The sequence below is a fragment of the Nelumbo nucifera genome, chromosome 1, assembly GCF_055504915.1.
Source record: "Nelumbo nucifera cultivar China Antique chromosome 1, China Antique-T2T, whole genome shotgun sequence".
Lineage (NCBI taxonomy): Eukaryota > Viridiplantae > Streptophyta > Magnoliopsida > Proteales > Nelumbonaceae > Nelumbo > Nelumbo nucifera.
Genome location: NC_142649.1, coordinates 184,436,859 through 184,494,485, shown reverse-complemented (window position 1 = coordinate 184,494,485; position 57,627 = coordinate 184,436,859). Strand labels below are relative to the sequence as shown.

General features: G+C 37.0%; 1 protein-coding gene across 1 annotated transcript; it reads left to right on the top strand.

The window, feature by feature from the left end:
- The first annotated feature begins 25,870 nt into the window (after positions 1-25,870).
- On the top strand, positions 25,871-43,224 carry LOC104596034 (ascorbate transporter, chloroplastic-like). Its single transcript, XM_010257019.3, has 11 exons — positions 25,871-26,190; positions 27,718-28,289; positions 28,530-28,637; positions 29,615-29,770; positions 31,033-31,248; positions 31,850-32,059; positions 38,520-38,657; positions 39,094-39,195; positions 42,279-42,344; positions 42,547-42,631; positions 42,729-43,224. Exons 1-11 carry the CDS (start codon positions 26,136-26,138, stop codon positions 42,824-42,826), a joined length of 1,806 nt encoding a protein of 601 aa, XP_010255321.1. The 5' UTR covers positions 25,871-26,135; the 3' UTR covers positions 42,827-43,224.
- Positions 43,225-57,627: the final 14,403 nt, after the last annotated feature.

Here is a 57,627-nt window from a genome sequence, read left to right as displayed (position 1 = left end):
TATCCTAATCGATCCTATAAAAATCCAATTCAAAACAAGTACACACACAGTGGATACAATAATCTTGGGTACTAGTGTATTGATGTAGGGCAATACTAAATTCCTTTTTTTCAATAGATTTAGAGTGCTCCTAACAATCTCCTTACCAAACCTTCAAAACTCCTCGCTCACCCCTTTTTGTATCAATGCATTTAGTGCTTCCATGATCATTGATATGGATACAATATGGGGCATATTGTATTGATACCTAGGGGTGCAACCTGGCAGTTCGAAACTTCTAATAAACTTAAAGCTTTTATGCTCAATTGTACACTATCCAATGCAAATTCATCGAATCTCACATGGATGGTTTTGATTGGTCACACCTTCAAAAGTGAAATTTTGATGAGTTCTTATTGATCGATATATTACTTAGCACGAAAGTTTTTTTTTTCTTTCCTTCAATTGAAATGCTTTAGAATCACTAAATCAAAGGGGCATCATCCCAAATTAGATAAATAGAACTACAACGATAATGGATGGCAAGACATAACTGAAGGATGATACCAACATTTGGACATCAAAATGAACAGGTCCATATATTCATGATAGATCATTGCTTGAAGATTGCACTAGCCAATTTGCATTCAAACTATCATTCATCACATGATTTTTTTTATTGCGCCAATGCTACAAATGTACAAAAGAACACATTGGATATCATTCTTCAATCAACTTAAGGTCTCTATATATATAACCAATATATATGGCCTCCAAGAGCCAACTTCTAGAAACCGACCATTTGCATTTAAGTGTATGCTTGTGAGGGTTTTTACGCAACATCTTTTGCCATTATAGGGTGAGTTGGGATTTTCTGTGAATAATTAAAAATCTCTTCCAATTCGTTCCAATATGATCTCTGCCCGCACATCACATGCATGGTGGGTCTCAGTCGTGTGGTATGTCCACACATGATTTGGAAGGGATTTTGTTAGGAGGAGATCGATATGGACTCTTATAAGATAGGCTCCACATGAAAATCTATGGAGTTATCTTTAGTGAAAAGTTTGAACAACAAAAAAAAAAAATGCTTACATTGAGCTTGGAAATTGACTTTCCAAAGAGGCTTAGTTGGTGCAGCTCAATCAATGCTCACATTCTCCTAAACGGGCCTTAAAATGGATAAGGAAGTAACAAATAAGTTTCCTTGTTGCAATGTGCCTACCCTGCACCTGGGTTAGCTCCATCACAAAACACATACACATCAGCTTATAGTCATTTTTTTAGAAAACAAAACCATTCATGTTACCGAACAACCCCTAATAAGTTGCAAACGATAACTAAGTGATTAATTACCACCCCCTTTATAACTAAATTATGGGAAATCAATAAACTATAAAGTTTCCAACAAACACGGTTAAGTAAAGGAGTTAAGTGGAATAAGAAAAGTGCACGATGAAGTTTAAATGAACCTATAGTTCCTACTCACTTTTTCTACCCACACCCTACCCACCATACACTACAGCCACACATCTTACAATACAAGATGGCATTTTGTGGCTACAATTCACGGCAAGTAAAATGTGGGTATAGAGTTGTGGGCAGGAAATCTAGTTTGGGTTTAAATAGAGACCACCCCAACTCATCAAGAAATGGTTAATAGATATTACTTGTAATGTTCGAGGACAAAGTCCCGTGGTTTCTTTCAAATTTCTCATTTGTTAATTAATTTATAATAAACATAATCCCCAATATTGCAAGACTAATATATTTTTTTCATTAGTGATAAGGCATGCTTTTTTTTTAACTTTTTTCAATGGTTTTTTATGCTACTACAAAGCAACAAGGGTAAGTTCGTCACTTCAAAGGTATTTGTGGTAGCATCAAACTTACCCTTGTTGCTATTTGTGGTAGCATCAATTTTCAATTATTATATACATTGAGTTTCGAAATAGTGAAAATGGTAGGAAAATTAATTAAATTTCAAGGGTTTTTTCATACTTTTGATTTTCTAACAATTCAATTATGTTGAACTCATCTTCATGCCTTCATCAACAAACCCAATATTGAACCTTTTAGCGTGAGGATAATGTGATCAATCCAAGCAATCCATCAAATTTATAACACTATAATTATGCATTTAATGAATATCGGAATATATTTTATATGTTTGGTTTCATGGGTGTTTATTGCTTTAAACGTTTATTTTAACAACTTTGCTTTAAACATTTTTTTTTTACTTTAAATGTTTATTGCTTTTATTGTTTGGTTGAAAATAATTTAACTATTTTTACTTTACAACTCAAATTAGCACCCCATAAAATATGCAGCATAAGCATTTCATTTTAAGAAATGCTTGGGCATTAGGGGAAACAAGAATTTAACGTTTTCCCAAATGCCTCATGCATATAAATTCGGGCATTTATGCTTTTTAGTGTTTATTTGACAAACAATGGTTTCATTCTCAATAAACACAAATGTCCATTTGACACTAGTGTGGCAGCATTTTTTTAATAAACACTAATGGAACCAAACACCCTCATTATCTCTGTGTTGGTATCAAATTTGTAATATATATACCTTAGACACAACACATGCATAGAAACTAATAATACAATTTAAGTGATTGTATCGAATGACTTGATTTAGTGAATAAATTATAACAGAGGTAAAGAGTTCCTCCACAGCTGAACCAAAAGTTGGTTTCATCACCATTAAATAGCCACTTCAACATTTATCAAACAATCTTAACGGAGAGAATTTGGTTCATATTAAATTGTAGGTACAATCACATTTCTATGGTGGATTTAATGGCATTTCAGCGATCATTAATAAATTATCGCAAAAACAAGGGAGGCATGGATTCATCATCTACCGTTAAAAAGCGATTTGTACCTAAAATTTAAAATGACCGAATGTTTTATCGTCAATTGATTTGAGGTGGTGGAAGTAACAAATGAGAATTTTCAGCTTTCAACCATCTTGATGTTGAAAATTTGGTTTATTGAATATTATTTCTTTCCTCCTTATTCCCCTCAAGATTTTATTTTATTTTTTTCATTTTTCAAAATATCTATCATCTATTATATATACTAAGGCGGGAAGGGGCTTCGTCAAGACAAAGTGGCCTTCTTTTCCTGCAGAATAGGGTATTCGCATGTGACTTTCTTTTTCTCGTGCAAAATTCTCTTCTAGCAGGATGAGAGACTTCATGTGAAATTTCTTCCTTGTGAGTTGTCTTCTTCGACTCTCGTCCATGGCTACCTCATTGGCGTTCTTCCGGAAGGCAATTTCTCTCGACACTCATTGTGTTCCAAATTCAATGGTGCCCATTCACGGTGAAGGTACTCTTGAATTCCTTTAACATTTGCGGCAGTCGCGGTTTTGCTTGGGGAAACCGTGATTGGGGGTGATCCTACTTGCAAGATATTGTGGGAACTGGAATACGAAAAGATTACCCATTTCGTATAAAAATGTCATTTTGTATTTCACAGTGACCATCACATTTCACAACATTTTCTTTCTGGGGTCGCCGAGCTTGCCATTAGAGGTTGTGCGTGAATCCCCTGTTCGAGTACGTTGACCATTTGTCTTTTCGCCAAACTGGAGCCACACGAAGACGAGTGGATCTCCAATTAAATCGACTTTTGTCATTTTATGAGATGAGATTTGCCTTTTCCTTCTATTTGCTTAAAAACTTACTTTCTTTGTCTATAATTCCTAACTTGTCCTCTCTCAACTCCCTGAATCCTTGATTCGTAAATTTTCTTATTATCTAATAATCATATTTTGCATGTTTACAACTAGTTACTTATGTATTGTTTTAATTTGATTTCTGTAGGTTTTATTTTACAATTGTCGTGCTATGCTCAATAATGTTTTGAAAATCTGCCATTTGGTTTCTATAGACAATTAATGATTGTAAAGATGCATTCTTGTAAATTTGTAAGTGATGTTATTTTGTCTTTGTGTTCAGGTATGTTTTCTTTTACTTTTATAAAGTAATTTTGTTTTTTGCTTTTTTTTTTTTTTTTTAATTTTGTTTTCACTATGTATAGAATTTTTGTAATATAAAAAGCTTGACGTTTGCTATAGAGAATTTGATTTTGCACAGTGTCCTTAGTCTCAGGGTTTCATTTCTTTGGGTATTGTTTTATCCAAAGATGATGTACTTGTGCTAGATTTTATTTGTGATAATGGTAACCAATTGATAGTGGTATAAAAGTTTGATCCTTAAAAGGATTGTGGGAGTCTGATTTTGGAGTTGTTTCCTGCTTTTAGTGAAGAGGAGATTACTAAGAATGTTTCTTGGTAGTTCCTCTTGGCATCTCACTTTTACTTGGATAAAACTCATAGAGACATTCTTGCTTCTTCCATTAAGCTAAACCTTGCAAAAAATAGATGAGCACAAAAAATTAAGGTTTTTAGGGGTGAAGCACATCATCAAATGGGATTCACAAATAGCCCATCTAATACATGGTTATTATCATTGTTGTTATGTTCATAATTGGATCCGTTCGCTGGTTTTTCTGATTCAAAATTATGTTGGTTAGTGAATTTAAGTAGGAGAGGAACACCAATATAATGTCTTTCCAAGCAGACATAAATTCCAAAGTTCTTATACAAAGAGAAAATATCAATCTTATTGAAAAATGTATATGGGTTAAAATGTTACTTATAAGAGCACCCATTAGGCTTCTCATGACTTCATTAGAAAGTTGCAATATGTAGTTAAGGATGGTAACACCTACTAAAGAGCTTCCACAATGAAGAATAGAGCTGTCACAAGAAGCAAGCTCATTGAGTAGGTTTCAAGTTAGCCTATTCATTCAGTAAATTCAATAGGTTCTCTTACTTCAGAACCTTTTAAACCATATACCTTGGTCAATTTGTTGTAACTTTGGGATTTGAGTTCATCACTGATGGGTGCAGCTTCATGGTGCCCATCAAGAATTCCATAACTTTCTTGACCTTTCTCTCTCAACATGCCAAACAATATAAATCTCTCCTAAAAACAAACATAACCTCTTCCCTTCCGAACAAAAACAAATGAGGTTTTAAAAATCTGCCACATGCTATAGATAATTAATAACAATGTTGAATTTTCTTTACAATTAGTTTTACTTTTTTGTTTTATTTGCTCATGTTGTTTTTAATTTCTTGATATTTAATTTAGGTTGATGTCTTTCTTTTGAACAAAATGATATATAGTTGATTACAAATTACAAATAATATAAAGCCTTTTAGATGTTTTCTTTTTTTTTTGTTTATATCTCTTACAAATAATATAAAGCCTCTTAATTTTTTTTTTTTTTTTGTTTATATGTGCAGAAATTTCTCTTTGGAAAACTTTGTATGCTGCTATAAAAGATGAGTCCATTAAAAATTGACTTCGGCCCACAACGTTGGCAAGTAACAATGATACAACCTCATAAGAACACAAGTGTCATAATTGTTAACATCTTTTGCCGATTTAAGTTTCATTCAAAAACGTGGCGACATTCTCTTTCAATGAGATCCATGATTAATGAATTTGAAGAAGGATCACTATGGGAGGCATGGCTACCAAGTGTAAGAAAAATGAATCAGTCAAACATAGTTCAAAACAAGATTCATATTGCAAGTTATCCATCAATCAAGATACTTTGCTAGAATGTTCATAGAGTTAAAGATTATATGTTCACAGAGATTATGAATGGTCTAATTGAAGATTACAAACCTACTGTGATTATTCTTATTGAAACAAGGGCAAAAAAAATATGAATATGAAAGTATTATTGAACAACTTCGAATCAGTAACTGTCATATAGTTAAACTTGATGAATATTCTAGTGGAGGTTGGTTTTTGTGGGAGGGTAGAGATATCCTTTTAAATTTCACTAACATTTCTAACCAGTGTATGCAGGTGCAGATAGATTTCCAAAATTCTCAACCAAAATCTATATTAGGATGTTATGGAGAAATAATGCAAAGTTGGTATTTCATACAAGCAAAAGGAGCTCTTCTTGATACAGTAGAAAACAATGAAGAGGGAGAAAATGAACATCAGTCTTAAAATCTGCAGTTTAACTTTATCAAATGCTTACAAAGAGTAGTGTGAAGAATTGTAGTTTTACTAGTTTTTAAGTTAGGTTTAGTGAATGTTGAAAGAGCAGTACTTGAAAAGTGTAATTAGATGTTTTGCTTATCCCTTTTGGTCTGAAAAGAGTACTACTTTAGAAACTGCATTTTGATGTTTTTGTGCACATAAATGTAAAGGAAAATATGATTGTATAGATATTTCTCTTCTTTTTTGTGTATCCTTTTATTTTTGTTTCTTTAGTATGTGTGGAGATTGAATTAGTTTTATGTTCTATACTAACCATGCCAAACATTAGTAGCAAAGACATTTTCTGTGGAAGGGATAACTATAGAGGGGAGGAAGGCAAGAGAGGGAGAGGAATCTACCCAAATAAATTGAAAAAGAAGAGATAACAAAGAAGATGACCAAATCTTTTTTTAGGGGGGTAGACATAATAAAATGATCACATATCTGAGCCATCTCCAAACAGTCCAATATACAAATTCAATAGTTGGAAATGCTGAATGTGGTCAAAACAGATAAAGCAAAATCTAATTAATAAAATAGGTTAGAATACGATTCAGCACACTAGATACAATATTCAATGTTCCTAATACAAAATAACATATATTTGTAAGGACTATGAACTAAGTTAGTATTTTCTAGGCCATGTCAAACGAAAACTTTGGCAACAAAGATCATGAAAAGGCTTACGTGGGCTCCAGATTTCTGAATATTGATCTGATTGCAAGTAGCACCTTTGAGATGGTTAAAGCATTGCAAGTAGCACCTTTGAGATGGTTAGAGTAGGACTTCAACCATCTTTCAAGATCCCCAAACTTAAGTTTCCTTTAGCATCAACATTGTAGTGGTAGATCCTAGTTTTGAATACTACCTGTGGGCAGGAATAGGAAAAGAAAATAGTAAAAAACAACACCACACACAAGAACTAGTAGATGAAAAATCATTAATATATTATGTAGTATTCCTTCCTAGAAAACATGAAGGTTGTAATGAGGAAAGTCACCCCCTCACCCAGCTGCTTACCATACACATTAAACATGATCATTGGGGTCTGAAAGTAGGGTGCACAATTGCACAAGTCCCACACAAGTAAGTTCATGAAAAACCAGCTCAATTGATAATTTATCCATTCAAGAGTTAATTAGGATTATTACCACATTTCACCAATCCTTAGCCACTTAGTTAAGTATTTGGGTGTAGGGTAATTGGGTAAATTTCCTACTTAGTGGTTTATTAGCAAACTCATGGGAAGTTTCTAGTAATTATTTAGATTATTAAGAAACAGGGGTACAGGTATCCATATAAAATATAGGGTAAATCCAAAGTCCAAGCATTATAAGCTGGAAATTAACTAGAAAACATGCATGAGAAACCATGGACCAAATTAAACTATAAACTGATGTAGCCCAAAAAAGAGACTATAAAGTGTGCTTGATCAATATTCTTCATAAGAAAAATCATTAAATTCTTCCACAAATTTGTAGATTATTTGATAGACCATACCCCTTTGTGTAGGATTTGCATCTCCTTCTTAACCTAGAGCTTTGTTGAAACAAAATTTGTACAATTAACAAAATAAATAGCATTACCAGGAAACAACAAAACCATGGGTTCGAGTGACATAGATGCATCTTGCATCATGGTAATGGCTTTATATGTAAATTCACCAAAGAAATATGTTTGCACTTCATGAACCTAGAGAAGATATCATGAGCATATCCACTATAGCGTCAACATTTTTTTTTATCCTGCCCCGTAAAATAAATGCATGATTGAAACTTCATGTTATGTTTCAGACTTGCATGTTGAAATACAAAGTCAAAACATAACTATGAAGGGATGGGAGATCCATCATATGGATGGCCGAACCCTGTAGGAAGGTTGGGCGAAATTTCAAAAATTTCTTTACTCCCATTCGGGAATTCTATTCCCAATTTAGAAAACTGCATTTTCAATGTTTATTCTTTTAACCAAACCAGACCAAATCTGAAACCAAATTAAGGGAGGGATGTTCTTCTAAAAGAAGTTTTGGACGTTCCGGGCTGTGATCGTTACAAAGGGTTCAACCTCTACCCACTTGGTAAAGTAATCCACTGCTACTACTAAGAACTTCCTCCCACCCGTTGCTGGAAGGAATGGCTCAAGTAGATTGACGCCCCATTGTAAGAAGGGCCACGGGCTGGTGAGATACTTGAGGTCGGCAACAGGTTGGTGGTGGATATTGGCGTGCTTCTGGCATTTGTCACATTTTTTAATGAGTTCAATGGCATCTGCCTTCATTGTTGGCCAATAATATCCCTATCGAAGTGCCTTTTGGGCGAGGACCCTGCCCCCCAAGTGTCCGCCGCATAGACCCTCATGAGTGTCGTGGAGTATGAACTCGGCTCCGATAGGTCGCAAGCAACGCAGGTAGGGGAGCGTGTAGGATCTTCGGTATAGCCGTTCGTCTATCATGACGTATTTGGCTGCCTGGTGCTGCACCCTTCTGGCTGCATTGCAATCTGCAGAGAGGGTCCCGTGTAGCAAGAAGCTCGCGAGCGGGTCAATCCAGCTCGGCTCTGCTTGAACGACGGGAGCGACCTCCTCTGCCCTCCTGAGAATGATAGGCCGAGACAGGTCCTCTATGTACACAGTTCTCATGGTGATGTCGCTGGTGCTGGCTAACCTGGACAGGGCATCAGCCTCAGCATTCTCCGACCTAGGGATTTGTCTGATGAAGTGTGACTGGAAGTTGAGCAGGCCCTCTCTGACTTTGGCTAAGTAGGCGACCATGGTTGGCTTGCGAGCTTCGTACTCGCCAGTGACCTGGTTGACCACGAGTTGGGAGTCGCTGCAGATAACGATGTGCTTCGCTTTTACTTCTCTAGCTAAGGCTAGTCCAGCTATCAATGCCTCGTACTCCGCCTCATTGTTAGATGTCGTGAACTCGAAGTGTAGCGCGTACTCCAGTTTCGTGCCACTTGGGCCATGCAGGACTATTCCGGCTCCGCTGCCCTATTGGTCCGAGGAGCCATTGTTATGGGCCCGAGAGTAGGATCGCGTCACGGGTTGTTCCACAGCAGGAACCCCTGATCTTCCCTTGCCTTTGGCCTTGCGCACAGACCCTATTTTGCCAATCTAATGGGTGATTTGTCCAAGAGACCACCCAAACTCTCCTCACTCGTTTCTTGACTGGAAAACTGAATGCTTTATTTCAATTCGTAGCTCCTTAAATAGGAGATTACAAAAAAGAATTCCTTGTTGGATTCGGCTAGGCTAGGGTAATCCAACTCAAACTAAAACTCCTAATTTCCTACTCAAACTAAAACTCATAACTCTTACTTAAGAAGATAAAATAAGATAAGGATAAGATAAGGGATAAGGGATAAGGGATAAGGGATAAGATTAAGCTGGCGGCGAGTTGACGTGTCCAGATAAGGGTGGGCCCACCCCTATGAGCTATCGTGTGGGCCCCGCTATGTTGCTGCTACCGGGTGCGTGCGCGCAGCTCATGGTGCCACTATCGCGCGGTGCATGCGCGCAGTGCTGCTGCCGCGCAGTGTGGGCCCCGCTCATGGTGCCACTACCGTGCGGTGCCGGCGTGTGCGCGGTGCGTGCTGCCATGCAGTGCGTGCGGTGCGCGCTACTGCCTGGCGGTGCGTACTGCGCGCCATGGTGCCGCTGTCGTGCAGTGTTGGGCGGTACATGTTGCGCGCTGTCGGGTGGTGCATGCTGCTGAGCGGCCCACTGTGTGTGCTGCTGCCTATGACTGCGCTGCCGGGTGGTGTGTCCATAACATCACACCCCTCCCGGACTACGAGCTTGTCCTCAAGCTCGAATTGGGCGTCGAAACACCCTCAAAGGAATCCTGGGTGGCTTTGCCCTCCTGAATCGGGTTCCCATGGAGGGGGTTCATCCTCATCTTCCTCTTGTTTCACCAGGAGGCAGAAAAGTCTCTTGCACATGTGCCCTGCCGAGTAGAGTTCATCGCAATTAAAACATTTCCCCCTCACCCTGCGTTCTGCCATCTCAGCCCTTGACAAGTGCTTGATAGGGGGTGTACCGCTGTTGCTCCCCACACTGGATGCTAATCTGGAATTGGTGCTCGTCTGTGGCTTCCGTTCTGGGCTGGCTGCTGGATATGGAGCCATTCCGAGTGGTTCTTTGTTGGCTGCCAGCGAAGACCCTCCTCCAGTAGGCTTCGGGTTTGTCCAAGCCGCTGCTGGGCATCCCATGCTGAACGGCCCTCGGCTAATCTGCAGTTCGTGCTCGAAGGCTCGGGCTAAATTCATTGTCGTGACCAGGTTAGGCGGGCTCTGCATCTCTACATCAACTCTCAGGGGTTCGACTAGACCAGTTGTGAACATATCCACTTGCTGGTCTGGGCGTACTGAAGAGGCCCTGGCAAGAAGGGTCTGGAACTACCGCTGATACTCTGCTACGGTACCGGTCTGCTTGAGATTAATGAGTTCCCCCAAAGGGTTGTTTATTAGTGGGGGTACTGAAGAGGCCCGAAGGAGGCAGTACGACTTGAACTGCCCCCAACTAAGACATGGTTCCTCCTGCTCCACTCGGTAGAACCAGAGCTGCTTTTCTTCGGTCAGGTGGAACGCGACCAAGTTGACCTTGTCCTTGTCATCGATGCGCTGGTTGCGGAAGAACTGTTCGCAGTGGTGCAACCATCCCAGTGGGTCTCCAGCGCCGTTGTAGGATGGAAATTCCAGCCGGCTGTACTTGGGAATAACAGCGACTGTTGGGGCAGCGGTTTGCTGTTCGTTGGACGTCTCCGCCCTGTCCGGACGACGGCTGTTGGTAGTGGCGGTTCCCTCAGAGCTTCTTTCGTTGTTGGAGAGGAATGCTTCCAGAAGGCGTCGCAGCTCCCGGACATCATCCTTGACCTCACGAACTTCCAAGCAGGTTTCGGCGAGCTTATGCTCTAGCTCGTGGACCCTGGAAGACAGCGGCTCCTGTTTCCCCATGACGGTAGGCTCTGATACCAAAATGTTATGGGGCCGAACGTAGGATCGCGTCACAGGTCGTTCCACGGCAGGAACCCCTGATCTTCCCTTGCCTTTGGCCTTGCGCACAGACCCTATTTTGCCTATCTAGTGGGTGATTTGTCCAAGAGACCACCCGAACTCTCCCTTGGGGTAATTTGTCAAAGAGACCACCCAAACTCTCCTCACTCGTTTCTTGACTAGAAAACTGAATGCTTTATTTCAATTCGTAGCTCCTTAAATAGGAGATTACAAAAGAGAATTCCTTGTTGGATTCGGCTAGGCTAGAGTAATCCAACTCAAACTAAAACTCCTAATTTCCTACTCAAACTAAACTCATAACTCTTACTTAAGAAGATAAAATAAGATAAGGGATAAGGGATAAGATTAAGCTGGTGGCGAGTTGACGTGTCCAGATAAGGGTGGGCCCACCCCTATGAGCTGTCGTGTGGGCCCCGCTATGCTGCTGCTGCCGGGTGCGTGCCCGTGGCTCATGGTGCCACTGTCGCACGGTGTGTGCGCGCAGTGCGTGCTGCCGTGCAGTGCGTGCGGTGCGCGCTGCTGCCTGGCAGTGCGTGCTGCACGCCATGGTGTCGCTGTCGTGCAGTGCCGAGCGTGTGCGTGCAGCGCTCTATCGGGCGGTACGTGTTGCGCGCTGCCGGGCGGTGCGTGCTGCTGGGCGGCCCGCTGTGTGTGCTGCTGCCTATGACTGCGCCGCAGTGCGCTGCCAGGTGGTGTGTCCATAACAGCCATCTACGTGAAGGATCCAGGTCTCCTCATCCCAGCTCGCGCTTGGCCGAACTAGGAGAGATGCCACACTGGCTGCTACCTCACGGGGCTCGGACTCAACCAGCCTGGGAGCTTCGGGCTCATCCGAACCGGGGGCCTCATGCTCAACCAGCCTGAGAATTTTGGAATTGAATGTGCATTCGGCGATGAAATCTGCTAAGGCTTGAGCCTTAATGGCAATTCGTGGCTTGTACTAGAGGTCGTACTCGCTGAGCTCAATGGCCCACTTCGTCAACCGACCAGAGACCTCGGGCTTAAGTAAGACTTGCCTCAGAGGTTTGTCGGTGAGAACGATAACAGTGTGAGCCTGGAAGTACGGAAGGAGCTTCTGAGCTGCAATTACCAGTGTGTATGCTAGCTTCTCTATCTCCGGATATCTCGTCTTTGCTCCCTGCAATACTTTGCTAACATAATAGATGGGTCGCTGGACCCGATCTACTTCCTTTATTAGTACCGAATTGACCACTTTGTCGCTCGTCGAGAGGTACAGTTCTAAAACATCGCCCTCCTCGGGCCGGGTTAAGATCGGCACACTAGCGAGGTATTTATTGAGTTCGTCAAACACGAGCTGGCAGTCTTGGGTCCATTCGAACCCTTTGCTCTTTATTGCCTTAAAGAATGGCAGATAGCGGTCCGCTGACTTGGACATGAAGCGACTCAGGGCGGCTATGCGGCCATTCAACCTCTGAACCTCCTTCAACTTCCGGAGTGGTCTCATATCTAAGATGGCCTTAATCTTATCCGGGTTGGCCTCAATGCCGCGCCGGTTAACGATGTACCATAGGAATTTACCTGAGGTAACACCGAAGACACACTTGTTTGGATTCAACTTCATATTAAACTTACGCAAAATTTCAAAAACAGAATGCAAGTCTTGTATTAATTCATGCAAAAATTGGGTTTTGACGACCATGTCGTTTACATAACATTCTACTTTTCTGCCAATTAATGGCTCAAACAATTTATTTACAAGCCTTTGAAAGGTTGCCCCTGCGTTTTTCAACCCGAAGGGCATAACCTTGTAACAGTATAGACCGAACTCTGTGATGAAGGCAGTCTTTTCTTCGTCTACCGGGTCCATCTTGATTTGGTTATAGCCCGAATAGGCGTCTAAGAAACTCAGCAACTCGTGCCCTGAGGTCGCATCCACCAAATGGTCAATTCTGGGGAGGGGGAAGCAGTCTTTTGGGCAGGCTCGGTTTAGGTCAGTATAGTCGACGCACATGCGCCACTTGCTGTTAGCTTTCTTTACCAGAACGGGGTTGGCTACCCAGCTTGGGTAATGGGCTTCTCTTATGAAGTCAGCTGCGAGGAGCTTCGCAACCTCCTCGTCGACTGCTTTCCACCGCTCCGGGGCTAGGTTGCGTTTCTTTTGTCTAACAAGCCTAACTACAGGATCAGTATTGAGCTTGTGAGTTATAAGTTCAGGGTCTATACCGAGCATCTCTGCCGCGGACCATGCAAAAATATCTAAGTTTTGAAGTAAGAAACTTACCAGTTCGGATCGTAGAGGTTCCTGGATGGAAGCACCGATCTGAAGCGTCCGAGCTGGATCTGCGGCGGAGGTCGAAACAACGACTGTCTCTTCCGTGGGTGCAACTCGTTCTTCGCCTTTCTCTGTAGGCCACTCCAGTTCGAGGTCGTCGGCCACCTTGGTCTTTCCCTTTAGGGCGCCGACATAGCACTTGCAGGACTCGAGCTGGTCACCCCGCGCTTCCCCCACACCGAAGTCTGTAGGGAACTTCATTGCCAAATGATAAGTGGAGACCACCGCCCGTGGGACATGGGTGATCGGCCGACCTTTTATGGCATTGTATGGGAAGGGGGTTGTGACTACCAGGAAGTCGTGGTTGAGTCTGACTACACAGGGCCATGTGCCGACTTCCATAGGTACTGTTACTTTCCCAAGGGGCCAGACTTCTTCTCCACTGAAGCCCACCAAAGGAGTGTTCGTGGGCTTCAAGTCACTTCCCTGCAACCGAAGCTGGTCGAACGTGGCTTTGAAGAAAATATCTGTCGAGCTGCCCGAGTCAACGAGTACGCGCCTGACCTCCAAGTCGTTGATCCTCAGCTTTATCACAAGTGCGTCATCGTGGGGGTAGTGGACCCCTCGCGCATCCCTTCAAAGGTAGCTCGGGGAACCTGGAGCTTGCGTTGTGGCGAGCTTCTCCTTTTGTGAGCTACGATGTAGTGAGCTGCTTTATGGGCCTATCACTTGGTCGCACTAAGCTACAATGCTGAGTTGTTGCTCGTGCTGAATCAGTGTCCATGTGTCACTGTTTCATAGGTCGGGTCAAATCGTCCTCCATCCAACAGATCCAGCAGCAAATGGGCTCAATGGGAGATAATACAAACATGGAAAAAGTGATTCCCAACATAGTAGAACAATAACAAATGATGTTTGATGAGCTTAATCCTTATGTAAAGGTGTTTCATAATGCAAGAGATATCCTCCAACAGAATCAATTACTCAACCTACACATTAGAATAATATAAAAAAAAGAGGTCCAAATACAAACCAATATAACAAACAATCATTAGATGAAATTATAGCATTGATAGTTGGTGATGGGTCTGAAAATACACATCGACGAGATATTATTGCTCGTACCATTGATAGTAAACTTCAAAGGATAGATGAAACACATCCAAGCTATATGCCACTACAATATCCCCTACTGTTTCCATATGGTGGAGATGGTTAGAGCATTAATTCCACGTGAAAGAGTTAAAGTTATTAGAAGCATTGGAAGAGACATTGTTTCTATAAGAGAGATTCATGCATACCGACTTCAAGATTGAATAGAAGAAGGGAAAACACTATTACAAGGTGGTCGTTTGTACAACAATACCTAACTAATGCATATGTAGTTGTAGAGGAAAAAGTGATTCCCAACATAGTAGAACAATAACAAATGATGTTTGATGATCTCAATCCTTATGTAAAGGTGTTTCATAATGCGAGAGATATCCTCCAACAGAATCAATTACTCAACCTACACATTAGAATAATATAAAAAAAAGAGGTCCAAATACAAACCAATATAACAAACAATCATTAGATGAAATTATAGCATTGATAGTTGGTGATGGGTCTGAAAATACACATCGACGAGATATTATTGCTCGTACCATTGATAGTAAACTTCAAAGGATAGATGAAACACATCCAAGCTATATGCCGCTACAATATCCCCTACTGTTTCCATATGGTGGAGATGGTTAGAGCATTAATTCCATGTGAAAGAGTTAAAGTTATTAAAAGCATTGGAAGAGACATTGTTTCTATAAGATAGATTCATGCATACCGACTTCAAGATTGAATAGAAGAAGGGAAAACACTATTACAAGGTGGTCGTTTGTACAACAATACCTAACTAATGCATATGTAGTTGTAGAGGAAGAACTTCTTAGGTTTATCAAATTGAACCAAAAAACAAATGAGAAGTGAGTCATACCAAGGTTTGCAAGATGCAATAACTTCATGAGACAATGATGTTCAATCAGTTGGTCATCATCTTGTCCTTTCCTTCTTCATTTATATGAGGACAAAGATACATGATCCAAAACTACCAAGATGCAATGGCAATATGTCAAGCACTTAGCCCTCTAGATCTTTTCATTACATTCATAGCCAATTGAAATTGGAGTGAGGCTATAACAGCTATGACAGAAATGCCTTAGCTAAAACCAAATGATCGTCTCGATATCATCACACGTGTATTCAAAAGGAAGCTCAAACAACTACTAGATGATATTAAGGTCAAAGAGATTTTTGGAAAAGTAATTGCAGGTTTGTCCATACAAATCTCTATCCATTAATATGATTTCATAAACATTAACATTCACTTTGAACTTTCAAATTTACATGTTATTGAATTTCAAAAGAAAGGGTTTTCACATGCACATTTATTAGTCACACTTGATCCTAATGATAAGCCTCATACCTCTACGGATGTAGATGCTATTATTTGTGCCAAAATATTGGACAAAGATGAAGACCTTCTATTATATGAAACCATCATGAAATTTATGATACATGAACCTTGTGGAAGGATTAATCCAAAGTCACCATGCACAACTAAATTCAAGTGTACAAAGCATTACCCACGAGAATTCTCCTTAGAAACCATTATTAAAGAAAGTGGTTATCCTACTTACCATAGGATGAATGATGGAAAGAAAGTAAAAGTTGGAAAATATAAAATTGATAATCATTAGTGATGGAGGACGATTTGGCCCGACCTCATAGGATGGGTACACGTGGGCGTGACCTTGCTTAAGTGATGACTCAGCGTGACAGCACAACAGGCACAATCGCAACTCGGTGGAAAAGTCACACCGAGTTCAGTCCGGCAAATCGGTGGGATAGACTACTCGCCGGGAGCCGCCTAGCCCGAACCTCCTCCCTGGGGCTAAGGTACCCCAAGCTGCCTCCGAGCTCGGGGCCCCCTGACCTCTCCTAATATCCGAGCTCCTCCTAGTGGACCTCAGGCCACTCCTAGACAGGAACACACCGGTTCGCCTATAGATACCCCGAGGTGAACACTTCGGGCTAGACAGCTCGGCTTAGCTTGCCACAGGCAGCTCGTCGCTTACGAGATAGCCCGACACAGGGTAGCTCGGCATATCGCAAGAGGATCTCCTGCCTGACCACCATACCCGACAAATCTGGGGACAACAACCATATCCCTCGTCAGACAGCGTCGTGCCTGCCACCTTTATAGGGTGCCTTACACCTGACAGGCACGTACTTTGCGGTGACGGCCCCGCGCGTGCCACCTCAGCCCAGCCAATAACAACTGTGACAGGCTGATAGTGGCGGTTATACCTGCCCTGTCAGAGGCCAATGGACCTGATACAACGGATTTCTGTTATAAGGAGCTAGTATCAAGGAACAGAGGTATCATCTTTTACTCTCATGCTATCTGCACTCTTAGTCTTCATCTTCTCCTTGCTTCTCCTACAGAATACTAACTTAAGCATCGGAGTGTTCCTGCTGGGCAACCCCCCGGGGACTCCTCTTCTTCTCCATCTCAAGTACCTTCCTAGAGCCACGTAAGTGCCAGCTAGGAGTGACCGGATTGCGCACCATCAATTAGGTTGTTCCTTATAATAAAGATTTGTTATGGAAGTATAATGCGTATATTAATGTTGAAATTATTGGATATTTTCAAGTTGTCAAATGCTTATACAAGTACATACAAAAGGATTTGATAAAGCAACCATTGTTCTCCGAACAAATCAAACTGAAAACAATACAAGTACATAGCTAATTCAAGAAATTGATGAGATCCAACAATATATGGATTGCAGATATGTATCAGTATCTAAAGCATGTTGGAGAATATTTGAGTTCCCTTTACAACATAAGAACCCACATGTTGAACGACTACAATATCATTTACAAAATCAACAGACAATTGTTTTCAATGATACAGATGAGTTATACCATGTAATATCAAGAAAATATATTAAGAGAACAATGTTTACTGCATGGTTTGAAGCAAATGCAAAATACTTAGATGCTCGAGAATTAACATATCTAGAATTTCCTACAAAGTGGGTTTGGAAGATTATATTATGTACATCCTGGTTCTGGAGATAGATTCTACTTACGAATGCTACTATATGTAATTTGTAGACCTAGGAGTTATAAAAAATTAAGAACAATAGATGGCATTGAACATCCAACTTATAAGTCAACATGCAAAGCTCTCAGCTTGTTAGAAGATGATAACGAATGGCACGAAGCATTATCTGAAGCTTCCATTTGGGCAACTAGAGATCAATTACGTCATATGTTTGTAAAGATTCTACTATTCAATGAAGTTACAAAATCAAAACAATTATGGGATCTTCACTGAAAAGAGTTATGCGATGACATACAAGCTAGAGCAAGAACAAACACTTAAATTGTGGTCTAAACGAGATTAACTCAATCGTGACTAAAAATAGAAAATCTCTACAATATTTTCCAAATATGCCAATTCCCATAGAGAACAACACATACAACAATATAAACAAACTTCTATGGGAAGAGCTATAATATGACAAAAATATTTCACAGAAAGAATTTCAATGATTATATGGAGGATTAAACCAGGAGCAAAGGATAATATTTGAGAAAATCATTAATTCATGTGAAACTAAAGTTGATGGAATTTCTTCATCTATGGAAGTGGTGGTACAGACAAAACATACTTGTGTAATACATTGATTTCAAAGTTAAGATCAAAGAGGAAAATAGTTCTCATAGTTGCAACATCTGGAATTGTAGCGCTATTATTACAAGGTGGAAGAACAACACACTCAATGTTCAAAATACCACTTGAATTACCTGAAATTTCAATATGTCTTATCAATCAAAAGTCTCTATTAGCATTACTTATTCAACAAACAGAGTTAATCATTTGGGATGAGGCACTGATGGCTCATAGATATGCAATTGAAGTAGTTGACTGCACTATTAAAATTATCATGAAAGTAAGTGCATTACAAGACTCCAATAAACCCTTCAGTGGTAAAATTATTGTCCTAGGTATAGATTTTAAACAAATTCTACATATTGTTTCAAAAGCAGGAAGATAAGAAATTGTTCATGCATCATTGCAAAGACCAGAATTATGGTCACAATGTAAAATTTTCAAATTAACAACAAGCATGAGGCTTCTAACAAACAATGAGACGTCTAATCAACTATCCGAAATAAAAAAAAAAAAAATTGTTGATTGGGTCATTTATATCGTAAATGGTGATATCAAAGGTATTTCTCTATAACCTAATGTTAAGCTTGATTGAATACAAATATAAGATGCTATTCTAATAAAATAAGACGGGATGAAGATAAAACCTTTGATGGACAACATCTTCTCAGATATTGAACAGAAATTTACAGATGAATATAACCTATCAGAACAAGCAATCCTTGCTCCACGAAATGAAGAAGTTGAAAATATAAATTCATACATTTTAGAACTTTTACTTATCAATGTCCGTATATATCTAAGTGCAGATACAATAACCAAAGAAGAAGAATTAACATCAAAGCACTTAAGTATGTACCCAATGGAATATCTTAACTCTATTAAGTTGGCAGGCATTCCAAACTACTCTATGCATTTAAATGTGCAAACTCCTATAATGTTCTTAAGAAATCTAGACCTATTACATGGTATTTGCAACGAACGTATCATTTAGAAAATTGGAAATTATGTCATACAAGTAAAAATAATCACAATAACACATGTTGGTCAAAATATCTTCATTCCACGAGTAATAATGACACCAACAAGAGTATCACTTCCTTTTCACTTCAAAATACGAAAATTCCCAATTAGGCTCTCATTTGCTATGACAATCAATAAAAGTCATGGACAAACTCTACAACATGTTGGTGTATATCTAAAAGGTTTAGTTTTTATACATGACAATTATATGTAGCGATTTCTATAGCAACATTAAAATCTAGCTTGAAGATTCTCATAAATAACAAAAAAAAAAATTAAAGGTTCCTACAAGAAATGTTGTCTACAAAGAAGCACTCAATTAAATTCCAACTACAATATTATGAATCAATATTTTTATTTTTAAATACTATACATAACACATTATTTTTAAACTCTTGTATAATAAAATTAGAATTATCTCATATTATTTGAAAATTGCTCTTGTAGGATACCATTTTCACCAACCCCAATTTACTTCATGCACATTCATTACCCTTATTGGGACTTCAAAAGTCGGTTTTCAGATTTATAGGAGTTTATACCTATCAAAGAGGGCAGCAAATTCAAAAAATATGCAGGATTATCTTTATTGACCAAGAAGTAAGTAATAACATCAACTTTTCTTTGACACATATCCTTAATATGCCTAATAAAAAATTAAAAAGCGTTAACTTAACATTAATAATGAAGGGATAAGACATTGAAATAAGAATGTACATAGAATTTGTAGACAAGTTCTACAAACAATTTCAAGAACGAAAAGTGTATAGCATATCCCACCTGCGCATACTTCCAGCTAACCAAGATTACATAATTGTCCGAATAGATATCTACCTATAGTTCACAAGCAAGACAAAAATTATAGAAAAAATAAATAATGCTTCAGAATTTCAACTGTACAAATATAACTTCGTTGCATTTAACAAGATTGAGCAATTCAAAGGAAGGAAAACATTTATCGGTATAACTACAAAATCTCAATTTTCGAATAAACACAAGTATATTTAACATTTCCTAACAACAAATGTTTTGGTTATCTTGTAAATATTGTTGCAATAATTGTTTGTATAAGCAACACCTACACTATTGCTTCATGATCAAAGAAAAGAGGTGTCACTTTACTTGATGAGAAGTAAGTAACTATCAACAAAACTCTTTCAAAAATCAAATTTATACTATAATAAATTAAATTTTAATCATTGTATCCTATGTTTTACAAATGAAGCTTAATACCAAAAACTCTAACCCTGTGGAACACACAAGGAGACATTACTGAAGAAGAACGACTTCAAATAGAAGTAAAACTTACTACATTAATAGTTTTTTCTATTCGAGTAACAACATTTTAAGGTAAGCAAATACTATGCTTCTTTCAACTTATCAAAAATTATAAAATAATATACTTTCTGTTATGCAGGCTTATCACTCTCTACTAACAAATTTACAAGAATCAACATTAATGTAGAAATAAAAGAAATAAGGAACCTCCTCTCATGGTAACACAATAATTCAAACTTACATCTATGTAAAATTTATATTATATTTGTATAAAAACTAGAAAAGAAATTATTACTACAGGTTTGATCAAAATGAAGATGCAATTAAGAAATTCAAACAACAAAAAATTGCTATTTCATCAGCTTAAGAAATGTTATTAGGAAAATATACAAGCCTTATCAAATTCAAAACATTAATACAACAAAAACAAAATAAAAAAATCAGATTCCGTATTTTTGCATGTATCACATCTATTGATGTTGGCCATGGATTTTGGTATGAGGCTTACAAAAATTGCAAAAAGAAAGCACTTGAATTAAATGGAATTTTCAACTGTCCAAACTGTCAACAAGAAAATATCAACACGATTACTAGGTAAATTTCGAAATACAAACTATCTTCTTAATATGTCTAAATTCTGTCATACTAACAACTATGTTTAATTGCATGTACAAAATATTTATAACTTGTCAGGATCCAACAACAACTCAAAATTTCACTATATTTGACAAGCAAGCTAAAAATATTATAGGAATTGTTGTATCAGAATTAAAACAAATACTCTCAAAGGTATGCCTAGTAAAATTCTTTGTTCAAAGAATAACAACATTTTTACATCAACAACATAATTATAATAATATCTTCATAACATATTACCAAATATTTATTACAGGAGGATGAATATGATGAACTACCATGTTTAATACTGTCTTGTTTATGAAAGTACCACATCTTATTAACTGAACCTCTTCGACAGACCATGCTTATAATTATCTCAATATTTGATGTAAATTGGGCTCAAGAATCAAGGCTACTTATTGAAATTGCAACTAGCTAATATGAAAACAGTAACGATAATATCATTGTAGTTAATACAAAAAATAGAGAAAAAGATACCACTATTGCAAATACGAGAAAACAATGAAGCTACAAAAGGTAAGAACTCTAAACACAGATACATTTTTAGCATCATATATATTCAATAACTTCATAATCTAATATATTACCTAAACTAATTTAATAATAATTTTAAATTTCATCTTACTCAGGTACACAACCAATCAAAGATGAAGGAAAAAGCAACAAAGGGAAATAAGTAATCGAATAATCAATAGATCCACAAACTCAGCAAACAAAATTCAAACCACTCTTATGTACTAAATTAAAATCTCTCTTTCTCCCTCTATCTCTCTCTCGACCTACTTGTAATGTTATATATGATTACATCAACCAAATACAATTAATATCTCCCAAAATCTCTTACATTAAATTTAATTGCTCAATTAATTATGAATGTATGAATTAACACTAAGCAAAACCAAACAAAACACTTTCAACAAAAAAAAATACAAATATACAAGCCCATGCTCAGCACGGGTAACTCTACTATTATATACTAAAGTGGGATGAGTATTCATTTTGGCCGACGTGGCCTGCTTTGCATGCAGGAACTGGTATCTGTACGTGAACTTTTATAGATCATGTGAATAGATCAGGAATGGAGGTTCGGGGTTGTTATTCACATGCTTATACTTTGTCATCTTTAATTTATTGCCTCAATCACGTATGAGCATGGGGTTATTTTTTGTTTCTTACCAAACTCCAACATTTCTTCTAAGCACTTTACGACAAGGGTCATGCCCTGATCAATATTCGACTCCTCATAAGACCTATGCAATTGTCCAAGTAACAGTCATCACCATAAGCGTCATGGTGTGGATGATTAATAAGGGAGTTTTCAGCAGAAGGAACCATTGTCATATTGGACAACCTAGAACTCAAAATTGTCGGCTTTGATTCCTCCCTTGTATTTTGTATTCAATCCCACCGATGGTTATGTTGGGGAAGGGTTCTTCAAATGGGGAGAAGGAATCCCTTGTTGTTTCCATGGTGATCATCATTATGTCTTAAACTGGGAACAAGGAGAATGGCGGAGGAGGTATCCATGGACGAAATATACATGGGATTATTGTTTCATCTCATCTTACATTTACGATCTCAACATACAAACAGAGATGGAGGGAAGGGATGATAGAGAGACGATGGTTAGTCGGTTATGTTCATTTTAATAATAATAAAAAGAAAGTTCAATAGTACTCCTACTTGTAGGTCTCCCCTTTCGCCAAATGGCACTATTTCCCTATATATATTGAAACATAAGGTTTGACTGTCCGATTTTTGGGTTGATGGTTCGAATGGACGACCCATTCCGACAACAAAAATTGCAAGCAAAAAATTACAGAACCATTTTGGCCATCGGTTTTTGGGTTAACGGTTCGATTGTTTGGTTCAAACGGACGGCCCGTTTTGACAACAAAAATTATAGGCAAAAAAATTAAGTGTGTGAGGTCCATTTAGCAGTATCATACGTGTTATGTCATTTGAGCATGTGATTTATACGACCCGAAAATGGAACCGTTCTGGCCACCGGTTTTCTGGCCGACGGTTTGGCCCGTTATGACAACAAAAATTACAAGCAAAAAATTGTGAAACCATTCTGGCCACCGATTTTTGGGTTGACAATTCGACCGTCCGGTTTGAACGGATGGCCCCTTCTGACAACAAAAATTACAAACAAAAAATTGAGTGTGTGAGGTCCATTAAGGAGTATCATACATGTTATGTCATTTGAGTGTGTGACTCATATGACTCGAAAATGAAACCATTCTGGCCACCGGTTTTTGGGTTGACGGTTTGACTGTTTGATTCGAACGGACGACCCATTATGACAACAAAAAGTAAAAAATAAAAAAATGGCAAAACACCATTAAACAGGTCAACAAGTTAACGGTTTGACCGCTTGGGTCAATGGGTTGTTGACTGATTCAATAGTTTTTGGCCAGGGATCGAGATTGGGGTAAAACGGAACCGGTTGCCTTGATGATTCCCAATTAAAAAAATAAAAAAACAGATGGCCCGTTTTGACAACAAAAATTACAGGCAAAATTTGAGCGTGTGAAGTCCATTAAGTAGTATCATATGGGTTATGTCATCGAGCGTGTGACTATATGACCCCAAAACGGAACTGTTCTGGCCACCAGTTTTCGGGTCAACAGTTCTACTGTCTAGTTCAAATGGACGGCCCGTCCTGACAACAAAAATTAAAAAAATAAAAAATGACCAAAAACCATTGAATGGGTCAATGGGTTGACGGTTCAACCACCCGGGTCAATGGGTCATTGATTGATTCAACGGTTTTTGGCAAGGCATTGGGATTGGGATAAAACAGAACCGGTTGCTTGGACGGTTCTTAATTAAAAAATGGCTAAAAACCATTAAACGGGTCAATGGGTTGACGGTTCGACTGCCCAAGTCAATGGATCGTTGATCGATTCAACGGTTTTTGGCCAGGGACCAGGATTGGGGTAAAATGGAACTAGTTGCCGAGACGGTTCCCAAGCCGAAATGTCCATCCGTCTGGGTCAATAGCGGGTTGAAAACCATGGTTTTTATGCTTTTGGATTTTCACTATTCAAAGGTTTTTTCTACTGTGGGCTTTATTCGAGCGTGTGTGATATGTTCCTTTTTCTTCGTTTTTTGCTTTTGGTTTTTTTTTTCGTGTGTGTTTGGTCATCTTCTTCAAGATCTTCCAAAATGGTCTAGGGTTTACCACCATTTTATTTCTTCCCTTTTGTTTTTTCTTTGGGTTTTCTTGTGCAATATATTTTTTTAATTTTCTTACAAGGTGATTTGTTTTGTCTCTTTCTTTGATTGCATGTATGTTTAGCTCCATCTCAAAGCAGAACTTTGGACTCGATTTTTTGATTTTTTTCCTTGGTTTTTCTAGTTTGGTGGATTTACTACCTTTTTTTTTGTGTTTAAGGTCACTTTGGATTTATCTTTCAAGATTTTGGAATCCTTTGCAATGTCCACCCTTCCCATGACTATGACTATAAAGTTATTTCGTCTAATTATTGACATTTAGAAAAATGACCCGAAAACGGAACCAATATGGCCACCGATTTCCAGGTTGATGGTTCGACCGTTTGGTTCAAACAGATGGTCCATTCTAACAACAAAATTTAAAAAAATAAATAAAAATAAAATGGCCAAAAACCGTTGAACGAGTAGATGGGTCAACGGTTAGATTGTCCGGGTCAACGGGTCATTGACTAATTCAACGATTTTTGGCCAGGGACCGGGTTTGGGGTAAAACGGAACCGGTTGCTCGGACGGTTCCTAGGCCGAATGGTCCTACCGTTTGGGTCAATTGGAAGTTTTCAATGTGAAACAAATGACAATTATTATAAGTATTCAAGTTTTGAAATTTGTATAAAGACTTAAAAGAGATCATCATGTAATCGTTTTTTTTTAAATATTACTTCAGCAAAGCCTCTCATATAAAAGAACACGCTCATACAGTGATAGTTATCTCTAATGAACCTATCAACATGACCTTTGCTAGTAGCAGATCCAATCTCAAATGAACCTATCAAACAAGGCTGGATTATTCTGAAAGAAAAAACTTTATGAACAATCTAAGAGCAAAACATCTACATATACAGAAAGAATACAAATATGTAAAACCTTGTATTTTGTATTATTTTATACGTATTTATACAATAGTACTCTTTCCAAACTAAGCCTTAGCAAATCCAGCCAGATATAAAAAAGGAGAGCCCTAATTGTAACATTACCTCACTGACTTTCTCGCACATTACCCCACTGAGTTTCTTGTTTTGTCTTTTTAATTAAGATAAGATAAGAAGATAACATTAATTGTAATAATTCTTTTACCCCACATTCATCCCAGTGTCATTCACATGAATTCTTGAAGCACAGACTGTTGTTTTGCAAACAGTCAATAAAGTTGTCCATGTTACAAACTTACAAGTCACCTAAGAACCCGTTTGGAAGGACTTCTGTATAGAGGCGAGATGGGGTGATTCAGCCATGGTGGTGTTGCAAAAGCCGAGCTTGGAACGCCACAAGTCATGTTCAAAAACCCTCCCAAACGGGTACTAAGATGACGTTGACTCACACAACTTATTCAATTTCCTTTTTATCAGGAAACTGAATCCATTCAGTTGGGATACTGTTTTGGGTGGTGCCGCGGTCACCGGCTCAAACTGAGATCCTCAGGTTATACCAGGAAGTCCGAATTTCCGATAATCTCCCTATTTATTTCTGTAATTCTTAAAATAAACCAGTTTTGAGGTGGACATTTCTTCGACTTTCTGTGGCGTTTAGTTTGTATTTCCCTTCTTTTAAATATACTGGAATCTTCGGTTTGCATCACGCGATGATTTGCCACGTGTAAAAAGCTTAGCCCTCCTTCGGTTAGCTATAAATCAATAGCAGAGCCTTTTTCTTTTGTTCTCCCGCTTTTTCAAGGAAAAGAGCAGTGAGGCATTGGTTATCCTCTCTCTCCCTCTCTCCATCACTCTCGTCATCGTCTCTCTCTCTCGACGACACACATACACTCACACTCGAGCGATAGCAGGAGAGCTGAGAACTTCTTTATAGACGAACGACAAGCATGGCTTCTCTTCCTGTAATCTGAATGGTAAAGTCGGTTCTCAAATGATCGTCTAACTTCACTTTTGTCCTAAAAGAGTTGGCGTCATAATTGCCAAAGCAATGGCAATTGGTGCTGTGATTTCGAGCCGCAACTTTGGTTCTTTTACTGGTTCAGGTAGGATAATCCTTCGGTGCTGTTGGAATAGTTTTTCATTCTTCGTTTTATTCGGAATTGCTTGAGCTGGAATTGTTGCTGCATTTTTATTTTGTGTTTTTCTTTATCTGTTTACTGCTTTCGCTGGACGATTTGCACTTTCGTCTTCTTGACTATTTTAAATATTTACTGGTGCTATTTTATTTATTTATTTTTTTGGGACGTTGGGTTGAACTGAAGATCTGAGGATGTATGCTGTTTTTTAGCTAATTTTGAGCTGAAATTTAGTTGAACGTATTTAGTTTCTAGATATTATGTCTTTAATATACGTCTATCAGTCGAACGAAAATAAAGAGCTGCATGCAGCAGAACATCAGCTTCAATTTGCGGAAGATGTATCAAGCTCTCAGCTGATTTCTAGAATCATCACTTTTTTCAACAAAGTTTATCGATGAGGGAACTGTATGCACCCAAACACTCATCACTGACTCTGTTCTCCCATAAGTGGATAAACGTAATGCTTACTCATGGCATTACCTTGGCACCTCTGATCATTATTTTTTAGAAGATTTTATTAGGCGTTGTAGAAGGTTAATTTGCTAGATGCCCCATTGGGTTGTGGTTCTGACCGTTTTCAGGTCTGGAGTTGTTCGTGTAGTACATAAAGAACTTCCCCATGTTTGCTAAAATATTTATTGCCCCAATACTGGGTTCGTGGGAAAGCATTTAGTACGTGGTAATGGCTGTCAGAGAGAGAAAAAAAGAGAACAGTGAGAGGGGCAGGGGGCATAAAAGGTGGTGGCAGTAACCTGCAACTTTCTGTGGAATTGGCTAATATGGCTCAGTGGAGTTTGTGCTCTGGTCTTTCTTTCAGTGGAGGGTTTTCTATTCTGCTGAAAAGGTGTCTGTTATTTCTCCAAGATTAAACCACGCCTAAGTTGTTTAATTTTCTCCCCCTCCCCGTCCTTTTTCCTTTCAAAGGATTTTTTTTTTTTTGATTCTTTCTCCAAAGTGTTCCCTTACCTGATGTTTATATGTCATTTATGTTATTGAAATCCTCTGAAAGGGATCATAACCATGTAAGCTGCATGTTTACTATTTGCGAACTGACTCATATCATTTTAGTGTTTGCAGATTTAGGGATGTAGGGGGATTTTCAAATTTGATGTACCATATCATTTTTTTATGGTTCTGTTTGTAAGAATGAAGACTTTGGTTTCACTTGTCTGCACAGGGAGTATTCTTTCAAGTGCATGAACAGAAGAATATTGAAATATTCTTATTCAACAGTATATATTCTTTATGTGACTCATCATGTTTTCATGGGCGTATCCATATAATTTTATGTATTCGTTCTACCAATAAAGATAATTGCAGTATTCAACTATTACACTTTTTAATATGAAATTATGAATAATTGCACAGAACCATCCAAAGTTGGTGCTTTTTCTTGAAAGAAGAAAGACCCCCCCTTCCTGCCAGCTGTGTTTCTTTTTTATTCACGAGACAAATCCCTTCTAGTAACTGGTAATCCACTAATTCTTGCAGGAAAAGTATGTCAAACAGAGAAGGCTGATAGACATCAGAGAGGAGAACTAGGTGTTTGTAGTTTGACATATGCACGGGGAACTATTTTTAAAACGAGGCCCCCTATTTCAAGGGAATTCTGTTCATATAAGTTTAAACATTCTTGTTATCCGGTGGGAGTCCTTGGTGGAGTGAAGCATCATCCTCTTTCAAACCATCTACAGTGCAGTGAAAATTTTCATATCATTAATCTTAAGAGGAGAATTCAGCGAAGATGTGACTGTTTACTGTTTTCAGATTCTTCTCATAGAAGTTGGTCTAAACCATTAAAGCTGGATAAGCTTGGTATATCTGATGGGCAATTCCAGAAGTGCGAGTATCGTCAAGCAACGACTACACGTGCTGATTATAAACCAGAACACTTTGACATAACTGAACCATTAGACCCACGTAATACTTCAGAGGCATCCGCTGAAGTTGTTTTAGTTGAAGGGAATGTTCAGAAGATAACTTCTTGGTGGAAGCAGTTTCCAAAACGTTGGGTGATTGTATTACTTTGTTTTTCAGCATTTCTCCTTTGCAACATGGATCGTGTAAGCTATTGCCTGTTTCTGTGTCTTATTTGACTTTGTAGATACCAGTGATATTTGGATCTTTCAAAGTTTTGTGTACTCCTAAGTTCCTATTCTAGATAGCTTTGCTGGTAGCGTGTCTCAATTACTGGAGTTGCTTTCTTTCCAGTTGATAGATATTTCTCCATGTTATACCAAGGAATTAAAAATAACGATTTCCTGTTTCATCATATTACAACTGATCCAAATGGTTGATTACAGGTGAACATGAGCATTGCCATACTTCCAATGTCACAGGAGTTCAACTGGAATTCTGCCACTGTTGGTCTAATCCAGTCTTCTTTTTTCTGGGGCTACCTACTCACTCAGGTATAGCTTGAAAGTTGGTTTATAAAATGTATATGACTGGTACAGTGCAGTATAGTTTGAGTAGCGAAACAAAGTAACCCATTAAGCACCAGATATCTGATTATGGTCATATAACTGTTTAAGCCCAATCATAATTAAGTATTTGTTGTTATCACATGGTCTGCCATGTGAATAGATGAAATTTATAGCTTCAAAGAGTCATGGAACTAATTCTATCCATCATCATGTTGAGCAGCAAGGATATCTAAAAAATTGCGAATGGACTCATGAATTATGATAGATTTCTTAGGAAATTAAGCATTTCTTTTTATTATACCTCCCTGTGCAACTAATTGGACTTGATACTGAATAGATAGCTGGAAATAGGAGCTTACAGGATCTGGTTTCTAGCTGGGCAGTGGACACTAATGTATGTACATGAATTGTACCCAGTTATTGAAATCATATCCAATCTTTTGAACCCAGATTCCTACTAATTAGGGTTCGGCACCTCAGTGTTATCTGGCACCTATTGACATCTCTAGGAATAAAGTAGATAAAGTTGAATGGTAATGACTGCACCAAGCATTAATGTGCTTTAGTCCACCACATTAGACTGAGAACACTTTTTTTTTGAACATTCCTCTTTCCACTAATCTTGAATATGCCAACAGCTTGAGGATTTTTCTTTATGCATTTCTTCCACAAAAGTGAGTGTCTCTCACAATGGGAAGGCATTCCATACATGCTTATTTTGTTTTTATTGGTGACAAAATGATGGAACTTTCTTTTTAGCTAGATGTCTGTTTTGACTAAAATTTTAGGACATTACAAGTACCATTAGCCTTGACCTGCTAACAAACTTGTTATGCTTATGCCAGTTATATGAATTCATTGTCCCCTTTTTGTTTTAGTCTATCAACAATTCCAAATCTCTATGATGTGAAATGTCTAATTTTGTATGTTATCTTTCTGACTTCCTTATACTTTCATTGTAGATTATTGGTGGTATATGGGCAGATAAAATTGGTGGCAAGCTGGTATTGGGTTTTGGGGTGGTCTGGTGGTCAGTAGCAACTGTTCTAACACCTCTAGCTGCAAAAGTTGGGCTCCCTTTCTTACTTATAATGCGTGCTTTTATGGGGATTGGTGAGGTTGGCTTCTTCCAATGTTCCCTTTTTGCTTCTTAAAATCTTCTTTAGGTTTCCATGGAAACTATTTGCTTTTTTATTTTTGTGTTTTTGATTTTATAGAATAATATATCAATTGGCAATCCTACTATTAGGGCTTACTGTTGCAAGAATATCCAATCCCATACTGTGGCTTCATTCATAATCTTAGCCTACTATTCCTTTTCAATATTATTGTAGGTCCTCTTCTAAAGTTAAAAGTGCTATTTTATAGATAAATAACTTGTATAATCTAATAAATCTTGAGGAACCAATTTGCTTCAATGGGTTATAACTAATACTACCTAAAATCTACTAACTAATATTTTTAAAGGAATCTTCTGCTTATTATTAGATATTTGTGTGTAAGAGAATACATAATATAGTGTATATATGAATGAGTACATAGGACATTATTAAATAACAGTATTTAAACAACTATAATGCATTAAGGAATTCTGTGGGAAGACTATTTTTTAAGGCCCCATACTTTACTCTTTGGGAAGACCATATTGGTTGCTTATTATATACACAATACTTTTAGTCTTTGTTCTTGCTCATTATAGAAGAACGAAAGAAATTGAATAGACAGAGCTGATTCTCCTTTACTTGTTCCTGGTTTGAGAAAAAATCAGAAAAAAGGAAAGGGAAGTGTCTAACTGCATCTTCTACTATTCCTTCATATCCTTCACCTGTCAATCAAGTTGGTTCCATCTATTTGTAGTTTCCTTAATCTTTGAACAATCCAAAAACATACTTTATTTATTTCTACTTCCTTGTATCTTTCACTTTAATCTAGAGAATAGTGTTTTTTGAAAGCAAAGGGTGGTTTTTCCTTTTCTCATTATTTTTCTTGATTTTCAGGACTTATTAAGGAAGCACAACTAAACTTTTTATGATCGGCCTAATGCATATACAACTACAAATTGTTTGAGTTAAATGAGATGTATACCTACAAAAGTTAAAGGAAAAATGTAATGTATGCATAAAAGTTATAGAACATTTTCTATAGTAGTTGCTGGTAACTAATAATCTTGAATAACTAATAAAGTCTCTTTCCAGATACCGCTTATGTTAATTTTCTGACTTAATAACTCCTAAAATATTATTTTTTTGGGTTGATTACTCAGTTTGTTGGTCTGATGAGATACCTAGCTGCCATATTTTGTCAATTATGCAGTTAGTTGCATCTAAATTTCATGCTGCAATAAAAAGTTTTGTTTCTGAAAGAATTGTTTTGTCTTCAGGGCGTTGCTATGCCAGCAATGAATAACATACTTTCAAAGTGGGTTCCTGTATCTGAGAGAAGTAGATCCCTTGCACTAGTATACAGTGGCATGTACCTTGGCTCTGTCATAGGCCTTGCCTTTTCTCCTGTTCTAATCCACAATTTTGGATGGCCTTCTGTGTTTTACTCTTTTGGCTCCCTTGGAAGTATTTGGTTTGCACTATGGCTGAGTAAGGTAAGTATCTTATCCTTTTAGCTATGTTCAAACCATAGTAAAAAATTTTAATTTATATTTCTCTGCCTCTCATTGCCTGTGAGAACAGAAACTTACAATTATAGGCTACAACTGTATGGTCGTTTCAGACTGTAAGTCAATTGCTAGGGCAGATATGCAGTTGCATTTGATACTGTCATCTTCTATTCTTGATGGTCAAAGCTTGAGCTGAAAGACCATTTACATACACGGTCTCGTGACTACAGAAATGCTTGAAGTGTAATTGCAATTGTCATAGTCAATTTACTTTCATGGAACATTTTTTGCCTATAAAAAAAATGCTGGTTTCAAATAATTGACATTTATGACAATTTAATGGTTTGTATTTTTTTTTACTATAGATAAAATCTAGAATAAAATTTTCTGGCTGAAGGTATCAGCAAGTATTGCAGTTAATTTCTGGATTGTTGTGTTTATGCTTGTTTTTATCTATATTCTGTTGTTTTAGAAAGGCCTCTTCATTATGTTATTCTTAAATACTCAATTACATTACATGATTTTGTTTATTAACGAAGGCATTCAGTGGAACTTTTTTCCCTCTTTTTCTTGGGCTTCTTGCTAGGCACACAGCTCACCACAGGAAGATCCAGAGCTTCATATAGAGGAAAAGAAGCTTATCCTGGGGGAAAGTCAATCAAAAGAACCTGTTTCAGTCATTCCATGGAAATTGATTTTGTCAAAGGCACCTGTCTGGGCTTTGATAATCTCTCACTTTTGTCACAACTGGGGAACATTTATTCTTCTTACATGGATGCCTACTTACTACAATCAGGTATTTGATGTTGTATAGAAAAAAAGATATACTAAATTTTCTATACATATGCATTTACACACACACACATTCTGTTCTTTTAGCAAAGAAGACTGAACTACCCAGGAATCTTACATGTGGCAGGATATTTTCCCCAATTCCTCGACTTCTTATGGTCATCTGGAAATACTAATATCACTTGAGGAAATACTAACAAAAGTTAGGCTGGCATGGATGGGGGATTGAACATGTGGCTGATCCAGAGGGTCCTGATGGATATATGTTTGGATCAGTCATATAAAAGATATTCCCATTTATTATGTACTTGTATAACATGATAGGAAACAGGACTTGCATCAAATGGTACATAATTCTGGTGACTTAAAACAAGTGAAAATCATTTTTATTGTGGGATATAGATATTAATCTGATAGAGTGCCTTGTATGTGATCAACTTACCAGTTAAAACTACAATAGTTGGCTACAAGATGACTATCCAAACTTCTTTTCTCTCCACTTACTAAAAATTGCTTCAAGATGACCTAAACCTAAAATCATTTTGTTCAAATTATATATTGCTCGTAATTGTTTCAACTAAACATATTAAAACCTTATTAACTTCAAATACATCTGTCCTGTTATATTAAGCTTGCAACCATGATTTGTGCTTGCATGATATGGTTGCTATATATCAAGTGTCTAGGACTTGGGCCCAATTTTTTGTTCTACAAAGTATATTTTCTAAAAAGTTGAAGGAGCTGTGAATTAAAAGATTTCATGACAGTGGACAATAGGTCTCTTGGATAGTTTTTACAAAATTTTGGCTGAAAGGATGAAAGGGGTGCTAAACAGTGTGATTTCCAGTAATCAATGTGCTTTTGTCCTGGGGAGGCAAATGCTCCACTCTGTTCTCATTGCTAATGAGTTGATTGATTCTAGGAGAGAGGGGACCCCAGGTCTGGTGTGTAAACTGGATATAGAAAAAGCTTATGACCATGTAAATTGGAGATGCATGGATTTTGTGTTGGAAAGAGTGGACTTTGGACAAAAATGGAGGAATTGGATGCAAGGTTCAAGGTATCGATACACCCCTGTGTATCGGCAGAGGCGTATCGGTACATAGAAACACACACTTATATATATATGTTTTAATTTTTTTTTTCAAAATTTGTTTTTTGGGGACTTATTTATGCATATCTTTTATCAAAAAAGAGAGGGATCCCGAAACGCCTGTAAACAGGTGTATTGGAACCCCAAAGATACGATACGATAACGGGGTGTATCGTATCGAAATTTTGAACCTTGATCGGATGAAAGTATGTATCTCTTTGACTCTTCCCCTAAGTTTTCTGTTTTGATAAATGGGCAATCTACAGGTTTCTTTGAGAGTTCTAGAGGGCTGAGGTAAGGTAATCCTCTCTCTCCCTTGCTTTTTATATGTATCATAGAAATCCTCTCCCTTTTTAGCTTGAGGGCTGTTGAATATGGATTGTGGGAAGGTTTTGCAATCTCTCTAGGGGAGGAGAAGGTTAACATTTTGCAATTTGCAGATGATACTCTTTGTTTTATAGATGCATCCCTTGAGCAGTTGGAGACTCTACTTGGGATTCTCAGCTGGTTTGAAGTTGTTACTGGGCTGAAAGTCAACCTAAGTAAAAGTCTGATCATTCCAATCGGCCAAGTGCCTAATCTGGAGGAGTGTGCCAAAGTGATGGCTTGTTAGGTGGACTCTCTTCCTGTAAGGTATCTGGGTCTACCCCTTGGTGCAAAATGCTCTTCATTAGCCATTTGGGATCTAGTAGTTGAAAGAATGGAGAAAAAGCTCTCCTCTTGGAAGGCTAAATATCTTTCTTTTGGGGGAGGAGTAACACTTTTAAAAAGCACTCTTTCTAACCTTCCCACCTACTTCCTATCCCTCTTCCTTATCCCAACTAAGGTGGCAAAGAGGTTGGAAAATCTGTAAAAGAAGTTCCTCTGGAAAGGATAGGAAGAAGAAAAGAAAGTTCACCTTATCAATTGGGATCAAGTGTGCCTCCCTGTGGAGGAAGGTGGATTGGGTTTAAGGAAAATTAAGGTCTTTAATTTGGCTCTCCTTAGTAAATGGATTTGGAGATTTGCCTCAGAAAGAAGAGTGGTGGAGAAATCTTATAGCTGCCAAATATGGGGTGGATTGGGGCAACTCGAGATCTCAGGACCCCCTCCCAAATTGGGGCTGTTCCATTTGGAAAGGCATTATGAAAATAATTCTCATTTTTGGGGAAGGTTTAAGCTTCAAAGTAGGAAGAGGTGACAAAATCAGTTTTTGGAAGGACCCTTGGTGCTTGGAGAATCCTCTGTCTGAGAGTTTTCCTCTTTTGTTTCAGTGTGCTGCTAACCAAGATGCCTCGGTAGCTGAGTCCTATTCCATCTCGGATGATGTTGTGACCTGGGTTCCCCAGTTCAGAAGAAGCCTGTTTGACTGGGAATTTGTAGAGATCTTGGGTCTGCTGGAAACTCTCCAAGATCAGAAAATTGACATCAATCTGGTAGATGAGTGGAGATGGAAGTGGAGTGGTGATGGTTGCTTCTCAGTCAAATCAATGGCCCTCAAGCTCATTAGTTCAAGTGCAGTGAATTTTCCAAGTAAGCAGATTTGGAACCCAATCAGCCCCTCCAAAGTCAATTTCCTAGTCTGGATAAGGGCCCTAAACAAGTGCCTGTCTAGAGAAAATCTAGAAAGAAGAGGAATACAGCTGTCAAATGTTTCTTGTGGTCTTTGTGGGTTGCAGCCTGAGTCTACAAACCATCTGCGCCTCCACTGCCTAGTTTCTGCCCAGGTGTGGGATCACTTTCTAAGTGTTGCGGGGATTTGCTAGGTCATGCCAAATTCTGTCAAAGACTTATTATGTTGCTGGAAGATCAGGGGTTTGAAGAAAGAAAAAGGAAAGCTGGTGTGGAGAACTATCCCTGCTGCTGTCTTTTGGTCCATTTGGACTGAAAGAAATAACAGAATTTTCTGTAATAAATCGAAAAGTTCAGATGAGATAGTGCAGTGTGCAGTCAGTAAACTGTTCTCTTGGGTATCTGTAAGTCCAAAATTCAAGCATATGAATGTACTTCAGTTTCTTAGGACTCGGTCTACTGGTGTTGAGGTCTGTTCTGTCCCTATCTGGACGGGTTTCTGTTGTACCTTCTTTCATCATGAAATTCAAACTAATCTTAGGTTCCATGATATTCCATAACCAGGTCATAATCTGTGCATCTTCTTGCTCCCAATCACTGTACTCCTGAAAATCAACTGAGGGTTTATCTTCTCTCACATGCTTCACCTTCTTCTCAGCTCTGAGAAAAACTTCAACAGATTTATCCCAAGGTACATAATTCTCTCCATTCAGTTTAATAGAGGTCATCTGCACATTCAAGTAATCAGGGGGAATCATAGCAGACTTGTGTTCACTACTGTCTCCCATAGCTGCCATAAACAAATATATATATTTTTTTCTCAGACCAATATGTCACCCTACCTTACTAATGATCACCACACTACACACCTACAGCTGACTATTGCTGAAAAATTTATTGTCACAGGTTTTAGCAATGGTAATCACCACTGTTCTTCACTTTCAATACCACAAAAAAATCACCCACATACACTTCACACGTGATACTAGGTCTGCAGCACATCAGAAATTGCTTCCTATTATAATCTCATGCAATCCATCTATCTGAACCACACAAGTTAGACTCAAACCTGTCAGACCACTAAACTACTGTAAACAGCCCTCTTCGATCCATCGATTAGAGGGTTTTCTACCAACCACCTGAAACCACCACAACACAACCAACCGGAGGCATTAAAACCTCCAGAAGTAAAAAATGACCACTCCTTTTCAGCCTTTTTGTCAAACTCCAAGTGACCGAAGAGAAATCTGCAAAATACTAGATTGGGAGGCGCAGAAAACTGGGCAGATCTGAACTGATTTATAATGGCTCTGATACCATGATAAAGTTCAGATCTGTATATGCTTCAGTTTCAGAATAAAAGAAGAAAAGAGAGAAAGAGGAGAAGAGAGAAGAGGTAGAAGGAAAGACTGGTTCAAACTAGAGAACTCAACTCTCTCTAGTTGAGCCAGATTTATTTATAGTTTTCTAAACAAAAAACAGAATGACTATTTGTGCCCCCACTAGTGTGGGATACATCGCTTAACTTAGAATATAATAGTAATTACATCTAGCACATAACATAAAGTAAAACGACTAGACTACCCTTCTATAGCCGACTCTAACAATTTTTAATAAAATTACCTTACCTTTTCAAAAAAAAATCTGAAAAACCTTGGCTTCTGTATCTTTTTCTTTTCAACATAAAAGAAGAAATTAGAAATATGTACTTGGGGAAGTTATGTAATTTCATGCATAAGGGACTTCTGGTATTATTGTTATTGTTGCTGTTGCTGTTGTGTTGGATTAAGCATGTTCTAGCTCTACAAATCTTCTTCAGGTCATTCATTGGATCAAGAATTTTGTACCTTCCAGGAAATCTTCACATGTATTCAATGATCCTGATATTTACCATGTATAAACTCACTCCTGGTTATCCTCCTTTGAGGTATCCATTCATTTTCTCTAGGCCAACCACCTCTTTCCTATAGAAATTATTTACTCATCCATTCTTCTCCCTGCAATCCATAATTCCATTTTCCCTTTCAACCACTTCTATTCACATTTTCTGATGTTGTTTACCAATGTTGAGTACTGTCCACTGTCTATTTGCATCTCCTTCAAACTGAAGATTAATCAATCTCAAACCGAAAAACCAAATTGGTACAAACTTGTTCTTTCTTTCTTGATTCACTCTACAATTGTGGGCACTAAGGTCCTAACATGGTCTGAATGAGTCCATGTAATGTAAGTCAGCAATTTGTGTATGTAGGTGAAAATTGTCAATTCTAGGAAGACCATTTATCTGTTGGTTCACTTCTTGGAAGGAAACTAGTTAGAAGTTCTTATATTTATTAACAAGATCTTGAAAATCTATTGATTATTCTGCCAATAAAATGAAGACACAACTTAATTAGAATAAAATTAACATGAGAAATCATGCAACTTCTTTTGTTCAGTGATGGAGTTTGACTATGATACCGAAAGGCATGGTATCTTAAAAGCTGACAACCAATCAAACGGTATTATAGAAGTGATAACCAATCAACTGGTATCCAACAAAATTCATGGGGTGTTCTGATTTGTCAAAGTTATTCTGGTAGCATACCCTTCCAGCATCATTCAAATTGTTGTAATTGAGATATATATATTCTACCCGTGCCCCTCAACCTATATATCTAATTATCTAGTAAAATGTATAATAGGTTAAAAATGTAAAAAAAAAAGTTCCTTGCTATTCATCCTCAACCATCCTAGAAAAATATTTATGAACAGTTCATGTTTTTGAACCTTTAATTGTAAGCTGTCTCAAATACATTTTAGCTTTTTACTTGTAAATCTATATTGCCTACATGTAGCTTTTCCAAACACTTTTTGGTTGTTCTCTGTTGACCTTTGACAACTGATTGCTAACTTTTGACTGATGACCATGATTTGTGTCCTTTTCAAAGGCTCAACCATCATCTCTTCTTCCATCTAAATGTAATGTGGTCAAACCTTTTGCAGGCTACCTTAAATAAGGTAATTGATCCCAAAACATTGATCCTACTGGGGAAAACTTGTATTTTTCATGTCTTCAATGTCATACAAAGGGGAACTCTTTTTTTTTTTTTTTATTTTTCCCTTTTTCTCTTCTTTCTCTTTTGTAAGTTTTGCAATCTTCCTTAATTTCTTTAATGTTTTCTTCTTGACTAGCCTTGACCTAATTTAGTTGTACAATCTTCCTTATAATTTAGTTTAATTAATTTACTTAGTATTTTAAATAATAAGAGAATACTTGACTAGCCTTGATCTAGAAAGTTTAGTCCAAAAGGGTAAGGTTTGTTGGATTCTGTAGGTTCAACTGCATAATTTTGAGGGCAATTCTTGTATAATTAGTTGTAAATTGTTTTATACTTTTCCCATTTTATACTTCTATGTTCTTGATTATTTTAAAATTTCGTATTCTTTTATTTGTTTCTAGATTCTTTGAGAAAGATTACATTAGGAATTTATGGAAGATATAATAATTAAAATTCAAATTTGATGTGCCATAAAATGTTCTATTACTTAAATGAAAACTTAATTAACTATCCTCAAATATGGACTTCAATTCAAGGTGCAGTTTGAGTTATACAGTTGTTTCTTTTAAAGTTAAAACATAGATGTGTTTAATAGGTACTTCTTAGTTATATGCATGGGAGGTACTTAAATGACCTCATGATTGATACAAAACCCGAAGCAGAAAATATCAATTAACATGTCCGTTGGACTACATATATCTTATTACTAAATGGTTGGGCTTAAGGCTGAGTTGAGTATTGGGTTGCACAAATCTTATTCTTGTTTGTTCTTTTTCTAGGTCTTGAAATTCAATCTTACGGAGTCTGGACTGTTCTGTGTATTGCCATGGTTAACCATGGCTGTGTTTGCAAATTTAGGAGGTTGGATTGCAGACACTCTTGTGAGCAAAGGTCTTTCAATAACTGCAGTTCGTAAGGTAAGTAATATCCCAGTATTTGATTTTTGGTTATGGAGTAAATATCTGCATATCATCTTCTGTGGTGGATACTTGGATATTCTTTTGCTTAATGCCTGCATTACCTTCATCAATTTTCAACAATATAAAGGAAAAAGAAATTATGGACTACGTAGAATCAGCAATGCAGTTAAATGTGTTTCCTGCTATTGGTTAGCACTGCGGGTTAATATCAGAGAAGATATTTTTATGCTACAGAAGAATTTATATTAAAGCACTTCTTCGAAAAATGCATTCAGATTCTTGTCCTACCTCATGAATGTGTACAAAAACTTGCATATTCCTTTATTTATTTATTTATTTTTGGAGCAGCAACAAACATGGATATCTTTATTACGATAACACGTACTTTTTTCCCCTGAGTATAACTATCCTCCAAAACTTTTTGATACTGCAGATCATGCAATCAATTGGGTTTCTAGGCCCAGCATTCTTTTTGACACAGCTGAGCTATGTCCGGACTCCAGCCATGGCAGTGCTATGCATGGCATGCAGTCAGGTCTGATTACTTTCTAAGCAAATTGAAATTTGATTTTTTTTTAAGTCTTACCTGAAATTATATGTAAATTCTGTGAACATGTGACTTGATATCATTTTTTGTCATTGCTTAGGACAAAATCTACCTGTGAAAAGGATACAACAAATGATGCCAAAAAGCAGGGATTGAAACATGCTTAGTAAGCAGTTTCTGTGAAAACTACAAATTAAAATTTCAACTAGGAAAGGAAAATATATGGTTAAAAATTCAACTGAAATTCAACTCATGTTAAAGTTATACCTAACTATTTGTGACCAGCTGTTAAAAGTCCAACTGAAAGTATCCTAGAGATCGTGACTAAGGAAAAAATCACTTTATAGAAATGAAGTCGTAAAGCACCTGAGCTCAATTTAATTCTAGATGAGCCAAGGCACTTAAATATTTGCTTATGTACATTACCAAAAAAAATGCTAATGCGTTGATAATATTCAACATCCCATAAGTTTGTTTTGACTAGTAAAGATGCATCTGCATTGTATGTAATTATTGTTGCTTCTGCTGCTGTGGCTTTTCTTTGGAATAATCACTTAATGATTATAATTTACTATTACTCAAATCTTGCATAACACTTAGAAGAAAATTCAACTGTTGGGTGTAAACCATCGTTATGTAGGTAAATCAAAATTTGCCACATCAAAAAGAAAAACAATTTCCCTTTTACTTTTTTCTGTTAAACAACAATTAGTGGCTGATAGTCAGTTGCATGTGAGAAGAGTTATTACCTCACATCAATATGCCAGGGTAATAGAAAGAAATATAGTTATTCTGCGTATCAATCTATTAATGTTTTAGAAAACATAAAAGATTTAGAACTAAGTTAGGGCTCTGAATTTGGTTCCTATGAGTTCTACACAAACTGCTTGTATCTGGTGTACTACTGTTGTGTGCAATTTCTCATTATCATTCCTCATAATTATTAAGATATAATCAAAATATAAGTGTTTTATTTCTTTTGAGTCTTGTAGACTCAGAAAAACAAGGGGGAATGACCAAATGGTCTGTATATCCAACTGTGGCCTTGGGTCTGAAGACAACCACCATGCTTCTAGCTTCGCTGTTATATCGCCAGAAGGTATTTGGTCCAAACTAATTGTATTGACCTGAATGCCACCAATTAATATATATGGTGCACATGGCCCATCAAGTCAGAATTCTATTTTGTTTTAGTTTGTCACCCACATCTTCGGTAGGGCATTGTACAAGGTTTATATTGATCTATTGATTTAACCATCCATTCTATTGCTAAAATTTTGACCATTCTGATGGGAAAATGAAGGAAACAATCTAATTAGAGTAAGATTAATACGAGAGTTTTATAGAATTTCTACTTCTAGTTTTTTGTTCAAGTAGAATAAAGTTAGAACTGTAATGCGTACTTGTATCTTGAGTACATCTGATGCAGAACTTAAGGAAAGAAGAAACATGAAGAGAAACAGGTTCAGATCTCTGTGGGGCCCACCAAATGTTACTGGATGGGCATGGACAAAGCTGGTAGGAAATTTCCACTAAAAACTCAAGTATATGATACAATACGACACCCTTGGATGGGTATCCAGGTAAGGTGTCATAGGGGCCCATGAATATCCTATTGGATCAAATTGACCCAGGTCCTAGCGTAGGCTCTAAATAAGATATACATGATCTTGAGGTATTAATAGGGTTGGTAGTTCGAAAGCATATCTGTAATTTTATGCAACCTTAAGATTTGTAGAGATTTTTCGTTTTTGGTTTTCAACTAGGTATTAATCACTTTTAAATGTGTTTTAGAGTGTCTAGGAATTTAGTTTTAAGTTGATGATGTGTCATGTGGGGTCCATAAACTTTTCTTGTACCTTAAGTTGGAAACATCTTTTCTTTAGGGCTATTTTTCACAGTTCATAATTTGTCTGTTTTGCTTGATTTTGATGCCTTGAAAGTTTCTATTTTCTTCGATTTTCATTTGAAATGGTAAAGCAGGCCGGTCAATCCCTCTTTCTAGAGAGTCTATAACTGTAAACTGGCTAGTAGAGAATCTGATTATTAAGGGCATGTTTGGAACATATGCTGTTTTCCCAGATAATGGCACCGTGTTGGTGCCACATAGGAGATTCAGTGGCGGGGAAAACGATGCCTGTTTGGTTAAATGTTTTTTTTTTTTTTTTTGACAAATGTTTTCTCAGAACAAACCTTGGAAATTGGTGTCTGAGAAAATGTCCTTTTTGACGTTTCTCAATTTTATACTGTTGCTAGCAATGGTTTGCTGATGTGGCATTGAAAAATGCCTAGGTGGCAGCAACAGTCCCAAACAAAAAAAAATGCCATTTTCGGAGAACAGCACTAGAGAAATGTCATCAATTCCAAACATTACCTAAGCGAGAATTTAAATTGAATTATTTTGAGGTGTCATCAATTCACTTTTGCCTTTTCTCTTCTATAAAGCTATGATATCTTCTTCCGATCTCTTTCTCTTCTATATTTCAGATCTTACGAAAGCCTTCTATTTTTCCTTTATCCCGTCTTAGATCTAATGTTACTCTTCTTTCAACCATGCAAAGATCCTAGGACTTTTACCTTGTCATCCTATACATCAGTTTGACATCAGAGTTGTTGCTCCTAGATCGAAGTCCCATTAAGTTTTGTATGTAATAACACAAAATCAAGGTTTTGGTGGCCTTTAAAAAAGAGAATGTAATGCATAAAATATCCATGTCTAGATACATGAAAGCAACATTGCATGGACATTTCGTTGCTTGAAACCATAAGATTTTTAAGGTTGATTATTTTTGCAGTCTCATTAGAAAATTTTCACCTTTTTTAACTGGATCATGAATTTCTTGCTACACCCCCTTTTTTGCAGCGGTCACTGGCATTGTTATTCTAAAATTTTAGATTTGAAAGTTTTGTTGGAAGTGTGGAAAGAGAAATATTCAATCATATTTCTCTCTGTGGTGTTCTATATATCATTTAATCGTGGTTGCTCCAATTGACTATGCTATAGAAGTTTGCTTTCTTTACCGGAAATTTGTAACATAATTTGGTTATACATGTTTTTCATTTTTGGACAGGGATCGGATGCATTCTCACAATCTGGTTTGTACTCCAATCACCAAGACATTGGACCGCGTTATGCGGTAAGTTGCTTCATCCAGTGTAGTCAAAATCTTCGTTTTATGATATGATTCACAATTTGAAGCCTGAATCTCAAGGGTTTTGATTTGAACTAATGTCTAAATCCTTTTCTGCAAAGTAGTTCTAGTTTGTACAATTTGTTTATTTCTCTCCTTTATTCATGAGAGGAATGGAACTGACGTCAATGTTTGCCTGTGAACAAAGGGAGTATTGCTGGGTCTATCGAACACTGCTGGAGTGCTTGCCGGTGTCTTTGGTACAGCCGCAACTGGCTATATTCTCCAACGGGGTATGTGGTTAATGTTGAAGTCCATAAAGCAATACACCCAAACATTTTAATCTGGTCAATGTTGATGTTTCAAGCTTTCTAACTTTTAATCTTTCAGGGTCGTGGGATGATGTCTTTAAGGTGGCTGTTGCCTTGTACATCATTGGCACTTTGATCTGGAACTTATTTGCTACAGGGGAAAAAATTCTTGACTAGAAATAGAAGATAAAAGAAACTCAATAAAGAAATATTAAACCTATGGCTAATAATCAAGAATCAGAGTTTCTAAACAAAGGAGATACAGAGGAAGACATCTTTCAAATTCGAGGTGACGAAGGGAAGAGAGTAAAACAAGAACGTCGACATCTGGGACTCGCTTGAAGTTTGAAGCCAATACTCTCCACCGAATGGGGGGTTGTGGTTTGCCTTGGAAACCATCTTCTTCATTGGAGTTAATAAAGTTTACCTTGTTCTTAATTTATATGTTTTTGTTAGGTAATTTTGGGCAATTAAGCCCATAAATCACTTCGTCTTAATTTTAGAATGTAATCTAAAAAACCACATTTTTTTTATTCGGTAAATAATCTAAGAAAACCACATATTTACTTCCCAAATCTCTGTATTTAATTGTAGTTATTTCCCTTGGTTTTTGTCTTACCGCAAATTTCTCAAAGTTTATTCGTTGGTCACGTGCATATATCATCTTGTCGGATCCTCAGCTTTGAGTCCATGGCCCAGATTGCTCCATTTTATAATGGACTTGAGATGGTCTATTGACTTACGATTTAGGGTCGTTTGGGAATTCTCTTTGGGAAGATCTAATGATAGCTTCAAAATAGTTTTTTCGCATCTTTTTGGTGCATCAATTTCTGGTGGCTAGATCTGTATGAATTAAAATGTAAAAATATCATAGTGCGGTTTGCCCAGTTTGTAAATAGTCCAAAAGATCACGCGGAAAGATGTGCCAAATGGTCTATATGGGTTAGGGCTTGACATCTCCGGCTTATTCTTGAGTTGACCAGCTTACGATCTGACAGTAGGTGAAGGGTTGCAATTTGCAAACCAGGCTGGGTTTGTTCGGCTTGAGGTCAACCCTAAAGTCTTGAAACCCCACCCCCCACACCCTCCAACCCTAATTCTGCCCAATCTGACCTAGTCGAGCTTAACCCTAGTCCCTAACTCTAACTAAAATCCCTCAACTCTAACACAACCCAACTGTTGGGCCCAACCCGGCCTCCCTCCCACCCTATTAAAATAAAAATTTAAAATTAATTGAAAAGTTTAAATCATAAAATTCCTAAAGTTTCATTTTTTCTTTACAAAGCGCATGACTAATGATTCTAGAAATCGTACAAATAAATGAAATAATAAAAAAATTAAAATTGTGCAAATCCATATCTCTGTGTTAAAATGGAATGTGTCAAGTTAAACTTTCCTGCTTTATGGTTTATTCTCAAAGTTGCTTATCTTTTTTTTTTTGGTTTCTTCTCAAAAACATTTATCTTTTATTTTTCTGGCTTTTTTGAATTTTTTAATCTCTCTCTCTCATGCCATTAACTCTGTCCTTCAATGACTAATGCCACTATTCTCTCATCTCCATTACTGCATTAAATTTTACAAAATTCATTAATTTTATCTATATTTATATTTACATTAAATTGTAATTATTAGTAAAGATGAATTATATTGAAATTAAGATATTCAATAATATATTATTATGCCAAATAATCTACTTCCATTTAAAATTATAATCCACTTATATTCCATTTGAAAATAATAAAAAATAATTAGCCATAATAAAAATAATTATTAATTGTCGTTATTGATAAAAATATTTTTGTTAATATAATAAAAATAATTTAATTAATAAAAGGAATAAGATAAATTAAAAACTAATATCCATTTAAAATTAATATAAAACTAATACAAAATTATCTAACAATTATTTGTTTTATAATTAATTTTTACTAATTTAAAACCAACTTAAGTTATACTAAAAATAAAAACTTAATATAGTTAATTGGATTTCATAAGGAATTTAAGTTTGATAAAAACTTAATTAAATTTTATCTTTACTAATTTTAAAAATAATATAAAATATCAATTTTAAATATAGTTTAATTATTTTAAAATCAATTTAAATTCTATTTAAAAATAAGGAAATTTGTAAAAACCTCCTTGGGTTTTCTAACAATCCTATCAAACTTCCTAGTGTTTTGGCCTTAACAAAAACTTCCCCTATTGTTTTGAAAAAAGGTGCAAATACCTTCCTTTCATTATCATTCCAAATAAAAAATGTTGATGTCATACATTAATTTCACTTCCCTTCAGCCTTTTTGCCTTACTTTATGCAAGAAGAAGAGGAGAATTATTCTTTGAAAGTTGTCTCACAAAATAAATTAGTGGAGGGTAAAATTGAAACTTTAAATTGTGTATGATAATGTATTAACAATGATAAGGGTATTTTGGTAACTTCAATGTCTTTGTTACTGAAAAGCCAAGTAAAAGGAGGTATTTGCACTTTTTTTTTCAAAACTATAGGGGGAGGCCATTGTTAGGGCCAAAGCACAAAGGTGGTTTATAGAATTGTTATTCAGATGTTTTATATAATTTTACTTAAAAATAATAATAAAACCAATAAAAATTAATAAAGAAATCCTTTTCAAAAAAATTAATAAAAATTAGCATTAAGATACAAAATAAAGTACAAATTTATCTAGAGAATTAGAAATTGACCACTCCCACTAGAGTTCAACTTAGATTGTAATTGGATAAACTAGATATAACCTAAAAAATAATACTTAAATTGAACTTAGATGGACACCACTTAATTGGAAATGTCATAGAGCTCCATCCTCAATTTTGCTTATAAATAAAGCTCATGCGCGGGTCCTGACTAGTAATTCTAAAAACCAAAGTCCATTCTTTTGGTCCTAATATTTTTCCAGATTCCATAACACAACTCTACTGAATTTAACCAATGATTAAATGGTGATGAGAAACAAGGTGTAGGCTTGTAGCCCCATTTATTAAACAACTTAGAAGCAAATCTCTACCAAAACATTTCAGTTGGCCAATTGGCCTTAAAACCATGGTTTTCGAACCGCCGTTGACCTAGACGGTCGGACCATTCGGCTCGGGAATCGTCTAGGCAACCAGTCCCGTTTTACCCTAAACCCGGTCCTTGGCCAAAAATCGTTGAATCGGTCAATGACCCATTGACTTGGGCGGTCAAATTGTTGACCCGTCAATCCGTTCAACTGTTTTGGCCATTTTTTATTTTTAATTATTTTTTTAATTTTTGTTGTCATAACGGATTGTCCATTTGAACCGAACGGTCGAACCATTGACACGAAAACTAGTGGCCAGAACGGTTCCATTTCCAGGTCATTTTTTAAAACCATGCTTAAAGCTTGCATAGTTGTTGATCAAAGAAAAAGACAAATGAAAACTCAACTTACTCGAGACATGAGAATTGGGTATTTCACTTGGCGGCAACTGAACTGTTGAACCAACAACTCCAATGGCTCAACTTGGGCAATTCAAACTTCAAAGCATGGTTTTAAAAAATGACCCGGAAACGGAACCATTCTGGCCACCAGTTTTCAGGTCGACGGTTTGATTGTCCGATTCGAATGGATGGTCCATTTTGACAACAAAAATTAAAAAAAATAAAAAATAATTAAAAATAAAACGATCAAAACCATTGAACGGATTGATGGATTGATGGTTTGACCACCCGGGCCAATGTGTCATTAACTAATTTAACGGTTTTTGGCCAAGAATCGGGTTTGGAATAAAATGGAACTAGTTGCCTAGATGATTCCTGGGCCGAACAGTCCAACCGTCCAAGTCAACGGTAGTTCAAAAACCATGCTTCAAAGTTAGGATGGGTGGTAGTACCTAATACGATGGGTGGTGGCATGGCTTCAATTGGCAAATGGGTGGCGGCAACTAGTAAAAGTAACTGAGTAAAAGCAAAGGTGTGTATAAGTATGGTGAAGAATACTCACAATCACAGTCGATGAGGCGGTGAATCGAACAAAGAAGAATATAAGGACTAGTAATTTATATAATTATTAGTGTTAGAGAGGTTAGGGTTAAGGGTTTATAAACTTATGCTGTGTATATAAGGATTAATACTTTGTAACATAGATCTATATATGATAAATATGTACATATATATAGGAATGGCAATGGGGCGGGAACCATATTCTCATCCCCAACCCTGATTTTGCAACAAATCACTGTCCCTGATTTTGATCCCCACTAAGGATAAACATAAAAGTTATCCTCCCTCCTTGGTCCTATGTGTTCCTCATGGGAATGGGTCGGGGCAGAGTGTGGACTTCACTCCCCATCCCCATCCCATTCCGATTGGAGATCCCTATTAATCTCCGTCCATGGCCCCTTCGGGTTGGGGAGGTTGGGTACTCAATGGGGATGGGGAAATTTTCATCTCTATACATGTAATAGGAGGTTCAGGTTTGATTGGGTTGCCTGAGGGATCAATCCTAACCCAACCTGAAGTTAAGTCGGATTGGCACTTTTCAACCCTAGCTCAAACTCAATCCAACCCAACTCAACTTTTTTGGGCTGGGTTTGGGCTAACCTGGCCCGACTTGCAGCCCTATCTGATAGACATCTACTGAGTTGGAGTGTCAGACCCCTCTTGGATGCGAGATGCCCACATATTTTTCCACCAAGATAATAATCTATTGGCTTCATCAATATTATTATTATTATATCTTGCCTTTTTTTGGTAAGACCGTAAGATTATTATGCCTTGCCTAAAAACTAGACCTTTCCACTAGCCGGGCCAGGTTTAGGTTAGACTTTGCTTCTTTGTTAACAGAAAATGTCCAGGCCTAAGCTAGACCCTGATCCTACCATTAGGCATTTAGGCCTGAGTCATGAGCCTGAGCCCATACCTTATATAAAGCCTAAAGCCCCAGACTGGATATAAAAAGTCCTACTTAAGTGTAATTTAATAAATTAATATTATATTAATTTGATAATAATTTAATAATTTAATATATTATATATATTTATTATATATTATTAATATATTTTTATTATTTAATATTATCAGACTATGCTTAGAATTGGGCCAAACTTATTTGAGAAAGCATGAGCCTAGCCCAAACAATAGTTAGGCCTTTGGTGGCATGGTGCTTAGAACCCAAGGCCCAGGCTTGTACTCTGTAGGTCTAAAATTTTCTCAGAGGTTGGGCCCAAGTCCAAGCCCAATAAAGAATGGGCTGGGCTGGGCCAGCCCGTCCAACTACCTGGCTTTAAGACTGGTTGATGAGAAGTTGAGAACTGCACAGATGAACAGGTCTACGATTTTTATAAGGGAAAATTCCCGATTAGTACTTTGTACTTTGAGCTTAGTGCCACTTTGGTTCCTGAACTTTAATATATGGCAATTCAATACTCAAACATTCAAAATGTGTCAATCTAGTACCTACCGTTAACCAGCTGTTAAGTGGCATTTGAAAATACACAAATGCCCTTTGAGTGTCATCTAATTCTCTTTATCAACCATCCAAACATTGACAAAAAATGAACAATCCCAAATCCTTGCCTCTTCTATTTAAGAAAGTTGGGGTCATGTCTCAAATGCCACTTAACAACAAGTACTGGATTGACACGTTTTGAAAGTTCGGGTACTGAATTATCGCATTTTAAAGTTCGAGGACCAAAGTGACACTAGGCTCAAAGTATAGGGTACTAATTGGGATTTTTCCCTTTTTATAAATTCATTGGAGACTTGGAGCTTTTAAAACATGACACTGGGTAGTGGTCCAACCAGTTTGACCCTCAGGTCCTTATAAGTTATAATACCTACGTACATGCTTGTGTATTGAGAGTTGGATACGATACATATTTGCAAATACTGGAGTTACAAATTTACATGCATACTTTGGATGTAATTTCTGATATTAACAGTTGGTATATTTAAAGAAATTATATTATATAAAAATAAAAATTTAATTATATTTGGCAAGATGTAAGGCCCCGTTTGGTTTGCAGGAATAGGGGTCTTGAATCAGAATCGGAACTGTTTCCCGCTGGAATGGCATTCGCCATTTGAGGGAATGGCCATTTCCTGCCTCTCCCTAGGGAATGAAATCTCATTCCTACTGATTCTAATTTTCATTTTCATTCCTGTTTGAACCAAGCAGACTACGGGAATAGATCATTCCGGTTTCGATTCCAACTATGAACCAAACAGATCCTAAGTATTGAAAAATACAATTTGGCTTCAAAAATCTGATCACATGGAATACCGGTATCTGTATCCATGTCTATAGAATGAAATGTTATACCCTGATTTCTAATTTCTTGTATCCGTATGTATATGTGTCTAGGTCTGTCAATTGGACCGGATTTGGTCCATTCCAATCCAATCCATTACGAGTCCATTACATAAGTACCAGGTCCAGTCCAATCCGATGAATACTCTAGACAATTTTGGACCAGTCCAATTCAATGTCTGGACTGTCCAATCTGTTCAAATTGGTTTCAACCCAAACCTGGTCCATCGACACCTGTATTCTTATCTTTTATCAATGGGCCATATATTAGTTCAATCCAATATAAATCCATTATGGATGGATCAGGTCCAATCCAATCCAAGAAATACTTTGGACCACTAAGTCTGGACTAACCCAATTCAATATGTCTTATTGGTCCATCCAATGTGTACAAATTGATTTTAATTTGGATGGGGTCCAACCCAAAACGTGTTCATTTGGATGGGGTCCATGTCTGTATATATTGTGGGGATCATAATTCATAGTCAGGTCCAGGGCAGATCGCCTAACATTCATTTAAACAACCTATGAATCTTCCATGATTGGACTCACATCTTCACTCTCCCTTTCCAAGTGAAGATCCCTTATTACATGTAGGTGTTTTTTTTTTTAATTTTTACCTCTGCCACATCAGCAAAAAAGAGAAAACAAAAAATTTCTTGAATACTTTTTTTGTTTTCAAAAGCAAAAACAAGTTGACTTTGTTTCAAAAAATAATACATGTTTTTCAAATCATCAAAATAATGGTTTTTTTTTAAATAAAAACATTTTTATTTAAAAGAACTAGATGAAAACATACTTTTTAAAACCAGGAATTCAAGAACGTGTTTTTTGGTTTCAGAAAAGAAAACACACATGCACAACCAAGAACATACTTTTTGTGTTTTTGTTTAAAGAAACAATCTATTTTCAAATCAGATGATTTTGATTTATTTTTGGAACCAGGAAATTAAATAATTCATGTCGTAGAATGCCCCATAGAGATTGATTACCACTTCAACCAGAGCTGGATGTTTTGGAGTTGGGATTTGGGAGATGGGCTACCACTCTTTTGTAAATATGAAAAATGAACAGATGAATTTTGGAATTGTGGTGGTTTTGACACGAGAGAAAGGCAAGTATGAGCATTATATGGTAAAAAGAGAAGTGGTATTAATAGTCAACATAGAAATAGAAAAAATAGACGGTTGCTCTAAGTAGTTTTACATACATGTTTAGATGTTACTGTTATATGCCCACACTAATTTATGTTTTGAAAGCATATATATAGAGAGAGAGAGAAAGAGAGAGATGTTACATTGTTATATGCCCACACTAATTTATGTATATATGGAGAGAGATTACATTGTTATATGGACACCCCTACCACCAACCATTGTACCTTATAGCAACTGTTCTTACAATGGTTGGTGGTAGGGGTGTCCATAAAAAACCGAAAAACTGAACTGATCGGTTCGGGATTTTTGAAAAACTGAAGGACTAGTTCGGTTTTCGGTTAACCTACAAAAAAACCGACGGTTAACCAAACCGACCGGTATATATATTTTTAATATATGTCACATATTTTCTATGTATTATATATAAATATATATTCATTATATATATAAATATATACTTATATTATATTGTTTATAAATATATTATATATTATATATATTTTCAAATATTTATAATATATTATATATCATTTATTATTTATTATATAATATTATACATATATTTGTATAATATACACTGTAAATATAAAAAACCGAAAAACCGAAGAACCGAACCGGTCAAAAACCGAAACCGGTGGTACCGGTTTGGTTTCGGTTTGGAGAATTGGAAAAACCGGTACCACCGGTTCGGTTTACAAAAAAGTGCCATGGTTCCGTTAACCAAACCGTGGACACCCCTAGTTGGTGGCCCTTTGATTATAAATGGCCAAAGTATAGGGCTGTTTGGCTTTTGCTTTTTTGATTTTGGACCACATCATTATTCATGCCTTGTGATGAGGCTGCTCGGTCAGAAACTTCTCTTAAAAACCTCAGAATTCAAATGGAAAACTAGATCTATCATTTCAGATCCGTATTTGGATTAATCACATCAAACTCAAATTAAATACAGATCATGTGCATTGACAACCTTATTTAGGTGGCATTTGATAACACTTTTATCTCTAAAGTCTAAAAATGTTGCTTTTCAGATGTCATAGGTGTTTGGAAGTGTATCTGAATTTGGGTTTGAAAATCATTTTCAGATTTGAAATAATAAGACATGGGCCAAGTGCTGAACGCGTCCAGATGCATTCTAGACCTAGCCAAAAGTCCAAAATACCCTTGAGCTCACGCCCCCCCCTCTCTCTCTCTCTCTCTCTCCTTTCTTCTTCTTCTCTCATCGCTGCAACTCCTCCAGGGAACTAGCGGCAGCGAGTTCCGTCCTCCTCCCTCCCTCTCTCTCTCTCTCGATCTCTTGAAATGAACACTAGATTTCTGTGAATGAACTCACAATAATAATCAGTGAGTTGAGAGTGTATATATATATATATATATATATATATATATGTTGTAGTGTGTACAGATTACAGGTACAGATAGATTAACAGCTGTACATGATAAGTTTTACAGAGAGATAAAGATAGCTTTGGTTATCTATCCGACTATGATTTACTTGGTTGACTTGGAATCATACTCTTACTATCCTTATCTGTTGGGATCAGACTCTTCCTATCCTTATCAGCCCCCTGCAAGCAAATGGAGAGAGGATGTACCATCAGCTTGTTCCTCAAGAAAGAAAATCGGGAAGAGCTGAGTGGTTTTGTAAAAATGTCTGCTAGTTGATTTGCACTAAAGATAAAACGAACAACTAAGGCCTTGAAAGCAACTTGCTCCCAAACAAAGTGGTAATCGATCTCTATATGCTTGGTGCGAGCATGGAAAACAGGATTTGCAGTTAAGTATGTCGCATCAGGTTATAACACTAGAGGACCGGAGGAGAAATAGGAAGGATAACAAGTTCATGAAGGAGAGATTGGAGCCAAAATAATTATGAAGTAGCACATGCTATGCTTCGATATTCAGATTCAGTACTAGACCGAGAAACAATAGCTTGCTTTTTAGAGGACCATGAGATCAAATTGGGGCCTAGGTAGATACAAAAACCACCTTGAGACCTTTTGTCATCCAAACAACCTGCCCAAATCAGCATCTGAGAATGCATGAAGGCGAAGAGAAGAAAAAGGAGCAACAAGCAAACAAAACCCATAATTAATAGTGTGCTTCAAATATCTGAGTATGCGCTTGACTGCACTTCAATGCTCAGAAGTAGGGGCATGCAAGTACTGACATACCTTGTTGGCAGAAAAGGCTATATTAGGACGGGTTATGGTTAAGTATCGCAAAGCACCCACGATGCTCCTATATAAAGAGGGATCTGGAAGAGCTTCTCCAGTGTGCTGTTGAAGTTTACAAGTGGATGCCATGGGAGTTCCATAAGGTTTTGCGCCATCCATGTGAGCTTTCTGGAGAAGATTCACTATATACTGTTTCTGAGACAAAATAATGTTGTTGGAGCTGCGAACCACTTCAACACCAAGAAAAAAAATTAAAGGACCTCCTTAACAGAAAAGGAAGTGCTCATGGTAGCAAGTTGGCTCATCATCATCGACTTCTAGTGGGTGATGAGAGGCAAATTAAACTTTGGGTTTATAAATACCAGCTTTCCCACGAGTAATCATAGGGTGTGCATTGGTGACAAGTGGTGGAATAAAGGCAACACTTTCAATAGCAACCTCAGGAGAATGAGTGACTTCAGAATGAGAACTAGTAGAACTTGATGTTGTGGTAGCAACTGAATCACAACTTGATGGAGTGACAGAAGGAACATTATCACTTGAAATTGGAGAAGCAACTGAATTATGAACATTATCACTTGATACAATATCACATAGTGAAGCTTCAACAATAGGAGGAGGTCCAATAGATGTGGTAGAGCTCTTTACTGATGAAGAAGAATTAGAAGCTATTGAAGTTGCACAATGAGACTTAAAGGGAAATGCATCTTCATCAAATTAAATATTTTGTGAAATAAAAACTCTCCCTGTAGAAAGATGGAGACATCTATACCCACTATAGCCTTCAAGATAACCCATAAATACACAAGCAACAGAACGAGCTGCAAGTTTATTCTTGTTGTAGGGTCGAAGAAGAGGATAACAGGTGCAACCAAACACTTTCAACATGCTATAATCAGGTTTAGTATGATATAATACCTCCTAAGGAGATTTCATAGCAAGCACTTCTGTAGGAAGTCGATTAGCAATGAAAACAGAGGTCTGAAATGCTTCTCACCAATAATTCTTAGGGACACTAGATTTTTCTAGTAAAGTCATCCCCATTTCAACTATTGGCCTATGGCATCTCTCAACACGCCCATTTTGTTCATGGGTGTGAAGACAAGAGAAACTATACAAAATGCCACATTGGTTTAGAAAAAAATTTAAATTTGACAAGTTCTCCTCCTCCATCTGTTTGAATGGATTTAATCTTAGTATTGAAAAAATATTTCAACTTGCAATTTAAATTTGACAAAAGTGTTAATAGCATCTGATTTCTTAACAAGTGGAAAAATCCATTGATATCTAGAATAAGCATCAACAAAGAGAAGATAGTAATTAAATCCATGGACTAAAGTTATAGGTGATGCTCTCCAAACATCACAAAACAGTAACTCAAAAGGAGCATTGTATAAGGACTCACTAACTGAAAAAGGTAACTTATGGCTTTTGCCAAGAGGACATGCATGACAAAAATGCATTCTTTTATTTGTAGATACTGGCAATGAGTTGGAGTTGAAAACATACCTCACAATGCGAGGTGCGCAATGACCCAACCACTCATGCCATTTATTCATCGAAGTTCTGACACCTAGGAATGCTGAGAGAGAAGAACTTGGATTAGATACTTTACTTGTTCTCGTTTGCAACTCATAGAGACCATCTTTGCTACACCCAGCATGACTTTCCTTGTCTACTAATCCTTCACAAAGTTTGTCTGAGTGAAACTCAAAATAACAATTGTTATCTTTAGCAAATTTAGATACTGACAGCAAGTTTTTGCAAATTTGAGGTACATGAAGAATATCTTTCAGAACAAAGGAATGTGATGGTGAAGAAATAATAGCAAACCTAGTGTGTTTAATTGACAAACCTTTTCCATTTCCAATAGTGATTTGTTCTGGTCCAGAGTATTCAAATTGCAAGTGCAAGTGGGCAAGATCAGCTATCATATGATGACTGGCACCTGAGTTTGGGTACCAACTATTGTCAATCATTGGCCCTATAGAAGTAGTATATGTAGTAGGAGAGCTATTTTTTAGACGAAAATCTTTGTCAAACCTGGCTCTACACTTGTAGGCTGTATGGTTTAGCTTGTGACATATTTGGCATTTGACTCCTTGAAAGGAGTTTGGTTTCTTATCCTTTCTATCAGAAGTCTTTTGCTTGTTTCTGTAGTCATCAGTCTAATAGTCTGATAACGTTTCTGAACAACCATATTAGCTTGTGGTTGAAAAGATTCAAATAAAGTCTGAGTGTGTTCCAATCGAAGTTCATGGTTGGTGAGTAGAGCTTGAATATCATCAAAGGTGTGCTCACCAGCACGCAACAGCAATGGAGTAACCAAAGACTCATAATCCGGGCCAAGGCCACCTTGGACAAATTGTATTAATTTAGAGTCTGAAACTAACTCTCCAACAGTGGCTAGATTATCAGATATTAGCCTAGCTTTTTGTAGATAATCTACCATGGATAAATTTGTTTTCTTCAGATGAGTCAACTCAAACCTGAGTTGCATAATACGTGCATGTGATTTTGAAGCAAACAGGCGAGCAAGAGCATCCTATGCACTCTTTGAAGTAGTATACCCTATTACAAAACTCCTTTAATAAGAGAGGAGAGGATCCAATTCAAAAGGAGTTGATCCTGTTGTTTCCACAACATGAAATTAGGATTGTCAATACCTTGACCATTCTCAGTAATAACCTTCATGGGTGGTGTAATGGTTCCATCTATATAACTCATAACTTTAAAGCCTTTGAGCACAACAACAAATTGAGATCGCCACAATAGATAGTGCGATCTAACTTAACAGAAACCAAATGACTTACCGTAGATGGGAGATTCAGATTTACAATAGTGCTGGTTGACCGGGTTGTAGTGGGGAATGTTGAAGTCAAGCTTGACATGATGAATCCTAGCTCTGATACCATAAAATGAAAACTTGATTTCTGTGAATAAACTCACAATAATAATCAATGAGTTGAGAGTATATATATATATGTATGTTGTAGTGTGTACAGATTACAAGTACAGATAGATTAACAGTTGTACAGGATAAGCTTTACATACAGATAAAGATAGCTATGGTTATCTATTCGACTGTGATTTACTTGATTGACTAGGAATCAAACTCTTACTATCCTTATCCATTGGGATCAGACTCTTCCTATCCTTATCATCTCTCTCTCTCTCTCTCCTTTCTTCTTCTACTTCTTCTCGCACAGTTGCAACTCTCGCCACTGCAACTCCTCTAGCAAACTAGTGGCGGCGAGTTCCAGCCTTCTCTTTGTCTCTCTTTGTCTCTCTCTCCTTTCTTCTTCTTCTTCTTCTTCTTCTTCTTCTTCTTCTTCTTCTCTCACCACTGTAACCGAATAGTCTAATTTAGGGGTAAAATAGTAAAATTAGTGAATTTTAGATGTTGGATGTTTGATCCAACACAAACAACCTTCTTTATTCAGAGCCTCTAAAAAGTCAAAAAACAACTGTCTCTTTTCAGATTTCAGACCCTTTTAATATCTTTTTAACTTTTCAGATTTATCAAATGACCTTAATAGTTATCGGATGCCTTAGCATTCACTTGTTTATTGTGTCTAATAAAGGACGAAATTTCCCACTTTTAAGACTTGGTAGACCAATTGCCCTAGAGTCTGGATCTACTGATTACAAGAGAACATCTCGTGTTTTTTTTTTTATAATTCATGTAGAGATATTCTCAATGTGTGCAACTGTTGTGTCTTGTGCATAGGATGTGACTAGCATTTTGTGGTTAGCAAATCCGAAATTATAGTACTGCGGTCCATGTGATTAGTTGACATCCCTTTTTTTAGGTAGTGTGGGTTCAGTTTTTTTCTCGGTTAAATTGATGAGACCTCTCCTTGAGTTTTGGACCATTGCTAAAACCTCCCCTGAAGTTTGGTAATTGTAGTCACCTCCTCTAAACTTTTTGATACAGTTGCAAGTAGACCCCCCTTTGTTAGAATCCTCTAAAAAGAGGCATGAAGATGTTCAAAATACCCATGCAATTACTATTGAGGTTAGTTTCTACAGAAAAAAATACAAACTTTATGAAAATGAGAGATTAGAAGGGTTTGGGATAGCAATATAAATTTGAAAAATAAATCAATTTTAAAAAAGAGATTGGAAGGGTTTGGGATAGAAATTCGGTAGAGAAAAATTTGGAAAATAGACATTTTGGTCAAAGTAACTGTATATGTATTTTTGGACATTTTCATGCTTCTTTTTAGAGGATTCTAACAAAAGGGGTCTACTTGCAACTATACCAGAAAGTTTAGGAGAGGTGATTACAATTATCAAACTTTAGGGAAGGTTTCAACAACAACCATAAACTTTGGGAGTTCACATTTGCTGCAACCATGGCTGTAGCATTTTCTTACAAACCCCAACAAAACACAAATATGATGGCAAACCAATCAAAACAATCTCGTATTGTATTCATGCTTTATTTGGGTTGTAGTATCATATGGTAGGTGTGAGTTTGTACAAAAGTATGCTCTTGCTAGTAAAAAAAATACCAGTAACATCTTGGTTTTGTGCTATCTGTCCACAACATCTATACTATATAAAGCATATACTTGTCTTGGTTTAGGTGCAGCTCATAAAAGTTAATTCTAAATACCATATATCAAATATGGTTAATATTTATTTGTGCATGCTCATAGAATATGCTTTTATGCTAGTTTGAATAATATGCATTTATTCATATTATTTTTTTAAACTTAATATTATGGCCAGGTTCTACCAAAAAAAGGAAAAAGAACAAAGAAGGGTTGCCAATAGATTGTTTGCTATTAATAGGCCTCAACTCCTATTCCTGTTATTAATTCTAATGGACAAATTTTTATCACCACACATAGATGAGTCTGGATCTGCTCCTCATACAACGCACCTCACACCGACCTTACAACATGTCCTGGCCGCACATCAGGAACACCTTCTGTACTTGTATTTATTATTCATGGGGAGATGTTCCCATTGTGTGAGGTGTGCTCTGTGAGGAACAGATCCCAATTCCACAATGACAGGTCATTTACTTATAATTTCATATTTATTAAAATCTACCCTCTAGTTTGCATATTACTAAATATCCCATATAGTTTGACATTGTTTTACTTAATTTGATGTCCATCATTCAGGAACCATTTATACATCTGTTTGGAAATGGTCATGTGATTTCTTAAAATGCGCCTAAAATGTAAAAGACATAGGTAGGGGGTTTTATTCCAAAAATACCCCTCGCTATCAGTTCTCAAATCATGTGCACTCCACACCTTCTCTAGATCAATTTATAATCTGTGTATGGGGAGGGAGTTGTTTGTAGAAGGTGATATGAGATTATGGGTATTTTTGGAATAAAAAACACT

Bases quoted from the DNA above. Each gene is read 5' to 3' on its own strand.
- LOC104596034 (XM_010257019.3), top strand. From the start codon at position 26,136: ATGGCAATTGGTGCTGTGATTTCGAGCCGCAACTTTGGTTCTTTTACT. The intron at 29,771-31,032 runs GTTGGCTTCTTC...TTTTGTCTTCAG, and splicing joins CTTTTATGGGGATTGGTGAG to GGCGTTGCTATGCCAGCAAT. The intron at 38,658-39,093 runs GTAAGTAATATC...TTGATACTGCAG, and splicing joins CAATAACTGCAGTTCGTAAG to ATCATGCAATCAATTGGGTT.